The sequence below is a fragment of the Amia ocellicauda genome, chromosome 5 (assembly GCF_036373705.1).
Source record: "Amia ocellicauda isolate fAmiCal2 chromosome 5, fAmiCal2.hap1, whole genome shotgun sequence".
Taxonomy (NCBI): Eukaryota; Metazoa; Chordata; class Actinopteri; order Amiiformes; family Amiidae; genus Amia; species Amia ocellicauda.
Genome location: NC_089854.1, coordinates 23499745 through 23571833, shown reverse-complemented (window position 1 = coordinate 23571833; position 72089 = coordinate 23499745). Strand labels below are relative to the sequence as shown.

The 72089-nt window shown below is 41.7% G+C and overlaps 3 protein-coding genes and 1 long non-coding RNA gene across 5 annotated transcripts in view; 1 reads left to right on the top strand and 3 right to left on the bottom strand.

Moving 5' to 3' along the window:
- Positions 1 to 4020: 4020 nt before the first annotated feature.
- LOC136750574 (uncharacterized) lies at positions 4021 to 8594 on the bottom strand. Its single transcript, XR_010816895.1, has 3 exons — positions 8488 to 8594; positions 5921 to 6043; positions 4021 to 4228 (listed from the first exon to the last, which is right to left on the bottom strand). It is a non-coding gene; the product is annotated as an uncharacterized LOC136750574 (long non-coding RNA).
- Positions 8595 to 21611: 13017 nt separating this feature from the next.
- On the bottom strand, positions 21612 to 41091 carry map2k6 (mitogen-activated protein kinase kinase 6). 2 transcript variants are annotated; one of them, XM_066704416.1, is made up of 12 exons: positions 40995 to 41091; positions 33430 to 33496; positions 33011 to 33059; positions 31840 to 31953; positions 31410 to 31529; positions 31001 to 31117; positions 30306 to 30357; positions 29857 to 29984; positions 29644 to 29721; positions 29315 to 29454; positions 27829 to 27874; positions 21612 to 27455 (listed from the first exon to the last, which is right to left on the bottom strand). In XM_066704416.1, the coding sequence occupies exons 4-12, from the start codon at positions 31876 to 31878 to the stop codon at positions 27378 to 27380; spliced, it is 798 nt and encodes a 265-aa protein (XP_066560513.1). In that variant the 5' UTR covers positions 31879 to 31953; positions 33011 to 33059; positions 33430 to 33496; positions 40995 to 41091; the 3' UTR covers positions 21612 to 27377. The 2 variants fall into 2 exon arrangements, with proteins under 2 accessions (XP_066560513.1, XP_066560511.1); XM_066704414.1 differs by having other exon boundaries at positions 40701 to 41065.
- Positions 41092 to 43507: 2416 nt separating this feature from the next.
- btbd17a (BTB (POZ) domain containing 17a) lies at positions 43508 to 48087 on the bottom strand. The gene is made up of 3 exons (XM_066704412.1): positions 47864 to 48087; positions 46010 to 46292; positions 43508 to 45245 (listed from the first exon to the last, which is right to left on the bottom strand). Exons 1-3 carry the CDS (start codon positions 47955 to 47957, stop codon positions 44171 to 44173), a joined length of 1452 nt encoding a protein of 483 aa, XP_066560509.1. The 5' UTR covers positions 47958 to 48087; the 3' UTR covers positions 43508 to 44170.
- Positions 48088 to 64688: 16601 nt separating this feature from the next.
- gpr142 (G protein-coupled receptor 142) overlaps positions 64689 to 72089 on the top strand; it is an 8611-nt gene continuing 1210 nt past the window's right edge. The window contains exons 1-3 of the mRNA XM_066704413.1: positions 64689 to 64887; positions 68323 to 68477; positions 69605 to 72089. The exon at positions 69605 to 72089 is cut by the window's right edge and continues 1210 nt beyond it. Of these exons, the coding sequence (XP_066560510.1) occupies positions 68339 to 68477; positions 69605 to 70551 (1086 nt within the window). The 5' untranslated portion in view covers positions 64689 to 64887; positions 68323 to 68338 and the 3' untranslated portion in view covers positions 70552 to 72089. The remainder of the gene's footprint in view (positions 64888 to 68322; positions 68478 to 69604) is intronic.

Below are 72089 nucleotides of genomic sequence, written 5' to 3'. Positions count from 1 at the left end.
GCCAAACTGCTCTATGAATGTTTCTAACTACTGCAAGTTTCCATCGCAAACAGTGCAGCTCCAACATTACAATATGATACCAATATAGGACTCCCTTCACCTAAAACATTTAGAAATGTCCAGGTTCTGTGGTGAGGTTAAACAAACACAGCTTACATTTTAATAATTCCTTGTGGTTAATTAGGGTCCTTGATCCAAATAAGGATTGGACGTTTGTATTCCTTTTTTAGAAATCACTTTCATCAGGCCTTGCAGACGTGCCTAGTAACTGAGAGAGTCACCCATAGTTTACAAAACAAATACGCAAATCAATGGATCGAGAGAGGTCAGAGGTCGCTACTAATTAAAGTGCAGAAGGCCTTTGTAGTGAAACGAGGGTTCTTATCAAATCTTGATTAGAAGGCTGCCATGGTTACAGAAGGAAAAACAGTGTTTTGGACTCTTGCATGACATTTAATCCCAACTCCTGAGAAATTATTATTCAAATGAGCTGCGGAAAAGCTTAACTGAGCCCTCTTTCAAAGACACTAAGGGAGGCACATGTATTTAATATTAAAGATGTGCCATATTTGAACTCCTTTTCTCTCAGTCTGCGTATCTGAATAACATGACTGTACCTTACATAATTATATTAAAAGGGGAGACTCACACACATGAGAAATACTAACAAATGCATTTGAATAGCGCATATTAGAGATTCATCCATTCAATATTTTCTTTTATGCACTCATGAAAATTAAATAATACGATCAAGAACAAATAATTACCCCTGAACCACAATTTACTCTACAGAACAACTATTCTTTCTGAATGTTACAGTTGTATAATCCTTTTTTTGTATTTCGTTTCCCTGTGGGACGGCTCTGTCCAAGTCACTTTATTACATTGTTAAATTGACTGGAAGAAATCTGGCAACTGTGCAACTGGACATGGACTGGGAAAATTACCATTATTGATCTTGGGATTGTTCGGAGACTTCATGGATCAGCTTTAGTGCAGGGTAATTCTTTTGACACCAAACTGATTATTCTCACTCCCAGCTGCTTTATCTAGTTTCGTTGTGGTTGAAAGCAAAAGACAACAGAGAGGAAAATGCACCAATTCCATGAAGATGGAGAATTCCTTCAACAAGGTTTAACACCAGAGGTTTTCAATAGGAACTTTTCCCTCACAGTAGGAACCAATATCCCTATGATGACTATACCAGTTAGACACAGAAACACAGATTTGTGATTTTAAACAATAAGCTGTTCTCCTAAAATATACACAGACTCCTGCTTCCTCCTTTACTTTGAAATGTGATAGGTAAATATTGGTACTACAGCAAATGCTCTTTGACTCCACCCTGTTTAATTAAAGACACTAAGGGACCTATAGACCTACAGACAAAGATAACATGAAACCTCTGATAAACTCTCATAATGCATTGTGCGAACACCAGAATAATAGTGTTGGCCGCTCCTGCAGATAACTTCTTCCTTACCCCAGAGCTGGCATCATCTACTCTTCACCCCAACCCCCTGAAACAAGAGCTACATCCTGTTCGCCAGGGCAGGATACTGGCAGACTTACCGCACGCTCTTTCTGTTTTCATAACCTGGGCCGCTATTCCTCTCGGTATACAAACAGTTCCATTTCTGCAGCCCTGGTAGAACCGGATCTGCCGTTGACGTCTCTTGTGGTTACTAAGGAAATGATAGGTAATTTCTTCCTGAAGACTACCTTTCTCTCTCTCTCTCTCTCTCTCTATTGGTGTATTTTTTCTCCAGCCACCATGTTTCATGGTTGAGGCGTTGTATCAAAGTTAGGAAAGGGAAAAAAAGTGTAATATAGTCTCCCTTCCTAGACAGCTCGGCTTTTATTCTCTAGCCTCAGTGACGTCTACTGCTTGACATTTTTTTGATCTGATGGTGGTAAAGTTGCCTTTTGGTTAGCGAGAGAAGATGACGGGCCAGGAATTTGGGGGGGATTTTATCAGACTTGAGAGGCTGCAATTCTGCTGACATGCAGATTGAGGCTGCAAACTTGTAGACGTTTACTCTGGACCAAGTCACTACTTTAGAGGAAAATCAAAAAAAAGAAAGAACTTCTTATCGCACAGAAATTGTCAAATTGTGATTGTGTCTGATTAGGGCAACATTCGTAAGACTATCCAAAGGACTTTGTACAATGGATCCAATGATGCATTTATTTAATTTTTTTAAGTACATGAAAAAAGAAAAAAACAAGTATGAGCATCCCTATCTCACCTTGCAAACGGAGTCTGTAGTTGTCGTACGACCGTGATACATCAATTTTGTAATCGAAATTTCTGAGCTTCCAAATTTCTGCAAACAGAAAATCCAACAGGATACTTTTAAAACTGTGAAAACCCCACAGGTGCTTTATACTATAAAAACTACAGTCCACTTCATCTGTCTTTTTGCTGTTGATGAGGCTCACATTGAGAATGTGCTGTATTTATGGGTGTCCATTGGGAACTTGTCCCACTGCAACTGTACAGAATCATCCTTGTGAATGATGTTGGAAATCTTTGAAATAGTCATGTCAAATGACAAGAGTCCTATTAGAATGACAATTTCAAACTCAAAGGCAAGAGATGAGATTGACATCTCACAGGGAGCAGATTTACAGCAGAATGTGTTTCTGTGACCGAAACAGGCAAGAGAGGTGAAAGCATTTACAACTTAGGTAATTTTTTCCCCTGAAGAATATTACTCAGAATCTTACATTGATTTAAGTTCCACAAAGAGTTGTTGCTGATGTTGATATCAAGGGCACTGAAACTAGACATGAATTTGGTGTTCGGAACAAAATTATTCCTTTATATGCGCTGGGAAACTGGCTTTTCATAATATTTTCCTAGCATAAAATAGCATTGTTGTTAGGCATCAGCTTACCAAGGCAATGATACGGTGTTATTTATGTAAATACTAAATAGCACAGCTATATAATTGCAAATCTTGTTATAGCTCAGCGATTTTTCCATTGTACTGCCATTGAATCATCCAGCCAAAGGTGTCAGAATATCTGTGGTTAAATGAAAAGGCCTGCAGAATTATAACTGTTAAATCAAGACATACTGCACTTGAGGTGATAAAAATAGACCTTTATGATAAGACGGGACTTTCTATCCTTCTGTTGTATAGCAAACAAAACCACAGCTGTCCTGTCTTTGCCCAACAATAACAGGAGATTTAGAGCATCATTCCAACTGTCCAACTCTCAGTGACACCAAAAGTTTCCTCGTGTGTCACAGTCACTAAAAACAGATTTTAAAAACTGCAGTTTTATTTAAATAGATTTCCGGCTATCATTGTCTCTACACAGCTGTTTGACACAACATAAAAGCAGCTGCTCATTTGGCAATGAGGCTAAGGTCACCGCCTGAGGACTGGTATCGGGAAATCCCAGGGCCGATGCAGAGGGCATCATGGTTGGCAAAAGCAGACCATTATCTTTGCTGACTTTTCTGTAATCTAAGGCCATTTACCACTTGTGGTCCCTAAGCTACTTCCAGGTGTACCACCGAAAAGTTTCCTAATTACAGAGAGAGATCGGGTTTCATTAGTGGCACAAAGCATGGAAGGGATGGGAAGGAAATGTATCCATTGGAAAATGATTAATGTGATAGTGATTGTTTATTGAGGATACAGGTGAACATTGGAATTGCATTTTGAGTCATGTGTAGCTTTTGATCTGGATTTGTAAGAAATGGCTTGCCAAAAGTCATCTACTGTCTTAAAACATCCCAGACTATCGCCAGCAACACTATTGCTTCTCCTACTCCAGCAACTGAAAGAGGCCTGGTTACAACCCTCCCACATCTCTAGCCCTCAGGACCATGCTTAGTTCACACAATATGTCAATATAAAAGGGAAGAAACAGACAGTCACTCAAAATTATGCATTTCCCAGAACTCACGTTATTAATCCTTCAGGACATTTCGGATGTCTTTCTGGGATACTGGAGGACATGCACACAAAACAAATTAGGATATCTTACCATTTAGTTTTGCTGTTATTTAATGCTCTAGTGTTAACATGCACAAATTCACAAGAAGGAGGAAGAGGAATGTGTCAATAGACTCGGTGTGCCTCATTGCGCTGCTGGGACACCGTTTCCATAGAAGACAGCTGTGTGCTAAATTTAAAATCACTTTCCGGTCTCATCTTCAGGAAGAGAAAAAAGGCAGAAGTGTCTTCCAGTTTCCTACAATTCCAGTAAGCTTGAGCAAAGACACAAAACACAAAGCAAAACAATAAAAGAGTGTTACTGGATACAGAAGAGTTAATGGAAAGACTTTGAATAACTCCAAGAATACAGGATGCTTGCACATGCAAAAATGTTCATAATCACCAAGGGTACTATTTATTTGTGATAAAAAAAATAAACTCTGATACAAAAAGGAAAATCTGTGTTTTTCCGCCATTAACATATAGCGTTAAAATGAATTATTTCTAACCATAATATACAACACGGTATATAATGTGAAACAAAATGTTTTTCTATTCAAATCTGAATCAGGTTCAGAGCAAATAGAGAAGCATCTTCCCAATTAAATAAACAACAACAGAACAGGCTACATCATTTAAATATTTCTGCAAAATAGCCTAACAGTATTCACTATTGTCCTTTAAGAAAATCGCCATCACCTGCCCATCCTGCCCATCCTGCCCATCATGTACAAAAGAAATACAATACAAATACAAATACAAATAATTAACTACTCCAAACATTGGGCCCACATATTGGATCTTTATGGTATTTACACTGCATAAAATCCCTCTGTAATGGACTCTTTGCTCCTCACCAACATGGCCACCCATATTTCCACACAAGAAAACTATGGGCAAATTTAATTGATATTTCTGCCCTTCCCTATAACCCCTCTGTGCACTGCAATGCATTATTACAACCATAACATAAAGATTTCTATTTGTGCTTCGTTTACTTCCTTTTGTAACAGAGTACACAACATAACACCCAAACAATTGAAACACAATCACTGTTTTAAACAAAGTGATGTCCTTGCTCCATCACACAGGAGGTTTCTCCATTTGCTGTTGTTCTGTTCACAAAATAGTTGTGAACAGACATCCCTGCCACACTGCTCCTCTCCAATATTAAGAAAAAAGTCAGACATGTCTTTTCAAAAGCATGGACAAGTATTTGGGGGTTAAAATAGAGAACCCTTTATCAAAGATGTAATCTAAACTATATTGAACTGCCTCTGAGTCCTAGCTTTCAGAAGAGTCTCCCCACTGTGCTGGATGAGAGAGAGAGAGCACTGAATCTGCATTTAGAAAGAAAAAAAATGGGCATCAGGATTAATTTCAGGGTAAGGCTGGCATTTACATCCACAGCTGTTTCACTCATTAACACAGACTGCATTCTGTCAGTTAGATATTGTGTTTCACAGTTTTTAATAGTTAACTTTTAAATAGTCCGAACTCCATGGTAAACAACATGCACCTTGATGCAAATAACTTTAAGTATCTAAAAGGGCCATATATATATATATATATATATATATATATATATATATATATATATATATATATATATTTTCTTTTTCTACCACAAAGAGAAGCTGACCTTACCTGACCCCTCTAATAGTATCATGTGACTGCTAAGCACTCCTTATGGGCACAATAATATATTTTTAACACTATGTACCCTGGAAGTAACATTGAGCAATCGCCAAAACAATTATAATACCTCTTCTCTAAAAGTTTCACATTTTCTCAAAAAAAATTCTAAAAAAGTATTTTGTTGCACAATTAATGCAATTATCACAATGACCACTCATCTGAACACTTTTGAACCAAGCTACTACACATGAAAGCCCAGAGAACAACTAGATGATGGTCAAAGTGAGGTATTAATGCTGATACACACCTGTGTAGTGTTGACTCACCTGCTTGCTCTTTTTATTTATTTACTGGAGTGCCTTCCTCTCAAACCCCTAAATCCTCTCAATCCACCGTGGTTTGGTCCAAAGATATGTTCGACATAATTCCTGCAGTAGACACCAAACCTACTGACGTTTCATTTAAAATCAAAAAGGAAATGGAGGGTTAAACATTTAAATTAAGTACAAATTCATAGTTGTCTATACCTCTGCAAAAACAATACAAGTACAGAATTTAATGCTTAGACAATTTTGTACATTTTAAAGGGTGAAAACAGGGGCAGCCCTTTCCTGAGAAACTCCTTCACACTATCTGTTGTGTTTTGCCACTGCAAAACAATCAAACTATAAAACAAACCATCACATTTTCATTGTATTTTCTAGGTTGTAATTATTTTGTCTGCATTACAACTGATCAGGGTGGAGATTTATGAACTGGACATCATCTGGTCCTCATAGTGCTACACATAAACGAGTCCAGAAATTGCTGCGGTGAAATCGTACTATTTATTAATGTCAAAGATAAACCTGTTGTTGGGTACATAAAATTGACCCTCATAGCATTCCATAGTGTTGCTTCCCTTAGGACCAATGTGCCTGTGTGTCATTTTTGAGTTATTAATGTTAACAATATATTGATATTAACATTATCGTGTAAAATAACAAGCGTACACACACACATTATTATTTGTATTATTATTTGTATCATTGATGTTGGTCTTGTTCTTCTTCTTGTTAACTACATATTTCAATATGATATAAACAAAAGGCATGATCTGCACACATGACATTCAAAGATCACGGTGATGTAAGGCGCTTTTATATCCACACAACTGCTTGACCTGACCTTTCAGTCTTTTTCATGAAGGGGGCAAGGAAACAGTCAATTCAAAGTCAATTGTTTTTTATTTAAATATTTAAAGCATGTTGAAATGCAACATCCTGGTGCTCTGAGTGAGAAAAGGCAGTAAAAGAGCTCTTTTACAGAATTGTTAAAATATGCATAAACCCAGAGTTTCAGAGAGCTGAACAAACTGATCAATGGTCTGTATATGACCATCTGTGCATTTGTGTTTTAAACTTCCTTTACTGCCTTTGGTACAGACCTCAGCATATAATATTATACAGGCTTGCATTGCCACAAGTAAAAGCTGGTGGTAAGAATACAATTACTTGACAAATGATACAAGGCACAACACATGACCACTTAACAAGAGTACCAAGCAAAGTTTAACCCCTACAAAAGACACTGCAATCCTGAAAAATAAATATTTGTGTTACAATATACATCATAGAAATACTTGGGGGGAAAAAGTGGATTTTTAAATATACAATCACAATCACAAACTTCCTAAACGACACCGAGAGGACTTTATTATCCTTAAAGCAAAGAGCAAAGCTTTATTTTTTACTTCAACGTGTAATATGAAACCCTTGAAAGACTTAATATAATTGTGATGAACATGTTAAGAAAACACAGAAATTCCTAGATAAATATTCTTGCACACAAGATTCTCTAAGTATATTTCAATTCAAACAACTGTGGTGTTTTCAACTAATTGTATTTTAAAACCTTGAACCAATGTCTACTGACTGTCTTGTTTTGAATGAAGCTGCTATTTAACATGACAGGTCAGTTAATTGCAAAAAAAAAAAAAAGATCTATTGAAAAACAAAAACCCAGAAACAGCTATGAAGTTTCAATAGATCTTATTTTTTTAAATATAATTGCTAAAGTATCCACTGTCTACAAAGATTTATCATTCTGTAATCTTGTGCCCTTCACATGTCGAAGCTCAATTTTTGGATGGCGAACTAGGAATGCTTCAAACTGCCTTGCGGTGTGATTACGTCTCTGACACTGCTGTCGAGTCCTCTCCCTCACACGGGCGTTTTGCAATAAAGAAATGAAAGGTTACTTTTCATAGTCATTAAGAGTTCTCATCTTATGTGGGCGATCTGTGTCATTATAGGACCACATGACTCCTTTAGTTTGAGAGAGCGAAAGAAAGAAATCTTTATCACAGTTTGTGGAGATATATTTGCTGTCTACTGCAAGCGGTTGTCCTCATTGAAAATTAACTGTTTGCATTGAAACCCAGAGCCTCATTGTCATTTACACAGTTTATCCACGGATATCACAGACCATATATGAGTTGTGTTATCAGACGTACTGTACTCATTAATTGACATATTTATAAATAATCCAAAACTGGGCTTCAGATTTTGGAAAGTCTATACTAGTGTATAAATTATAGAGCGTGTAAGACATTTCTTAGCAGAGAGGCCATACGTTTGAGATTCTTGTAGTATTAGGTGTTAGTTTGATCGAAAATAGATCGGCTGGTGATATTATAGTTATATTGCTGGTTTGAAAGACACGAATGCCCTAAACATCTGTCAAGAGTAAAAGAGAAGATCTCTGTTGATTCAAAACCATCAGTCCATTATCACTCGCCCATCCTATTCCATCATACAACATGTGAAAATAGTACCACTCTGCTCTCACTTCTCTGAGCCCCTCACTACAAAACAACATAGTGATCCACGCCAAGATATAACAGATATCTTACCTTCCATCCATGACATCTTCTGTCATCATGTTTCTATAAAAATAACCCGTTAAATGTCAGTCCCCCAATTACTTGTTTACTGTTGCCCACAGTTTCTAGCAACTATTGTTATCCTCTATGTGTCAGATCTGCTGACCTACTTGAAACTCTGTGAATCATTGTTTATTTGGCAGTTAATTCTCTGCCAGGCTAACTTAGTAGCATTGGAAAGAATGAACTTTTGGTATTACAAAATTGGTGTGGTGCTACAATATGTGGGCATAGCTTGTCACATGCAGAAAAAAGATAAAAAGTCACATTTCTGGTCTCACTGTAACCATAAGAGTAAACTTTATGTATCTAGGTATACAGCAGTAGCTCACTCCATTGCAGATAAAGCTGGAGAAGCGGAAATTAGTTAGTACATTTAATTTGGGGAAATGTGAAAGTTAAAAGACCAGACTGAGAGAACATTATTTTCATAATTTGTTCTGTCTAATTTATTTCAATGTTTGCAATATTTATTGGATGCATTGCAAGTCTGCTGTAAGGAAAGCCATATGAAATGCATACAAAATAGTTCAGCTATATTTCAAATTATTGTGAGATTCATTTAGGAGACACATACCATTTCACTGCTTTTAATATTCCTTTAACTTATTTGTTAGATGTGATTGCATGAGCAAAAACATCACAATTTAAATATATGTTATGTTTTATTTTATTTTAACCACTGTACTTTAATGGATGACCTTGTCATACAATTTGTGATCATGAAATAGCACCCCCTGTAATAAAAAGATGACAGCAATGATCTACTTCTTCGCACAAATTCCAAACTCAGGCATTCCCAAAATCAGGGGTCATGCTTTTGTAATTTTTGTTCTAGAAATTGAAATATTTTCCATTCCAACCCCAATGAAAAAATAGCAACTTCACCAACATCCAGAATTGTTCACCCTTCCGGCTATTACCAACACACCACATGTTGCTCAATAATTGACTTCTTATTCAGTCTCTCTTTAAGCCTTAAATTGCTCCTTTGTACAAATTGATCTTTCTTGGACAGTCATAATCTAAAATATCTAATCTTCTATACATCCATGGCCTCACCAGACATTGAACCCTTATCAGCAGTCATTTCTAACCTTTGTCGTTCAAATGCAACAAAGTAGGCTGATAAATCCTTGGTGTGCCTTGTGATAAATGCAGCGTTGTTATCTTATTATCATTGTATAACATTCTATTATGTAAAGAACACAACTGTTTCTTTTTTTTTTTGTACTGCAAGGGCTTCTTGGATCAAGATATTGGACAAATCAATGAACTGTCAGAAAGTTCCAAACTTATTCTGGCGTTACACTTGCAAAGTATCCATTACAGTCGTACGTGTGCAATGAACTCAGTCTAGACTCTTTTTGGCACCGACTGGACTGCGGTGCCCATCTCCTCTCGTGTCAACATCCATAGTGTCAGCCAGTGCATGAGAGAGACACACCGTACGAGGGACCTTTCTTAAATAGATGTCCACAGGCAGGGGACAGGAACTAGGAAGACGTTAGACATGCTTATCCAAATGTCTCCACTCAACTTGAGTATCAATTTCTAATTAGTGTCAGCAGATAAAGTGTACTTGGGCAGGGCTCTGTTTACAGCTTCATGGATAAAAAAACATACTCAGATGTGTGGGTCAGCTTACCTCATACATGTTCTCTTTCAATTTCAAATAGCAATAGTCAGTAGGAATTGCATCACAGGAGCTGGAGGCTTTCGGAGACACGGGTCAAAGCTGCTGATAGTCTTTTCTGTGAGTTGATGGAGAAAGCCTGCCCCTCTGCTTGCTTCTTCTCCAATCCCCACTGAAGTGACATTCTCCTTTGCTCCTCAGCTCGGAGGGAGAAGGTTGCCTGAGCACAAACAAAGAGCTATTTTCTGTGCACAAATGACTGTAATTGTGTAATGTGTGCAACCTCCTCGCTGTGGCTGCAGTGGAAGTTGCCTTTCGCCCCTTGCTGAAGTGTCCAGAGCTCGACTTCTTGTTAATATCGCAAACTTGCTCAGCTCAGACTGCCATTGTTACAACTTTCTGACTGGGCTGTTGTATTTCCCTCTGACATGAGTATTGAATTATTGTCATAGTATCATATCGGTATTGTTCTATTTTCTCAGTTCAACCTGCTGTTGCTATTCTCTCCCGTCTGGTTGATTATTAGTATATCGGACATGTTTCTTAACCCTGTAGGTTTTTTTTCCATTTTACGTCTGTTGTGCGTATTTAGAGTACTGTTGCGGCTGGCTTGAACTCGACACAGGGTCCGATTGCATTTCAGTCCGCCATTTTACAACCCCTCAGGTTGCTGGTTGCTGTTTTTCCCATGAGCTCAAGCTAGCCTGACTGCATGTTGGACTGCTCTATTTACACTGCTACAATTGTATTTGTTTCAGTGTTTACTGCACATGTTGCTTGTTGTCTCTCTCTCCTTCTTTTGTGGGATATAGGAGGACAACAGCCTAGAGGAAGGTCAAGCACTTCTACCGTGGTCAGAAGAGCTATAAAGAAAGACCATTCCTGGCTTCCCTCTATAGCTGCAAATATAGCAGGGACCTTAGCTTGCTAATCTAATTTTGCAACTGCTATCTTGGTACCTTCGTCTGCTCTAAAACTGCCTCAATCTCACAGCTGGTCTGCTGAGCTGAGCTGACCTTACAGTGCCATAGTGCTCTATAAACCATCACACTTTTTTAGGGCTTGTGACAACTGGGTGCTGTTACCCTACCTTGGTGCAAATAACATTCTAGGAACTGATCGCATCGCCGGCATCCCCTGGCAACCAGAGCACAAGATATCTTTTCACCGCTGCCTCTCCTGTGGCCAAGGGTCCCCCAAGAGAACCCACATGACCACTGTGTGTCCTGTGTCAGACCGGCCTGCCTCCAGGATTGCACCTCGTATCTGATCTGTTCTAAGTTTCAAGCAGGGCCTCGGGAAGGTGATGGGAGAGACCTCCATTACTTCAAAAGGTTCCTTTACAGATTCTATCCCCCCTAAAGGATCGTGGCATCTCCTGCTCTGGGCGCACTGTGGTTTTTGGAGTCACCTCTGGTGACCCCTCCTGTACAACGGAAACTGTCCCACTCCTGGTCTCCAACACAGTGATCGTTCTCTCCACATTGCAAACTATCTCCATCACCCTGTCTACCATGGTCAGAGATCGCCACACTTATGGGAACCATAAATAAGTTAATTCAGATCATGACAGGACAATAAGCCATGTTTGCCAGTTTTAAAAGCAGCTCCATCCTCCGTGGTATCCTCTCTGACCTCTCCACCTTTGATAAAATCTGACACAGAGGATGTCCAGTTAGACATGGATGCCTGTGTCAGCAGCCCCACCCTGGAACTGGGGGAGGAAGTGCACTCATCAAAGGCTTCAGGTTTTTCCTTCACCTTCCTTGAGATGGATACCTGCTATCTCAGGATCCCAGTGACCAGCTGAAGAGAAGCCCATGCACTCCCTCTTCGAGAGGTCCAAGGTTTGCAGGCTCCCCCTCTTCCTTGACTTCAGGAAGGAGATGTGGGTATCCAGGAGCACCTATGCATGAACTCTAAGCATCATTCCAACATGTGGACTCTGCCATTGCCTAACTCACACAGGCCTCCCCATTGTCTCATGCCATCAAGAACAGAGCTTGTCCTAATAGCCACATAACAGAGGTCCATCTCAAGATTGCCTCCAGAGAGACTGCGCCTGGACTCTGTGTCCAGCACTTTCACCCGCAATAGGTTAAAAGGGCCATGCGCTGGTCCAAACAGAACAATTGCATAGATCGATCACCAATCTACACCCCCCAACAGAACGAATTTGAATTCTGCTGTGGGCCCACTCACTCCTGGCCTCTCTTAGAGCGTCACATTTACTGGACAAGACCAACCTGGCAGCAGACTTTCTCTCTAGAGAAGAGTCAGCCTCATCAGAATGGCTAATCCACCCAGCTGCGGTGCGATTCATGTGTGATAGCCTCAGCAGGGCCTGCATCAATCTCTTCACCTCGCAAGAGTGGGTACACTGTCCACTGTGGTTCTCCATGATAGACAAGGGAGAGCTAGCTCACGACTGGCCAAACAGCCTCCTGTATCAATTTCTTTATTTCCTTCTTTATGATGGATAATATCTGTCCCATGCTTGTTTTAATGGTCGTAAAGATGCGTTAAAATTTTCCAAATTAACAATCCTAATGCAACAGTTTAGCTAGCTTCTTTACTTGTGTGTGTTAGAGTGGCCTTGGTGTATTCCCACAACACAAGCTGAGCACACTAGCCTGTGGTCATATAGCCAGTCTGAGAAAAGATAGAACATGTTTTTTTGTTGAAAGGAGCAATGTGATTACAGAGCTTTAAAACATTGTGGTCAGGACTCTAATACACCCCTCTGCTATGTGTTTAAGAGTCGGCCTCAGGACACCAGCTGCAGTGCTTTTGTTTTCTCTTTTTACTTTAATAATTATGATTTTTAAAGAGGGAAGCAGTGACTTGTTGTAGCTATTATTGGAACTGACCTGCTTTGTGTGCAGATGTAAGGGCTTGAAACCAAGGATGTTTCAATGTAATGATCCCTATCAGAGTCTGGCAGAAAAGGACTGAATTCTGTCAACACATGGGTACGGTTTTATTTGGAGCTTCACAATTGAGGATTGAACTGATCTGTAGCTGGCTCAGTAAATTACATTCTATAATGAGAGAATTTGTTATATATAAATATATAGAGAATTTCAAACTTATGAAATCAAGGAGTTTGTAGGAACAGGTTGGATAAGAATAGCCAAAGAAAGTGCTCACTTGTGCTGGTGCGTTCTTGACAGGGATGTCGTAGCTGAGACGTTGGATGCTAGACCCTAACAAAGACACAGCAGGGTTGAGGATTGTGGGTGTGTGGAGCGCAATGGGGAAGCGAAGAGACATTTAATTAATGCATTGGCAGAGGAAGAGTTATGTGTGTGACAACCAGAAAGTCTAGTCTACAGCCAAGAGAATGAATGGATGCTAAACGTATATACATACATACGTTTGTGTCTGCTTCCTAGACCCCGTCACAGAACAAGCCCAGCACCGTGGATATCACCCCAAGGTCCCACAAATGGTGGAGAATGCAGGCAACTTGCTGCGGTTTGGCAGATTTTAAAATAGACAACAGCACCTTATTATACAGTGCTTACTTTTCTTTATTACATAACAGATGTTCAAAGAAAAGTTATATTTTATCAGTATCAGTTGGATACTGGTGAACATGTGAGCTGCTGTGTTTGTCCCACTATAATCTCCACCAGGGATGGACTGGGACCAATAAACGGCCCTGGACTTTTACCCAGGGGGGTGACGGCTGGTGAAGTCTGGGTCCCAATAAAGTGCAGTCTGGGTTGTGGGGGAGAGGGTGGTTGCCAAAGTGTTGTTCTGGGTGCCGACAATGTGCAGTAAGGGGGTTTGCTGGCCCACCGAACTAAAACATGGACTGGCCCTTCTGGCATTTGCCAGACAGTCCGCCTATGACCTCCACTCACTTTAAGTCTCTCAGAGACCGTGGTAGACCCTGAAGTTATGTATCTTGGTGCGGAAGGGGATAAGAGGTGTCTTCTAGCCTCTAGCCAATCCCATTAAGCAGATTAGTCCTAATGAAGGTCACAATGCAGCAGCCAGCTGATTCTAACAATAGTCCTGGAGTTTCTGCTTCTGCATACATCAGCATAAACTTTCCCTTGCCATTGACCCTCGACCTGGGCAAGCTACACGACATTTACAATCCCCAGTGGCCCACTTTCTGAATCAAACCTCTCTCTTAGTGTGCTTGCAGGACTGTGGCAGAAGATTCTGTGACTCAGGAACATTTTCTTGCCAACTGTGACACAAAGCTGTGTAATGCACTTTCACTTTCTCCCTCCTTTAAAAATTAGAGAGAAATGGTACTGTTTTATAAAAAGGAAAAGAACGTGACACCTGCAAATACAATCTTAGCAAAGGCAAAAGAGTCAATATAAATATGAGATTTATATTTAACGGTCAACTATGCAAATTCAAAATGCCCTCACAAGGTAACCAATATAATTTTACAGGTTTTTTTTATAATTATTGTCATTCTAAGATATGAAATAATAGTTGAATATCACAATCATATATACAGTGCCTTGTGAAAGTATTCACCCCCCTTGGCATTTTTCCTATTTTGTTGCCTTACAACCTAGAATAAAAAAAATTGGGGGGTTTGTATCATTTGATTTACACAACATGCCTACCACTTTGAAGATGCAAAATATTTTGTATTGTGAAACAAGAAGTAAGACAAAAAAACAGAAAACTTGAGGGTGTGTAACTATTCACCCCACCCCCCAAAGTCAATACTCTATAGAGCCACCTTTTGCAGCAATTACAGCTGCAAGTCTCGTGGGGTACGTCTCTATAAGCTTGGCACATCTAGCCACTGGGATTTCTGCCCATTCTTCAAGGCAAAACTGCTCCAGATCCTTCAAGTTGGATGGGTTATACCACAGATTCTCAATTGGATTGAGGTCTTGGCATTGACAAGGCCATTCCAAGATATTTAAATGTTTCCCCTTAAACCACTTGAGTGTTGCTTTAGCAGTATGCTTAGGTCATTGTCCTGCTGGAAGGTGAACCTCCATCCCAGTTTCAAATCTTTGGAAGACTGAAACAGGTTTCCCTCAAGAATTTCCCTGGATTTAGCGCCATCTGTCATTCTTCAATTCTAACCAGTTTCCCAGTCCCTGCCGATGAAAAACATCCCCACATCATGATGCTGCCACCAACATGCTTCACTATGGGGATGGTGTTCTCGGGGTGTTGGGTTTGCGGCAGACATAGCTTTTTCCTCGATGGCCAAAAAGCTCAATTTTAGTCTCATCTAGTACCTTCTTCCATATGTTTGGGGAGTCTCCTACATGCCTTTTGGCGAACAGCAAATGTGTTTATTTTTTTCTTTAGGCAATGGCTTTTTTCTGGCCACTCTTCCATAAAGCCCAGCTCTGTGGTGTGTACGGCTTAAAGTGGTCCTATGGATAGATACTCCAATCTCCGCTGTGGAGCTCTGCAGCTCCTTTAGGGTTATCTTTGGTCTCTTTGTTGCCTCTCTGAGTGATGCCCTCCTTGTCCATGAGTTTTGGTGGCGGCCCTCTCTTGGCAGGTTTGTTGTGGTGCCATATTCTTTCCATTTTTTAATAATGGATCTCATGGTGCTCTATGGGATGTTCAAAGTTTCAGATTTTTTTTATAACCCAACCCTGACCTGTACTTCTCCAAAACTTTGTCCCTGACCTGTTTGGAGAGCTCCTTGGTCTTCATGGTGCCACTTGCTTGGTGGTGCCACTTGCTTGGTGGTGCCACTTGCTTGGTGGTGCCCCATCCTCGGTGGTGTTATAGACTCTGGGGCCTTTCAAAACAGGTGTATATATACTGAGATCTTGTGACAGATCATGTGACACTTAGATTGCACACAGTTGGACTTTATTTAACTAATTATGTGACTTCTGAAGGTAATTGGTTGCACCAGATCTTATTTAGGGGCTTCATAGCAAAGGGGGTGAAAACATACGCACACACCACTTTAGTTTTTTGAATATTTTAAAACAAGTAATTTTTATAATTTCACATCACCAATTTGGACTATTTTGTGTATGTTCATTACATAAAATCCAAATAAAAATCCATTTAAATTACAGGTTGTAATGCAACAAAATAGAAAAAAATGCCAAGGGGGGTGAATACTTTCACAAGGCACTGTATTATTTAAACATTTAATATCTTTAATCGTCTTTATAGTACAGTACATCATGGTATTTTCAAACATGTATATTCCAACTGATGCAGAAGATAAACATTCCTGAACGTTTCAGAACGAGTCCTTTAAATAACAGCAAACAGCTGTTACAAGCACCGAACCATCTGCCATTGTCTCTGAGGGGACAGCCGTGACACTGGCATGCTTGGCACCGAGGTGGTGAAGAAGGTATCAGGTAGCAGAAATATAGCGAAAAGCCTCTTAGCTGAGGACAGGAAACAAACACACCAGGGTTAATCCTGCCTCGCTGTGCCTGATCCACACATAGAAAACTGTTTTAATTTGGACTGTTTTTTAGATCACCGGTGCAGAGATGAGAGATTTTTGGGAATATCCTGCATGTTGCCCATTTTCTCTAATTACTCCATTTATCACACAACCATGTAGTTTTCTTATAGCACATGAAAGTGTGTGTGTGGAGTGGGGTGTCAATGTCTGGTGGTGTTTTTTTCATATGATGTACTGGGGCCACATTTTGTAGGTCAAATCCATTTGTACATCTCTCGTACTCTTACTTAAAACTCAACACTTGGCACATTTTCCACTAACATGTCAGGGAAACCATTGGTCCTAAATCATGTTATAACTCATATAAAGAGTGCATCAGCTGGACCAATGGCCATGTGTCTTTCCCCATTCCTCTTTAATAATATATCATTCAGAAATGCCATGGAAATTCAACTTGAAAAGTTGTAACGCTATTGGAAGCATAGTACAAATCACACGAGTAGATGGAAATGTATCCTTGTATCTAATCTAATACATGAGAAAGTCTTTGGAGGAGACCATTATGTGGCTCAATATGGGATGAAACTGGCACTAGCCATGTGAAACTGCTGATCTGTTGGATGTGGTATTTATTAAAGGTGTAAGACATGAGTGATACCGGTCTCAAAGTGCCTCACAGATCCCTCAGCAGGCAACACCTCGCCTGCTTCTCTGGGAATTTTCACAGGTCACGACTGCATATGGAGTTGACCTTTGCAAGGTGTGGCGTGTGCTGCCAGGGGCTAATCGAATTCCACTTCAACGCAACGGTCCACATGGCTGACAAACGTATCATGCAGATGCAAGTAATGTCTGATACAGTAAGTGTCGCATTAAGATATCATTTACCAAATATAATTCGATTTAGATATGCCTCGAAATACATTCGGAAAACATTCTGGGAATTTTAAAAATGCCTCCGAATGAATGTATGTCTGCAAGTGGGTGATGGCCAAAAGTCTTAGTCCACTGACACGGTTAAATTTGCATATGCAATGTATTACATCGTCCTTATTGCATGATAATTGCAGATACATGATTGCAGATGTGTAATATCTAATCTGGGCCCACCTCAGTGACAAGGGGTGAAATCACACCTGCAGCTGGTGACAGCAGCGGGCAGCCACAGTGCAGGGAAGCAGTGCAAGTGTAAAAATAAACAGTTGTTATCAGAAACTGAGCCTCATCACGTCTTCTCTCCTTGCCTGTTGTTTTGTAGTAAAACAGGAAGTTTTTCTTGTGTGCACAGGATGCCTCAGACACTCCCAGGTTTGGTAATAACTTTAACACTTAGTTTTCCCTGTCTCACACACAATCAGCTCCACATTTCCCCTTTCCACTGCTTCTTAGACATTTCCTTTCAGGCGAGGATTAGTGTGTGGGAACTGTTAACCCCTCGTCCTCTGATGACCAGAGACGGTTTCTGCAGACGGATTTATGGGCAAAGGCAACTCATCAGCCGGCGCGACAGTGTCCTATCTTAAAGGATGAGCAATGCATTACACATAATGTCTTGAAGTCCAGGTCTGGCCTAAGAGCCACTGATGGCCAATGATTTCTCACACCGTAATTATAACTTAAAAATGTAAGGCCTGCTTCTATTTCTGCTCCTGAGTTTGATGGGATCGGCTGCTCCCATTGAGTAGATCCAAAGACATTTGGTGGGTTGCCACACAGATGATGGTGCCTTTCCAAAATGTGGACGGAATTATATTCTGTAGGATTTATTAATGTGAAAGTCAACATTAGTTGACAGTTTACAGAAAAAAAAAGGTCTGCAATGGCCTTCTGCTAAGCAGTTTATTGCTGTACCAAACAAACACTTGTACTACACATACAGTAGTCACAGCCAAAGAAGATGGGGCACAACAGATTAAACAAATCCCCCCCCCATTTCTGTCATGATCAAAACAACCTATTGGGTCAGACAAATGAACTTGGTTTCATGGTAACTGCGTGCAGTTGGTGTGAGCGCACACAGCCCATGGACCTGCAGCCATGAATCATATCACATGTGGTTTTGATCACGCAACATAAAAGCAAAACTAGAAAAGAAAAAAAACAAAAACAATCCAATGCCTTGTCCAGCGAGCTCATTGCCCACACTCCAGGAGGCATATTTATATATCAACAGGCACACACACACACACACACACACAAACACACTGCACACATTGTAAACAGGATTTCACGTTTTTCCTCGCTGCAGTTTAACACCCACTGCATTCATCCCTATTTAAATAAAAAAGATGAATGGGCGTGCGGACGTCAGCGCAGTGAATCTGGTGATGAGCGGGCAGGGTCTCAGGAAGTCCCGTGGCCTTGATTCATCTCTTTCCCACTTTCTACAAGGAGGCAGGAATAGCAGCACAAACAGTTGAAGGGGGGGGGGGGGGTTGGGCGAGGGGGGTGCAGAAGGATGTTGTTTGAGGTTCAGATCCTGTTTTCTTCCTTTTTCCAAAGCGCTGCTCTGATGCAGGTGCACCCCCCACCCCTCCCCTCCGTGTGAAATGCTGCCTGGAATTACTGTCTTGAAAGGCATCGGTCTGCAGGTCTAGGGGCTTTACATAACCCCATTACACACAAGAGTTACTTATCTCTTATGATTGTTGAATACAGATAACTTGGCAGTAGTGGTCACTGCTGATTCTTAAGCTTTATTCCCCCCACCTTTCTCTTATATAAATGTTTTTATTTGCGCCTGAACGCATGGTTACTTTGCAGAACTTCCCGACCGGAGGGTTTGAATTTTCGCCCAATGAGATTCCCAGCATTGCATTAAGCCTTGCTTTTAGAAAGATCACGTCTGGAGATGGACTTTTCTTTTGTTAGATTCTTTCAACACAGGCACTTAGGATAGGATTTGAAAGTATAATACAATATCATTAAAAGGAAAGAGTCCCCGCTCCATCAGGAATGGTTTTATCGGTCAAATGTAAAGAAAAACAAAACAAAAGAAACTCATCCTCAACCAGGTCACCCATTCCTGTCAAGAAAAAACCCTTTGATAATGCAGTTTATTAACAGATTCAAAACTCAAATTCATAAGCAGATCACTAAGTGACAAAATACTCAAGTTTATTGAGTAATAGACAGTCTTTAACTTGTTTATTTTAAATATAATTAGTATAATACAAACACTCTAAAAGTCTTATTGAGGTGCATGTGTAAAAACCTATGCCATTATAGTTTGTAAAATAAAAGGTGCAGCGTAAACCCACATTTGGACACTGTTCTGTCTGTAGAGATTGTTTGATACGCTTTAATGTAAAAACACATGAATCACTGGGATTGCAGTAGTGTGCATGGCTAAGATTTAATTCTAGTTATTCAAAATGCTTTACACTTTTTGCAATGTGTAATATCCTTAATGTATACAAAGAAGAAGCACAAATTCTCAGTTCACAACGTAAATACCGCGTACTTGTTCACCCTGGCCAGAAAGTCAGGGACAGTGTGTGTTTTCTGCTCAGGTGGGGACCGGGTCTGGCATGTTTCGACCGCCCTGCAAAAGGTGCGAGTCCAAGAGTGGCACTTGAGTGAAACCTTCTGCTTCCCTCGGCAGGGCTCCGCGCCAGAGCCCAACAGCTCGGTAATATCTCACAAGGGGGAAGAGAGCCGTGCCAGGTCTCCGCCGCTCAGAGGTGAGAAAGGAAACAATCTGACGTCCAAGGGCAGGAAGAAAAACAGCTCTGTTGGCCGAAGAAGCAAGCGCTTTCCAAATGGGTTTACTGGGGGCCTTTAAAAATAAAATGCGGAGCAAGCTGCATTCCAGCGATATCCGGTATCCGAGCATAGACCAGAGCTGGCCGGGGTGAGCAGGTTTGACCTTCGGGGGTTCCGAGCCAAAGAGTGTCAGCGAGCACTGGCCACAAACCTCCGATGCTCTGCCTTCCAGGGCCAGAAAAGACCGGAATGGAGTCCATGACCCGACACGCGTCCAAAGCCTTTGTCTGAGGCCGCAATGAAAAACATGCAGGATGTCTTTCATTTTCCCAATCTATGCCAAAGCCTAGCAAGAAAACTAGATACGACTACTGCTAATGATAAACATCACATATGTCTCAGAATATTGCTATATTGTGCATGTTGGTTCCACCATGAGGCAAATGCAATGTTTGAAAAGGAATCGCAGGCATCAGTGGTTTCTGAATGGACACATGCAATGGGAGAACTGTAACAGTGCACTCTTACCCATCAGTGAACTTTGACCCTGGCCCTCATCTTTCATCTTTCAAGATTCAGGAAGGAGGAAGTGCTGAGCATCTTCCTCCACTGAGTGCAGCTCCAACACTCCTGCCGACGCTGAAGACTGAAGGGGCTAAAAATACCCCGCAGCAAAGCTGTTTTGAGATCGAGTTCAGAGGGGTGGGATGTGTGTCAAAACAGACCCACGTCAGTGCAGGAGCAGGTGGCACTGGACTGAGTGGCAGGGCCCTGTGGGTGAGGAAGGGGGCACAAGGCCCAGACGGGCACAGTCAAGTCCCGGCCAGCAGAGCCAAGGTACTGCCTATGAGGGGGAGGGGTTGGGAAAATGTTGCCATCAAAACCTTTTCATCGAGTTGTTTTGATTGGACTGTTGTTTTTTTGCTCGGGTTTAGTTTGGGGTTTCAAGAAAGGTCTACTTTTTCCATCTCAGATGTTATCCTTCTGGAAGGGTCACAGGACTGCCTTCCCCCATGCCGGTCTCATCAAAGGCAACTCAGCACTTGTCGACGGTTGTCCCTCTGGTTTTATAAATTCGTCTTAAGAGTAATTAACCTGCTTGTGGCCCGCTGGAGTGAAAGCCCAAAGAGCTGATAGGTTGAGAGAGGACTCTGAACACCAGGCCAGAATACCAAGGAAGCTTGTGTGATGCAAAGCAAAAAATGCACAATCCAACAATTGGAAACAAACAAACAAACAAACAAACATAAAATACTGCAGCATGAATGATATGACCTGCCAGATCAAATACATTTTTATGAAAACATGGAAAACTAAAACCAGGCACAGAATTTTAAGAATATATATGAAAAAGACCAATCACATGTATTATTGTGTAAAAATACCTCTTTATTGAGTTTACATCATTACAATTGCACACAATCAGATTGGGCAATCTAAAATATTCATAGAAATTTATTCACCTCTAAATGAACAGTCATTAGTCTTTGCAAATGCCTTACAGTGATGTGTAGATATGCTGAGAACTTTTATCCTGGGGTAGACTTGACACCACAGTGCCCCCTCTGTGGACTTCACACGTGCAGAGGCCATGATCTCAGGTGATTTTCGGTCAGAGTTGCTAATGGATCATGCTAAGGGATAATGCAGGGCCCCCACACCCTGCTTCTCTGCATGGGCCTCAATCTCACGACAGCACAGTGCTCTTCAACGTTGCATGCCAAACGAAAGCTGGGTCAGACGAGAGCAGACCCATGATACGCAAATACGGTTCAAATACTCATGGCCTCGAAACGCAGCTATATTTTACGTATATGGAGAACAAATTTCAAATACTTTAAACCGTAAAGGACACGTATACTTAGGTTTAATAGGACATGGACAGAATTACACCCTTTTTAGAAAAAGAAAATTAAAACAAACCCAAAAAAATGCAGTAATAAAAGTACATAGGCCTTACGGCACAAACTACACATGGAATATTCTAAAATATTTACTTCCAGTTTAGAAACCAGCAGTTTTATTTTCACTGAAGACAACATTTAAATGAATCAAAAGAAAAGAAAAACAGGCCCAGCTAAATAACCCTCAGTGAATATATCCCTATCACTTTAAATACACCAGACAATTAAGAAGTGGCCCCTCATTCCTGTAAGGATGACCTATGTATTCATTGCTCATTTATAACAACTAAAGATTAGTAAAGGGGAATGAATGGGACCTTAGCTTTATTTATTGTTCTGCAGTGTCTCATTTCAACAGGTATATCAATATATAAAACACGTGTGCAAATACCATGGGACAAAATTAGATTCATAAAAAGGAACACATACATAATAACCTGGTTTATTTAATTATTTTTGTGATTTTCATAGAATAGGATCTTCATATTGGGACACTAGATTGTGTGGATTTATCGTCCAATTATACCCATTACTTGTCGTATCTCTACACCGTTCAAATCATTGTGTTTGCTTATTTGGTGCAAAAATGATAGTAAAGAGATTTAATCTGAGCGAGGGTCTGGTTTTTATTGCTTGGTAGCTTTTGAAAGGAAAAGAGATTTAAAAATTCAGTATTCCCATACATACATACATACATACATACATACATACATACATACATACATACATACATAAATACATACTTAATGTAAATAGAACCCAACTCCACAACTAAAAATACACCATTTCATTAATAGCATTTTTAGTGACATAATTAAAATCCTCCTGAGCACACTCTTAGCAATGCTTAAAATCCAGGCCTTTGGTTAAAGTGATCTATCATAACCCACGAATAGTTAAGGTTGCTCCATAGTACAGTACAAATGAAAAGAATATAGTGACTTTTCTGCATAATTTCAGTGTGATAAACCTGTTGTCATGTCATATGTAGCTTTTGTATGAAAAGAGAAATCGTACACCTCCTAATATAATACACCATACATTTTCAAGTTAGGCACCTCTTAAACCTTGAAAAGTAAACATTGTTTCACATTCACTTGATAAACTCCATTGCAAATTGGACTTTGGTACAAAGATGTACTGGATGCAAAATCACAAAGACGAGCAGAATAGACAACACTGCCCTCTTCCTACGAACAAGCAGCTCCCAAACCGAAAGCTAAATTCTACCACAGCGCTCTTGTTTTCTAACAGCCTGGGTTATTAAATAACTAGCACAAAAAAATGATAAACTTATAGTGATTTCCTGGCAAGACTGTGTCCAGCCAGGGGTCTGTGGTGATTGTATCAGCTAGGCACTGGGGAGAGAAGACAGAAATGGGGGGTGGAGGAATCCTGTACTTTAGACTCAGTGGAGGCAAACTTGCAATCAATTCAATCTCATGCATTTTGTTTTTCTTAATTATGTACTTTCTAATTTTGCATGCAGTAATGAAGGTTACGCATAGAAACACCGAGAACACATGGAACATTTGCAGCCTTAGAAAAATGGTGAGGGCCAAAGATGGTTGGTTTGATGAAGGGGCTTCATCCTGGCACACAAATACACAGCCAGCATTACACCCTTTTCCACTCAGTCTTCAAGTATTTAATGAGCCAAATGAGGGACTTCTTGTTTGCATACAAACAATAATCAAGCTCAAGTCAACAGCACAGCACGTGGAAAGAGAACAAATAAATAAAATCAGTGTATGCATTTCCCGCAAGGTGAATGTAAATATTCGCAGAAAGAGAGAGAGGTTTCCGCTTTCACAGGCACAATCTATACTTGTGTGAAATGTGGATATCGATGGATTTTAAACTGTCAAGGACTCCCTTCTCTAAGGAGCATCATTCATTTCTAAAAACACCACAGTCCTGTGAAACCATCATAGTACGCTAAAATGTCAGCTTCATTGAATACCCGATGGTGTATCCATCGGATTATAATCTTTAAAGCCCTGGTTAAAAACAACACAATAAAATAAATGTGTGTGTGTGTGTGTATATAAGATTTAGGAAACTGAGCTGAGCTGATGCAGTGAATAGATATGGCTCTTTTGCCCGTTATTCAAAAGTCGCCACAGACATTTCCTCCCACCTTCAGTGGATCTCGCTCTTTCCTCTGCGGCCGTTTGTCGGAGGTGTCCGAACGACGTCGCATCGGAAAGGAGAGGAAATGTTTAATGGCACCGACCATCCTGAAGGTGCACAGTAATCATGGTGTGAGCGCACAACGCACGAGGCAGGAACAATGGAGTTCACACTTTCATGAGAAATCACACATCACTGGCCAACAGTGCTGGGTTTTGGGCAACATAAACAGTGAAAAAAACAGGTGGGGACGTACACAACGAGCCACGGCATTGATTTGAAAGCAACAACCAAACACCACATTTAAAAAAAGACAAAAAAAAACCTAAGAAAATGAAAAAGAAAGCAGAAATCTTAAAAGGCTATTCCATCCATTTTCAGTGTAATTTTGAAAAACTGTTAAAATGGTTTTTAGGGTGCAAGTCACAAACACTAGCTAGGTGAGCCACATGATGTGTGGCAATACTCCAGATACGAATACATCAGTCCTGAATTACATGAGAATACACACATCAAAATTTAAGAGTACAAGTCTTTGGTAAATATCCCAAGCACAGAAGGCAACTCCACGAAATGTCTGCTATGGTATCAGTTTTCAAATCGTCTTGGTTTCATTACTTACAACCCACTGTGGTTGTCAATTCAGGGTTACAGTTCTTATTTTGATCCGAATTTATAGCATGTGATCACAGAGTAGGTCGTAAACCCAGTTTATGGCAAAGTCACCTGTTGGCATTTTAAACTCCGCTTTAAAAACAAGTAAAATCTCGATCTTGCTCTTTGATCAACCAGATGCATCAAACAAGAGGCAGATGCGAGTCATCAAGTGTCAACTCATTAAGACTATTATTATTATTATTATTATTATTATTATTATTATTATTATTATTATTATTTGGCCTAGCATATCTATTTTGCCAAGTATAGGTTGCCCACACTTAATGGAATCCAAGGAGAACAATGTTAAAATCATTCACAGATTAAAATAAAAAGGCGATCTTCGGGATTGGTGCGAAGTAACAAAGCTGTCTGTGGAAATATCAAAATCTTTAAACCAACCCTATGCAATCTTACGGTCACCTTATACATAAAGAAAAATGTTCTTTATGGTGTTAAATATTAAGCAGAAGAACAAAACCACAACAACACAGCGTGCGAAAGAGGGAGGTAGAGTGTAGTATATTATAGTTTGCGATTGTGACCCGTCCTGTGGTACCTTTCTACAGGATCAAAACATAATTTCTCTTTAAATAAAAGCAGGGAATCGGCAAATTCCCCCTGAAAAAGAAATGGCCGCTATAATCCAGAGAGGCAGTCTGTCCTCGAGCAAATATAGCAGCTTCCCCAGCACATCACCAGACTTCACTGTTTACCATAATTATAAATACTATCACTACTATCTCTAACATTCAATAATTAGTATCAATTATATCATAGAAGAATTATTAGTATGCATTTTCACCGTGATCTCTCCAGGATAGGCTAACCAAACCCCCGCGCAGAAACTTCCCTATTGTGAGGCCTCGTTACAGAGTGAAGGCCTCAATCAATCGCCCAGGCAACCAGAGGGGATTGAATCACTTGCTAAGTTTCCTGCAGAGTCATAGGGCTCCCGCTAAACAGTTCAGCACAAAGGCAGTCTGGCTCAGCTCAATACTAACATCAGCAGATCAGACAGAGAGAGACAGATTGATTGATGTAAATAAGCAACACAAGTGTGGCACAGAATAGGAGACGACAAAGCAGCACAAGCCTCGGCCGTGTACACAACCTAATTCAAAAGCTCAAAATGTAATTTTTGTCCTATGTCAATAAACAGACCAACAGGCGTGAAGTTTGATCCATAGAATATTGAAGCTTTGCAGAGTCCAAGGTTTTGTCCTGGGGTTTAAGTTTGGCCCCGCTGCTGCTAATTTAAGGTTCCCCTCTCTCGAATTGGTAGGAATACCTTTTTAAAACATTGCAAAGCGTAACAGCAGCGTGGTTACGACTTGTCTTGCTCACTGATTTGGAGGGGATGGTTGTTAAAAAGGCAAAAAAAATAAAACAACAACCAGTAATTGCATAATAATACTTGGCCTAAAATATAACAAATACAATAATGTTTTTTATGGCTTCAAACTGTGGCACTCTCACTCTCGGATATTCAATTATCTTTCCACATCTCTGGCTGCAACCTGAAGAGAATCTGAGCCTGTCTGTCTCTGAGAGGTATTTGATTTCCGCCAACAACAACAACAAAAAAAATCAATGAGGATTTGACCTTTATCCCTGCATTGGCTGCACTCCTTCCTCAGCACACAGAAGTGGCAGTAGCAGCTGTACTGTACTACACTGACTGTACTGGTTTCTTGGGTCACCTTGCACAAAGGTAGCTGTATACTATTGTTGTGAAGTCACCATTAAAATTTTAAATATCTATTTAGGCTATGATTAAAAAAACAAACAAATAAACAAACGTATACATTCACCCACAACCCTCACTAAATCTTTACTATGTAATGCTTTCATTGTGTGTTTGTGTATATATATACATATATATATATATATATATATATATATATATATATATATATATATATATATATAGCGCAACATTTATTTTTTGTTACGTTTCCATTTTGAAACCACACAGAACAAGCATCTTCAAAACAGATTAATAAATAATAAATTGAACCGACAAAACAAAATCCACACAAACTTCATAATACCTAGCAGTGGCACCTGGAGAGGTGGGGGTGAAGGAGGGGTTAGCGCAGAAAGATTTCAATTATGAGGTTGAGCGAGCATAAAATCTATTATTTATATATATATATATAAAAATAATAGATTTTATCTATACATCTATACATATCTATATTCTTAGAAAGGCATTCTCCTCTGAATTAACCCCCCACCTGTCCCTCCCCAGCCAAGTGTCCACTCGCTGCCCCATCCAGGACACATACAGACCCTGTGTTTCAGTGATGTGCGTCAGTCCGCAGGGCAGTGATACCCCCCCCCCCTCCGCTGTGGTGTCCTTCGGGTTCCTGGATTGGCTGTGTTAGTGGAGTAGTCCCGCCTCTGCCGGGCATGTGGGCGGAGCCAGGAGCCTGCCTCAGTCTCCCAGGATGACCTTGACGAAGCTGGCAACGTCCGTCTCCTTGGCGTCGTGGGAGGTGAAAAAAGGATGTAGCTGCAAGTATTCAGAGCATTTAGAAATTAATAAATCAATCAAATCAATCAAATAAAATAGATCCTGTACAGTTAGGAGCTGGATTGGGACATTGATGCTTTAAAAAAAAGTCTCTGTTCCCAACTCATACTATTCTGGACAAGCAAAATAAACTGTATAGATGCATTGCTGAAGCAAGTCTTCCCTCTAGTGGGGAAATAAAAGAACTTCAGCTGCAGAAACAGGCCAATGCAGGGAACATGTAAACTTTTAAGGAGTTTTTTTCCAGCTGCAGTCACTGCAGGTCAATTACAGGTGACGCCGCACATTTTTCGGACTCCGACACTCGTATCTTTCACTTTACACACAAGGGTAATTAACACCGGACTCTCACCATGAGCTCTGTGTAGGTCGGCCTCTCTTTGGAATTCTTCTTCAAGCTGGGGCAAGAAACACAGAGAACAGTTTTAACTCAGTTAAAGATGTGTACCTGTACTGCACAATGTTTCTGTCATTCAAGACACCGGAGATAACAACATCTTTGAGCTGTAAAACAAATTAAATAAACAAGCAAAAAAAAACAGATGGAAAGATTAGTGCTAGGGCAGTTGTTTTCATAAGGATACCCTGGCGTTTGTTTTTCCTTTTACCGTTATTCATATTAATTCCGTTCGCAGGGCAATGATTTGATTCTTTCCCATTCATAGGCATTGTTATTATATGCATACACTCTCACACACACACATATATGTATGCATTTGTTTATTAAAAAATGGTAAATGGTAACTGCTATTGTGTCATTTGTATACAGTACACATTCAGTTTTTCCATTAAACTTATGCTCAGCTTTTTGAGGAAGTGACAAACCGTGCGCCAGACTTTTTTCTCTCCCTGCTGTGTTAGAAGAAAACCTCACATAGGAAGATGATCAAAGGTCCTCTTTTTTTAGCAAATGAAATGAGTCAAATAGAAAGGAATAAGGTCACGGCAACACATCCCCCGTCTCCCATCCTTCCTCTGTCTAATTTGGGGGGAGAGGGGAAACAAAACAAAAAAAAATACAAAAATACAAAAAAATGAAAGGCAAACAAAAACAAAACAAAAAACCCTGAATTGAGGATGTAATCACAGCTGGCAACACCTTGCGTACGGGGGCGCTCTATGAATATTGTTTTGTTACAGGGGAGATGAGTGCGGGACGGTGAAGTCATCCCTGCCTCACAGGAACCGTGCGAAACGACAAGGACAGGAAGAGCTGCTCAGAGAGAGGGACGTGCTCTGGGCAGGCATCCCAGTGTGGCACGATCACTGCGAATCTTTCCAGATACTCACTCAATGGAGCGGGGACACTCAATACATCTGGCTGCTGTATATTTATATTGTCATTATTCATATTACGGAATTGCGACTGGTAAACACCAGCAAAAAACTAAAACGGAACAACATCCTGGTTTCCTGGCTGCCAGAACACATCCCATAATGCACCTGGTCATCCCTATGACAACTTTTCAGACTGCGTGTGTACTGGCGTCACACTGCACAGAAATGTTCTAAAGGTTTAGGATTAATGTATTCTCTTCCTTCCGTGTCTCTCAACAGAAATCCTATTTCATCTTACTGGGCAACTGCGATCACTGTATGGAGAAGCTGTTTCCGGACATCAATTCGAAATAAAGTAAAAGATAAAAACCTTGGCTTCAAGAAAAGTAAAAACATAGAATAATACAAAAGCACGATTTCACAGATGGTTTGATACTTGGGGGACCTTTTTAAAAAGATAATCAGATTATCGATCTATAGATATAAATAAAACAATACATAGCATGAAATAAGATCTCTGTCGGTCTGTGTAGAGAGATACAGGGAAAGATATTGCTCACCACTGGGAAGCGAAGTCCACAAACTCTTGGGAGAAGCGGTCGGCGGGGAGCTGGGGGGACGGCTCCTCCACCACCTGTTTGAGCTGCTGGAACGGCGTGCCCCACGAGTCGTAGGGGAAGCGCAGGATCGCCAGCTCAATCTGAAGGACAGGAAGAGACAGGTTACACTGGGACATACAGCCCGTCCACAGTCCACAGTTAGCATTCAAAAGCCCTGTGGCTTCAACCGGAAAGCGCAGCTCTGGAGGCTTCTCACATCAAACTGGATATGCAGACATGGAGACAACTTAAAACTGCCGAGAGGTCAGAGATCAAAGCTCGCTGCCTACCATGGTGATTCCTAAACTCCAGATGTCGGATTTGACGTTGTAGCCTTTCTGGTTCAGTTCTGGGTTTATCCTCTCAGGCTGCAGCGAAAAGTATAAAGAGGAAACATTTAGGTTGAAGGTTGAGGACAATGTTTTGATACATTAGGATGCAAAGACGCAACACCTTAAATCTTTATTTTTTCTTTGTTTTCATCTCAGCCACTGCCCACTCACCGCCATGTAGGGCTTGCAGCCAGCATCCATGGTCTTTGCCACGGAGTCCACCAGGTAGCCGCTGATCCCGAAATCACACATCTTGACCTGGCCCTGCGTGTTGATGAGCACATTGGAGGGCTTCACATCTGCACAGCAGCAACAGAGAGGCGTGTCAAATCACAGCTTTGTGGGCTGGGCTACCTTACATTTCTCACATGCCTAAAATACAGCACGAAATTCACCAGAGAATACGCTGCAGGAAAAAGATGTCGCTTCAGTCAGGGTAGGTCCGCAGCCCACAGGAAATACAGTCACGCCTGGATTTGCACAAGAAACTTCCCACTTCCCCCATGTGTGCAAATCTGACCATGTAAACGCAACCCCCCAGGCGCAGAAACTGTCGCCGGCATAAGGTACAGAGCACACTGCCCCGCCTGGTACATGAGCGATCATCAGCCCTCTCTCACCTCTGTGAATCACGGACAGGTTGCTGTGTAAATGCTCCAAGGCCTTTACAATCTGCAAGGAAAGTGAGGGAAAGGTTCAACACGGCACAGATACACTGTCCTGTACGATATTTCAGTCTGCCTCCCACGTCGCCCACCCCTCCACCACCTCCCGAGATACAAACACATCTTGTTATATAAACACTGACGGTTTTACACACACTCTCGCAGCCCAACGGTCTGAATCTAACCAAGGGGGTAACTGAGTCTACATGCACATTCTGCCCCACAGTTTTAAACATGGATGAATGGCTTATTGTTCCCAGCCTGCGGAGTATGATTTCTGAAACCAGCTCCATTGTGATTGTGATCTGGAGAGATCTTTAGAGGCAATTACACTTTTTCCCTCATTTTTTGTTTTTTGTTGTTGTTGGAGTCATAGTCTGCAGCCACTGCAGGTTTGAGTAGTTTGTGCTTGATAACTTATTTTAAAATGCATGCAGGGAAAACAAAATAAACTGTCTACAGAAAGATATACCGCACTACTGTAGTTCTGCCAAAAAAAACTAAATCTGATATGAAAAGACATGCATAATCAGATTTCAATTTTGTATAGACACGTGCAGTCAAAGTATTGATTTATACAAAATGTGGCCTTCGTCTCTGAGCAGTGAAGACCGACAGTATAACGAAGTCTTCCATTTCACAGGACTCACGGAGACGGTGATCTTTCCCAAGATGTCCTCGGGGATCGTCATTCCCTTCTCAATTACTTGCTTGTAAAACTTGTCCAGAGAAGTGTCCATCAGCTCCATGCAGATCCAGACATCACCCTGGGGACAGACAGAGGGAGAATCAGGACAGGGAAGAGTGCAGAAAGATAATTTCAATGTAGATGACTTTGGAGGGTGGAAACTGTAGAAAATAAATTGGCCTGGATTCCTATTTTGATCATATTTAATCACGTGACTCTAGGTTTTCTACCTGTCCATCCGAGTCTTAAGGAGGAATCCAAAACACCTATTTAGACATTTAAACTGAAAAACAAATGCAAAGAATGTTTCCATATTGCTAGGAGAACTTTTGCAGGCGAATCAGTAGCACGAGAGGCCTTCTGTGCCATACCTCTCTGAAGAGAGCGCCGTAGAAAGTCACGGTGTAGAAACAGTCCACGGTCCTCATTGAGATATCCAGGTCCATCAGGAGTCTCTTCTGCTCCTGTGTGTTCACAGTCGCCCGGATTCTCTGTAGACACAGATGCAGAGCACAAATCATCAGCGCATTACATGTAGTGCTTTTGCTGTCAAGGATTCCCAAACACGGGATTTCACAGGGATGCATCAGTCTCTGGACATAAGGTGGCCAGAGACTGGCCATAAGTAGACATAAGTAGAGGAATGGCTAAAGGTGGGCATTCTCAACCATAGTTCTTCAGGGTGGTGCTGAGCACTTCAGAAATCACCCAAAACGGGTTATAATGCATCGGAAACTTTTCAGTGCCCATGGAGCTAAGAGTGTATCTGGGAATGACCATTGACTGTGGTTTGTCACTCACCTTGACTGCCATGATCAGACCGCTGGGCACGTGTCTCATCTTGTCCACCACGCCGTACGCCCCTCGGCCCAGCTCGCCGATCTGCTCCAGGTCATCTGCTTTCACCACAAAGTTCTGACGAGAGAAATTGAGGCGTTGATGGCATTCACACACATCCTTAACCATCGCTACATAAACCGGGCGCCAAACGCAAATAGCCAGTGATCGAACAAGGCTTTCTGCGCCCCAGAAGTTTCATTATGCTCCCTAATGGAAACACGCCATGAAGCAATGGCCTTGTAATTCTGCAATTGGCAGACTGGTCCGTATTTTGATTTGCTAAAGCCTGTCTGAATGCATAGAAAAGCCAGTTGAGCATTTTCTCAAATGTGAATCAATCAAAATTACAACTGAGATATACTGATTAAATTTCACTAACATTGTTAGTCATATTACAGTGGAATCATCAGCTTTATAATTAGATAATGTTACAGAAATAGTAATTTCTGTGTAACAAGGGAGATTCACCCACACTGTTAAGAAGCATCTAGCCTTTTTGATCAATTACACAGAAAACTGTGAAATGCAGAAACACAAGCACAGGCAAGAAATTGTTACTTTTCTAACCTTAACCTTAAAAATAATGTTGGTTACTTTGAATTCAAGCTTATTATATCAAGCTGGAAATACAGAAGAAAAATAAATAAACTGTATGAGTATGAATAAGACAAAGGTCAGGCCCTTCCTATAGCAATTCTCTATATAGCACTTTAATGTACACAAACTATGCAACAACACTGAGATTTAGCTATGTGCACACACATATAATAACAGTGCAGTGCTTTTTGCATTATTTGTAAGTCGTTGTTGATTAGGGAGTGAAAGGCAGTAATAGACTGGAAAGTTTATTTATCGATCTGTTCCTATTTATCATTGGTTAAGTCTTAAATCTGAGACAATTTGCACACTCTATCTTATAGGCCCTGACTATTAAATACATATAATTTACAGGATTAGCATTTTTCTTCTAGCCTGAAAATAGTAAATTAACTATTATTATCTGTAATTACAAATATATATATATATATAATAATACAAAATAATATAATTACAAGAATATGTTCTTCCAACATCGTACCCTCTCCACTCATTTCCTATGAAATTTGTAAATGTACATTTATAAAGATCCTACCTTCTCCCCAATGGTAACACAGGCTTTGGAGTCCAAATCTCTGGGTGCACTGAAGAGGACAAAAAACAGATTATTAGCATTATTATCTACTATATACTATTCTACCTCACTCTTACAGAGGTCCAGCCTAACACTGTTTGTACCAATTTTTCCCATAACCTGGGCATTTTTACTGGGAACTGACAGACACTACAAGACAACGGCATCTGTCCCTCAGTCAAAAGCACACCGCAATAAAACACCTGCAGCTGAGCTAGGGTTTCTGAGACTGAAACTCTTGCCTACTTCCTCCAAAGGCAATGGGAAGAGCCCCAAACCCTAACCATAGTCTCCCTTTGTCTCTCTCTATCCTCTGTGACAGTGCCTCTGCTCTTGCTGTGTTTCTGGCCTCCACAAATCAAAAGCAAATTCATCCTTACGCCGCAGTGGCTGCAGGCTGCTCGAAGACTTCCTTAGAGAGCTTCAAACCTGGGTTCTTCTTTTTACCTGAACGAGAGAGAGAGAGAATCCATGAGAAGATGGATGCAACATTATTTTGTATTAATGCCAAGGTAATCATATAACACACCCATAAAGGATTTTCCACCAAAACAACCTGGAAATAAGTGTATACCCTCAATAAGTTCTGCACAAGTACCCAAAACCTCTTTGCTAGTTTACAAAAAAGAAATAAAGGCAGATAAATTAGCAGTTCATTTTCACATTTACAGAGTGCGAATATAGTGCTCTGGTGCACAAACCTAAAATAGTTACCTTGGTCTTATTTCATACTATTGGGGGCAAACCTCAGGGGGCCATAGGGGAACCATGACAAATCTACACCGCCTCCCAAAACAACAACACCCTTATGCCTGATCAGATTCCCATATAGTACTGTACATTTTCAGGACTTTCTAGTAAGATTTTTTAAAATCCTTTCTGTGATGCCTAGAACTGTATTATAGTTTAATATAAACCCCCCCAATGACAATAACAACAGTGAAGAGACTGTCTTCCTTAGATTTCGAAGCAAATGAGACTTGCAACAGGGCAAACTGCCACAGTGAGGAGATGTTTAGGGGCTCCCCGCAGCGATGCCGATAACCCAACCAAGGCTATCACTGTGTACCCACCCCGTGCGATTCATAATCTCTGCGCCGTCCTACAGACCCAGCAGTGCTTTCGAGGGCAGAGGAACGGCGGCTCCAAGACCCTCCGCGCTAATTAAAAGCTCTGCCTCACTGCCCTAGCCTGCAATTTGCTCGGGAGACAGGCTATCATCAGCACGGAGGCTGCCATTGTGCTCTGCGTAGCGTGCGCTCAGGATAATTGTGGGCTGACAGCGTGACTGGAGTTGGATCTCACTCCCCTGCCATTACCCCACCAACCCTGGCGGCCCCAGCCCTCTGGGAGCGGCCCACACAGCCGACACGCACAGAGCTCACACACACACAGACACAGTTTGAGTGTCGGGATGATGTACTGCACGCACACCACGCGATTTTCATCCGCCACCCCGCACACCGTGACGCTGATGGATGGATCCACCGTGTGATTTCCTCTGAATGAACGATAATGGTTTCTCTTGGGCCCTGTTCAACACTGTGTCTCTCTCATCTTTCTCACGTCGGGCCTTATGAACAATGACCTCACTGGTGCAACACTTGGATCCTTATACTTTATTAAACACCTCCACGAGGTAACAAGATCGATTACAGTCCCAGAGGCCTCACTGTCTTTGGTCTAGTTTCTCGGAGGATTCAGACATACCCAGTTCCAGCAAAAGAGGCGTCGCATAGCGGGGGAACGGTACATAGTATAAACCCACTGGAAGTTTGTGTTTTTTATTTTTTATTTTACTTTCAAGATTTTAAATCAATGAAATCTAAAAAGTACCTAGTCTTTGGGTTTTTGAAACATACAGTTTTCACACTTTAACCATAACTGCGTTTTACCAAGCTTTCCAGTCTCACCAAAGCACATTATCATCAAATCATTCAGAGTTCTCCAACTGTTCAAAACCGATTCAACTGCCACCCTTCTCTCTCTGCCCCAGTCAGATTCCTCACCCTGAATGCAGAAGGATTCAAATTCCACGCATTAGTGTCTCCAGGTTTCAGACAAGATGGAGCACGCTACGAAGAAGAGCACAGGACGGCTTCAACTCAAGGGTTACATCATGCACTTAAGCAGCACAAAAAACTCACTCAAACATATGTACCAACAATGCAGTACTGGCACAGAAAAACCAAGCTATAGAACTTGTGAATGCCTTTTTCTTTTCTTTTTTTATGCTCATTCATGAACTCTCTTATTATTTATTATTATTATTTTTTATTTCTGGAAGGGAACAGGACTTGCATATTGAGTCAGAGCTGAACAAGAGGTCAACGGGCCTGACGGTGACCTAAAAAAAAACACACAAACTGCTCTCATACTAATAGAGTAGCAAGGCTGGGTTCGCATACTCTTAACTGGCAAGAGAGAGAGAGAGAGAGAGAGAGAGAGAGAGAGAGAAATCAGTGCATGGATTACATCATTTGCGTTCATGGCAGGAAATACTTTACCCATAGTTTGTTTTAAGCCGAGCCAACAGTGGTTTTAAGAATAATACCAAGAGCCTGGTGAGAAACACTTTGACAGCTGAATTAACAGAATATTACATAAGATTTTTCATTTTAGCGGAGAATATTTCTGATTTTGTTATTCAAGATGGTGTTTTGTGTTATGGGTGACTTACACTCAGGATGTCTTGACTAATTTTAGCTTTGCTTTCAGAGTTCCGTCTCTATGGGAAACACAAAAAGAAACAACAGACAATTCTGTATGTTTAAAAGAAGAAAAAAAAGACCAATGTCAAAAAAGAGAGTAAGCCGGATTTTCTCTGTGTAATAAACTCTTATTTTACAACCTGGTTTATTTTTGGCACAATGTAATGGGATTGTGTGCACCTCGAAGATTTAATCATTTTTGCTATTAACAAATAAAGTAAGATCCAGGTAATAATAGTATTGCAAAAATAGTGTGGGGCTTTTAACAAAACCCCGTAAAAAACCACCTGCTTATTACAGAGAAATTCAGCTTAATCTTTTTTTCCGACATCTGCCTTTTTTTCCTCTTAAACACACAGAATTGTCTGTTGCTTTTCTTTTCGTGTTTCCCCATAGAGATGTCTACATCACTCCATGGGTTTAAAAAATAAGTATTAAATCGACAGGAAAGGAATGACCTAAACGATTACAATGCATATTTCACACTCATTTACAAGGAAGGATATAATGAATGAGATTGTAAACAGTTTTTACATTACCCCAAACCAGTTGTAAACTATTTATAAAATTAAAAAAACACATCAAATAAAGTAACTGTCAATGAGCTTCTCCTCACAACTGTTAATAGTCCAGACTTGCTTCAGGACAGAGACAGCTACAACACCTCAGGCCGGCCACAATACTGTCCTCCCCTGCCCCTACTAGTTTGTGAACTACCAGGAGATCCATTTAAGCCATCGTATTCGCACGATTATTTATTGTCTGGCATTGGTTTGTCAGACATTGTCTCTCCCATGCCGAGCACCAATCCCAACTTTCTCGAAATCCGAGTCCCCGCCTTTCCCCCCCTTCGGGCTGGCCCTGGCCGCTGCTCGGCTCAGAATTCCAGGAATGCCAGGAATCCGTCAATGGAATTCCAGGACTTCTCGGAGGAAGACCCGGGCAGGGATTAAAATAACCCTTTGAGCTCTGACACTCTCCCCCGCACTGTCCTTCACAAGTGTGCGACTGCTGTCGGCTACATGTGCCAGAGTTTCAGATTTGATCATGAGATTTAAAACACATTAACCGGTAATAGTTTTGAATTGAGAAGAAGTAGGGGAAGTCTTGTGTGTGTGGTTTCAGTCATCGCTGCACACAGAGCCCGCGTGGTTCAGCAGGGTGCAGGATACCACACACCGCCAAAGATGGCAGACCCTCGAGGTACAGCTGTTAAGAAACTTCTTTGGGAAATGTGATGTCATTAGTTCACACCCAGCTTCCTCTTGCAGACATTAATGATATACAGTCACCGCACTGAGGGGAGAATGCATTCTACAGTTAAAATGGATTAAATGGATTATTGGCTCATATGTAAAGCAATTACCATTTTGGGGGGCTTAACTTTATTTTACTACACGCAAGAAGAGAAGATACAGGTTTTTAACATGTAACCAAAAAGAAACCAAGCAAGGCAGAAACTGCAAAGTAAACTAACATCGGAGCAAGCTGGCTCAATTTACAAACTGCTCTGTAACCGATTCTCTCAAAACCAAACATTTCACCGCACTGGAGTCATAGTTTAGTCTTCGCTCAGTTTGCTTTTTAGAGGAGTTTGAGTTTTGGACGTATGTAAAGGAAAAGAAACACGGCCTACTGTGTTTAAAATTAGACGTCAATATGTTGACATTCTATCTCCAAACTCACTCAACCTGATTAAAGTAGGTAATGTGCTAAGCATACCGTGTGAATATGCGCTGCCTTCACTGCTTCAAGTAAACCATATAAAAATGTCACAGGTGTGTTAAGGCAAAGTATTTCAATATGGCTTTAAACCACACACTACTGTACTGAAGCTAGAACTTTCCAATGGATTGCTTTTTCTTCTTCTTATATTCAAAAGGCTTGAAGAATTAAAAAAAAAAAGAAAAGTTAATTAAAAAAAAATACTAATAATTTGAAGATTTTTGTGTATGGTTACACATTCATTAATTTTGCTTTTAGTATGGCAGTCAGTACGTGTAACACACTACAGCTGCAAAACCCTTTCTGCAGACATTTAAATTTCTTTGAAAATATCCAGAATGCATATTTGTGCATTATGACTTGCTAAATATTGTTGATATTGTTTCTGCATTTGACAACAACACCAAGTTATTTATTGCCTTGTCTAAAACAACAGAGCAAAGTTCATGCTCCACCGTGAAACATCTAGAAGTGTTTTTAACCAGTTATTGATGACTAACTACCTATTTACCTGCTTAACTTCAGTAAATGACCAAAACATTTGTCACCAGCCACCATGACTAGTTAACTAAAACCAATTCTAATTAATCTTAAACTGTTTTCCTTGTTTGATTTATTCCACTCAAAGCAGTTTAAATTAGAAAGGTGTTTCAGAACAATGCTCTACCAAGAACAAACTCTTAGGTGTGGTCTTCTACCTTACATCAGAACAGCTCATGCAAAATATAGCTGTAAACATGGTCAGTTGTTTTTCCGACGATTGCCAAAATGCTTCTTGTAGAAGAAAAGGTTTTCCATTTTATTGAAATGTATGCTGACTCAACTTGTTTCCTCATCAGCCCTGAATATTGTTATCTGTGCTGGCTGTGAATGATTGAAACATATGAGCTGCTTTGTCTTTTCATACCCTGCTATGTCTACAATTAGCTGCACTACATACATATACATTTACTAACAACATTTTAAAATATTGCAACATAGCCAACATCTGCACCAAGCTGTGTAGCCGACAAAAAACGTGATCAGGGTTTGTGGGTAATATTAACATTTTACATATTGACCCACATAAGCAACACTCTAAAGATCACAGAAAAAATTGAGAAGCACAGATCTCCACTTAAAACCCCTACTATCATATATATGTTCCTTCCACAATTATTCTGATGCTAAGGCAGGCAAAAAGCAGGCACTAGCTCACAGGCTGTTTAGCGTCCACAACCCCGGAGGAATCTCCGGGATCACTGGGACAATACACCAAACAATCCTATTGTTATTGCAGCAGAAACTACTATAGAACTGGAACGTGACCAACAATTGCCCAGTCGAAAAAGGGGATTCAGGATCCCAGCAGCTGAAACAGAAGTGATTTGCATGACAAACGTCAGGATTGTGAAGCTCAGTGGTTGGCGCACACCGGGTTGCAGAAAAGCGAATGGGGAATTAGGCTAACTCAGTGGTTCAACTGGGCTGCACTTAATTTGACAATGGGTTGGAGGAGATGGCCGTTGATGGGCTGTTACAAAGGTGCTAGGTATACCCTGGAAAGATATACCTCCATTACAGCAGCATAAACATATGACAAGGGTTTCCCACATCTCCTCACTCTAAACTCATGTAGAACCTCTAGTCTTTATCTCTGGCATAGGTTTAGTTACACTGTGCATGTTGGAAAAGAAAAATATAATCAAGCAGAGCAGATCACAAATATGAGCAAAGAATCCTGATTATATAAAATAATTATAAGCTGTAGCCTCTATTGGCTGTGCAGAATAGAATCATCTTTAAAGGAAGCGTTTTTGTCGCAGGGTATTGTCCCTCCAGCCACACACAGGTAGACAACTCTCACTACAAACATCTGCAAAACAGCTGTGCAGGTACATGTGCTCTGGGCGACAGATGCACCCAGAAAACGTAACAAAAGCCATCCACTGCACAAACCACAGAAGTATCCCCACCCCGCAAACAGGACAATTTATATATATATATATATATATATATATATATATATATATATATATATATAATAATCCATATATAACAAAAAGCTAAAAGCCCTGTTCTGCGCTAAATGATCGGCACTGCAAATTAACATAGCGTGAAAAAGCAAATATAAGTAATTTTAATCAATATGACCAAATCCCACAATAATTAGACGTTGCTCAATACGGTCCATAACAATTAAAGGGCAACTACGTCCTTTTTGCGACGTAAAGGTTTTGCATGAAGTCACATTTTCAAAGACTAAACCGAAAAAACATAGTTGTTTTTTGAATGTTGTTTATCGTGCTATATTTGTACATGTATTACTGCGGCTTATGTTTCTGATTGCAGATTTTAATTGCCTATCCCCGAATCGGTGTTTTGCAGCAGCAGACTGCAAACCTGCTATTTTTAGCAAGTTATTTATTTATTTATTTATTTACAAAGTCCACCTATTTATTAATGCAGGAACAAAGCTTGCAAGATGAGACTGTTGAACTACCAATAATAAAAAATAAATCAAAATGCAATTTTCCATTGCGCACACGGACAGAAAACAAGCATGCAAGCGACTGATATGAAACACGACCCCTGCGCTATTTAAGACGTTTGTACGCCGGACAAGTTACTGTGACACCATATAACTTGAGTGATGATCCTTTTGTCCAATCGTTAGCTATAAATCATAATATTTATATCAAGCAAGATAAGTTTCCAATGCACCTTGCAAATCTATTGCAGAAATTCAGACAAGGAAACCAAAAAGTTGGTGAGAAGAGAACTACCCTGGGAAACTATCAATGTTTGTGTCATATGCGATTATACAAATAATATATATATATATATATATATATATATATATATATATATATATATATATATATATATATATATATATATATAAAGAAACATTTAAAGAGCCGTATGCATTCGTATTGCAATCTCTGTGGGAGTGCCTGACAAATACAAAAAAAAAAAAAAAAATAGCATGGGCTCCCGTAATCCCGGTAAGAAGAATGCAAACAACGTCAAAATACAGCTGAACTGCTGCAAGCATCGTCTTACCAGGAACTCTGCAAAAGGGCAGCTCCTAAACAGGAAATGCAACTGACCCTTTTAAAGCCTCAAACTTAAAAATGCATTGGTCCAACCGGAGCTGCAGCGATGCACTTTGCAAAGATTGCAGCTCTAATTGCATTTCTTTGGTTTTGCACAGATCACTTTCATAGTCTTACCTCCCTTTGGCAGAGACATTTCCCCTTTGCTTTGAAGAGGGGGAGGGGAAGCACAAAAGACTTTGCCTTCTCTCTCTCTCCCTCCCTCCATCTCTGTCGCTCTGGAGCTTCTGTGACTTGCTTTGCAACAAAGATGCAAAATGCAGCCTCCGATCGTCATGCAACTGGGGTGTTTTTGCCTCTGGACTGCAGGTCTCGATGCAGAGGGCGCCAGTAGAAATGCACACCTTGCAAAATCAGCTGGAAAGGGGGATTTTGCAATTGCACTGCAAAGGAAAGCTCAGCTGCACTTACATGATGGGCCAAGGCTGGCAGCTGAAAGCTCCAAACTTGGATCAGTGAGAGTCTGTGTGAACAGACGTTCTTCCTGCACTGAGCGCGGAGGCTCACGGGAACTGTAGTGCCGCTGTCGACAACAAACGTATTTGTACTTGTAGTATTGTTTTTAAAGTCCCAGATCGCACCCTGCACCCTGTCTTGTAAAAATCGCTAGGCTTAATAGGTAACTTATATTGATTATTGACTTTTTATGTTTGTGCACTGTGCTATTAAAAGTAAGTGAGTTTTTCCACTAATTTTATAGATATGTGCAACGTGCAGAAAAATATTTGAAACTTCAAATGGAACTTCATGGAAAAACGAGTCCGTTTATATACTATTTTTTTTCCTTCAAATCCTGTGTAGAAGCCTACATTTAATGTTGTTTTTCAATGAGACAGGTCAATAAAGAGTTAACATAGTTTAAAAGCTACAAAGGCTGAACCAAATCACCTCCTCCCATAAATCAGCCCACTATTTTAGCCACAGTTGGATTCTGGGACTGTTTATTTATGTCAACATATTTTAGTAAAATACTTTCAAATCAAATCAAATATTGCACATAGAAATACATATATAAAATAAACAGTTTACCTATACACATTTCTACATGTTTTATGCAAATTATATATTATATATATATATATATATATATATATATATATATATATATATATATATATATATATATATATACACACACACACAATTAAATTGGGAATTATTGCAATACTGAGGAGGGTGGAGACGTCGTGCCCTATAACCACAGTTGACTCGACAATGGGTCGACCAATGGGTATTCCTGCATTTTTCAGCCTAGTGAGTACTGGAGTTCATCCCTTTAAGTAGCCGTATTGTGCAGGAACAGGTCGCTCCAGTTTTTGGGGCCTAGGCTACATGTGCGCCCTGCTGTTTACATAATAACAGCCTGCAGAGAGAGCCGTCCTGCCCTGCACCACACTGAGCACAAGAAAGGGTCATGGGAGGGCACTGATCACACCTGTACACACAAGCCTTTCAGAGGTTTGGTAAAAATGCAACTGCAAGTTTAACAGTAAACAGGTCTCCAAAATGAAATGCACCATTTTACTTATATATATATATATATATATATATATATATATATATATATATATATATATATATATATAATATTTAATTATTGGTATAACAGAATGCACTGTAAGAATTAAAACAGCTCTATTTTGTACTAGTAATATCAAGGTATATCTTGATTATCCATCAGTATGGTATGTGATTATATTTCCACAGATTGGGATATTTATGTAAACAATGTGCAGGACAACAACAGGGAGTGAAAAACAAGCTTCACAGTAATACAAAATCTTTGTTTTCACTAGATATATTTCGAAAAATACACTAACGGGCTGTAGTGGTTTATTGACACCTTGACATTTTAGATGCGCCGGCACAGCAGTACATCATCCGGTATCACTAAAGCACACATCGATTTGAGTAGGCTGCATTTACCAGGAAGCAGGCCTCACAAACACACAGACAGCAGCCTGAGAAAAATAATTGAGCTCTTTATTGAGGAGCAGAGATAATGTTTGTTCATTAATAATAATTATCAATAATAATTCTAGACTGGCATCTCTGAACAACTGTAGTTTTCCAAAACCCACACGACTCAGTCCCAAACCACAGTGCCAATGAGTTCTAAATATGAACCGAAGGACTGGGAACTGAAGTAGCACATAATAATAATAATAATAATAATAATAATAATAATAATAATAATAATAATAATAATAATAATTAATACAGCACAGCAAATAGATAGTGTTCCTTTGCAACCATCTAGCAAAAATTCAAGTGCAGCATGAAAAACGTTGAAATAAAACCTGGAATTCACTTCATATGCACCGTCCCTCAATTGGCAGGCCCAAACTGGCTTTCAGTCTTTCACAGAAGACTGCAAACTCTGGGATTTCAGACTCTCCTGGTGGTTCCATTAGCCACAATTGGATTCTTCTCCAACAAAGAAATGTCTGCAGTAAGACAGCTTTTCAGATGGGATGTCGAGTTACTCTAAGATATAGACAGCTGAGGCTGCTGAGGACCATGTCACGGGAAAGCTATGGATGAAAATGACAATTTCAATTTTTGTGGTCATAATTTCTTAGCATCAGGTCTTGGCCCATAAATTAAATTATCCCATTATGTCTGAGATAACAGTGACTATAACAATACATTTTGGGGGTCAATTCAATTTTGAGGAGCAATAGAAAGTATCCCCCATTGACATCATGCATATCATGTGTAATGTGTGTATGATAATTGTGTGTCTTTGTGAATTGTTGCGTGATGCATGTATCTAAACGTGTGTGTGTCTGCGTGTTCTTGAGTATGTGTGTGATTTTGGTTAGCTGTAGCTTGGCCTCTGCTCGCTCTGTTCTTCCGCTTGGAGAAAGGAATGTTAGCACCATCATAGTGAGATTTCGCTATAAATAGTTCTGTACTGACCATTTTGCATTAAACACAGTCTAGCAATATATTTTATTAAGACAGCATTGTAAATATGTATTTTATTTTACTCTGTAAACACTGACTATGAAAGGCTAGTGCAGTTTTTGTAGTTAGAATATCTATGAAAGCATGGTAAACTACAAATATTAAAAAAAAACTTTTCCTTTTAAGGTTGTAAGAGCAAAGAAGATGTGGTTTGTTTGAAATTATGTGTCCATATGCCACTATGTATACCTCGGATAAACCGTTGTTGTATAGATAATTATTTACCAACCAAAACTAAAACTGCATTCACTGCCCCAAACTGTGATGCAGTACTCTTCATATCCATCCTTGAGGCTGGACAGAGTCAATAAGATGTATCAAACCTTGACAGGGAAGTTCTGGAGAAGCAAGGGAAAAAACAAAGCAAAACATCCAGATTCTTGTCAGTATCTATTTACTATACGTTTACTACACTAAATGAAAAGAAAAACATAGGCAACTTTGAAATTGCATCCAAGTGAAACTCCAGCATGATTAGAAGAGACATACTGCCTCTATAAACATGAAACTCTATATTCTATGTTCAAAAAGGCATGTGCAGCACGCCTGTGTATTGAGTGTGTCGATCTGAGTGTGTTGTTGTGTCGGCATGTGTGGAGCGCGAGGGGTGCAGGGGTTCACTTCTTGGCCTTGATGAGACTGTGGTAGATGGGCTTGACCACGATGTGCATGTAGAGCGAGCTGTCGATGAGGTACTCGGAGGCCCGTTTCTGCAGGTCGGCCTCCGCCAGGAAGTCCCCGGTCTCCTCGGTGCTCTGGTGGAAGTTGTAGACGTGGCGCACCACCACCTTGCCCTGCTGCCGCGCCGCCACGATCACCGTCTTCTGGAAGCTGACGCCGGCAAAGTCCGCGCTGGAGGTGGCGGGGGTGACGATGATGCGGGGGTGGCCGTTGTCAGAGCGCGCTGCCTGGATGGCGCCGTGCTCCGTGTACACAGGCCGCAGGCTGACGGGGAGCCACCGCGGGGAGAACAGCGCATTCCAGGTCACCTTCTTGCTGGCATCGTGGCCACTGGGTCCCAACTGAGTCTGAAAGCTCGTGCTGCGGTCGTCCCGAGTGGGGTTGTTGATGATCCAAGGGGACCCCCAGGCTGCCGAGAGGTAGTTACGGGGCGTGAAGAGGCTGCAGTTGACGTCGAAGTACTTGGCCAGCTGTAGAGGGGAGGCGGAGTGGAACTGGAAGGCCATGTACAGCAGGTCCCGCACCGACTCGTGGTATTTGAGCAACACCGGGGACTGTTTCTGCAGTCGGAACAGCTGCTGGGGGGAGATCATGGCATATCGCACGGCCCTCAAGGAGTTCTCAATGGTCAGGCCCCCCGGTTGGTTCTGCCCAATCCAGGCCTCCAGGGCCTCGAAGAGCTCCAGCTCGCTCTGCAAGATGAGGTCTGAGCGCTGCAGCAGCGACAGGAGCAAGTCGTCGCTCACTGAGCCCCACTCCCCACTGTGGAAGACCGAGGACAGGTTCCAGGAGAGGAACTGCAGGCAGCTGTCCCTCAGAGCCACATCCCCTGTCTGCATGGCGTAGTGGTACCAGCTGACCACATGGCCATTGGTGGAGTCACTGGCCAGGTGTTGCGTCATGTACAGGCTGAGTCCTGTCTGCAGGGCTGTCACGCGGTATTTACTGGCCAGTTTGTGCAGAGGGATGGCCTGTTCCAGCTGCACTGCAATCTCCCCGCAGTACAGATACCTGCACAAAGAGAGAGAGCACAGAGACCAGGCTGAATGCACGCAGCTCACTGTTATCCACAGCAGCCAATTAGCAGCTTGATATATTGATCTGCTGCTGTCTGCTACAGATGCACAGAGTTGCACAGAAATCGTCCGAGGGCGCTGTAATTCAGTGGACGGCCACTAGATGGAACAACAGGTCCATAGTTAGGGGGAAAATCTTCAGCTCCGTGTCATATGCCTTAGTTGGCAAGTTGTGAAAGATAATTTTGTGTTTTACACATCCCACTTGGTCATATGAAATACACTAAGCATCTGTGAGAAATGAAGTCACACCATAGAGTAGCTGTCACTTTTGACAGGAACAAGAACTCTGCTGGTAATACTTGAAATCTGTACACTTAGTCCTAATTAACAAATTACATTATTAAGCAAAACATGTTTGATTTTGTTAAAATGTTGCCCTGAACATAAAATAAATGTAGGGGTTCAGCCCTTAATCTGATTTCTAACACAGTTACAAAACAAAACAGTTATGCCCTCATTAAAAGAGGGACACAATGAACAGTAATGATTGACATAACCAAAACGATGATATTTTGTATTTTTTTTAATTCAGATTATAATGTGTCATTATCGCCCTGTGACCCAGAATTTGCCATTGCTAGCTCAACTATTTTCATTGCCAACTATATCTCCACCTTTCCTCTAGACACACAGACATGTCTACCCCTCGTGCAGTGCGGTGCAGGTGTGCCAGGCCGGCCCGTCCCAGACACCTACCTGATGAACTTGTCGAAGACCGCGGCACAGTCCATTGGCTCCCGCAGGGTCAGCGAGCTGGAGTTGCGGCTGTGCAGCAGCCCCTCGAACACCTCGCTCTGCAGGGACAGCACCAGGGCATGGGCTGCGATCACCTTCACCTCGTCCGAGTGCAGTGTCTGGACGCGCAGGGTCACATCGCTGCCGTTGCCCTGGACCAGCAGTGCCTCCAGCCTCTGGACCAGGATCATCGAGTGATTGATGACCGTGGCACCGCTCTCCAGCATGCTGTCGGGATTAGGACCTGCAGGGGCACATTGGAGATCATCTTGCTGTGGACATTCACTGAGAGACAGTCTCAGGCGTTGCTTATGTTCCTTGTACAATTTTATGCTCAACTTAAAACCACTACTGTATAAAATAATTGAAAGGCCCTGATTTAAGAAAATATTTGTTAAGGGTTCAATTACGTAATTGAGAGCTCAGTTGATACAAAAACCAGCAGGGCAGGGGGTACTCCAGGACCAGGGTTGAGAACCACTGCTCCACAGCATTTTTATTTATCAGTGTATGAATACAGTTTAGTTTTATCTTGCAGGAAGGAACATTTGAAGTGGAATCATAATTAGATGCCAAGTCCTGTGACACTGGCTGTACAGCTGTTCCTGCACAGCTGGTGGTGCGTCTGCTCCAGTTTTCAGTTCAAAGGCAAGTGGCCCCTCTCCATAAAGAGGGCGGTTAATTGGCATCCCTCTCGTCCTAATTAACAATTATCTGCTATGCAAAAACACTTCACTTGCACTGTAACTATCTGCTTTTGACTGTTGCCTAATAAAGCCTCTAAACATAATGGTTTAATGTATAATAATAATAATAATAATAATAATAATAATAATAATAATTATTATTATTATTATTATTATTATTATTATTATTATTATTATTATTATTATTATTAATATTATACAAAATCTTTTTTTTTTTTTTACATCTAAAAACAGGTGTAACTACTCTTTCATATTAAACGCTTTAAAAGCAATGTATTTTAATCTGATTTAATCTCCCTTTTGTGAGTGTGTGTGTTTTCATGTCATTACTTCAGTAGGGTTAAAAGATTGTATTTTTAGTCTAATTGTAGTCTACATTGAAACTGTGCACTCGATTACTATAACTCCATCACCACAATAATCCAATGCTCAGTTCCTGTGCTGCAGCTACAAGGGACTCTAACTGACCTCAGGAACATATCAATATGGAACAAAAACTGAGCAGAAGATGGGGTTCGACTAAGTGTCAGAAAGGAAGAACTAAGTGACAGGAAAATGGGTTAGACTCACACAGCTCCCCGAAGAATACCTGGACTGTAACCTAGAAAACCGTACTCAATCTCTGTACTTTTGTATATGTGTCACAATGGAATATCTCTTTAAAAAAGGCACAGATTTAAGGAAATCAGATGCAGTATTTTATACTCCAGATGTGATTCATGACCCTCTCGCCAGGGAATTCGACTCACACTAGTAATGTCAAAGCAAGGGTAAACCATCCCCACCATCAGCAGATTGAAAATAGACTGCAGAATGAAAGTGTAAAGACAGGAAGTGAGAGAAAGCTTCTGTGCTCATAACTATGCATTTACCCGTCTTTTCCAAGCCCGAGGGCTTGATTTCGGAGGAGATGCAAACACATACCCGTCACTGACTTTCTGCAGCCTTCACAGAGTTAATCTCATTGAACATCAAGGTCTTTCTTTCTCCTTTGGGGTTAACCTTTGAAACTGGGTATCTATTCATTGCTTCCTACATTCAAAAGCAAACAGACAGACAGAGAAACAGGAATATATTCAGCTGAAATTCAGATGGGATGGCACCTTACCTCCACTGACAGTCATAGTTTGGAAGCAGAAAGCACCAAACAGGATCCCCAGGTACAGCTGGGAGAGAATCCCTCCAGGAAAGATGAAAGCCATTTGTCTTTCGCTTTTTTGTTCTCCCCTTATCCTTCCTCTCTTGTCTTGCGTGGCTGTACGGTGTCCTTGCCCTGCTGTGCCTGCCTGTGTTCGTGGTGAAGTGGGTTGCCCCGTGTGGCTCAGACTCCCAGTCCCACACGCTTTATGTAGGACGCTGGTCCTTCCAGGCAAATCGCAGCCTTGCGGACCCATTGATTGGTGGAATCTGGCAGGGCCGTTGCCATGACAACCACTTTGATTTTGAGTTTCCCTTTCACTGTTGTACGGCATCGATCTGTGGCCAACTGGGGAGAGGGAAGCGGCGGACGGACTCTTAATAAAACAGATTTATGAAAAAGAACCAGAAATAAAAAAAAGGCTGATTAAGAAACAACATACATTCTCATGCTGGGATTGGTACCCTTTTCTCTTTGTTGTGATGATGATGATGAAAATTATTATTAGAATCACAGTGATATTATTAGTATTCATATCATTATTAACTGATTGATTTGGTTTGTAGAATAAACTAACAAACCAGAATAAATTAACAAAGGACAAAGGTAGACTCTGGCTGTTCATTTTTAGGTGTCTCTTTGTGATTTTATGAAAACATTGTATTGTCACTTGTTTTATGAAAAAGAAACCATTTACCTCAATCCTCCTAGATATGTTCTGATGAGACCAAGAAGACCAATCTCTGCCATCCCCATGGTCACAGCTAGTCAGGTGTTGGGCTAACATTTTTCCTGAACTCCTTCCTTCCATCTCTGAGTTCAAAATGGACAATGTTCATGTTTGTGAAGAATAAAAAAGGAAGCATCGTGGCTAACCATTCACTGTTGTTTTCATACTTGTCTTTAAGTCACCACAAACTGTAAGCCATGTCTTTAGCCCCTCAGGAATGCATCACATGATTTTATTCCAATTAAGGCTGTATCTAAGACGTGTAAGTTAGTAAATAATTCATTTTTTCATTCATTTCTGACAGTGTAATGTTCTGTTTGCTGAAGTTCAAATTCACTTCCGTCAGTCCTTCATAGAGCTTTCTAGGTCCCTGAAACCAAATAATGAAGTCTTCAGCTGTAACAGGCCCCATGCAGGCAAGACCCATCAATTATTTTTGGGCCACTTTATTTTTGGCATTGTCTTCTGAATCTATATAATTTTCCCCTGAGGGGAAGAGAAATGTGTCAGCTGTAGATGTCGAGCAATGTCTTTTAACTGCAGCTTTGTTCTGTTTGCTTACAGCGTGTACTTTGGCAGATTTCAGGTTAGAGACTAAAAAACTGGCTACCAGCAATAGGGCAAGTTGCAACCAACCAAAAAAATTTGATTTTTCATGCCTCCAAACCATCTACGCCGAATATCAAACCTAACATTTGAAAATCAGATACCTGGTCACAACACGATGAACCCACAGTGACTTTTAAAAATCTGTCACTCAGATTTAAATGACAAAGACACAGTTCAATAGAGAGTGGATTTAAATATAGTGGTGACAGTCATAGCACTGTTTGAAAGGTTACATTTGTTGATTCTGACGGTACCTATGGTAACCTTTTTCGCTTTTAAATGCACTTCAGTCTTTACAGAGCTGAAAAACTCAAGAGAATCGATGTGTGAGTGAGTGTGTGTATTATGTGTGTGCTGCAATACCAATACCTTGGTCTGCATGCATGCTTGTAGCATGTGATACAATGACACAGTCTGCAATTGTAGTATTCCCTGCTGCAGGGTGAAACATGCCTAATTAGTGAGCAGCATTAAAAAAAAAAAAAAAAAAAAATCGATAGTGGCCGCTGTGTCCTCTGACTGCCGTAAAAAGGCCATATGGCGTCACAAAGGCAGTGAGGTTGGTGGTGGCATGGGACATTTGATTTGCTTCCTTTTCATCCAAACAACACTTAACCCTGTCTATGGATGAAAGGTATCTAATACCTAATAATGATGTGAAACATTAAAACTACATTGTTTTCAGCCCTGGGATCAAAAGCAAAATCACACATTTATTTCACAATTACAGAAGGCTTACATTAAAGGAAGAAATAAATTAAATGAAGCAATGATAGATATCCGCATTCTCACTCCTCAGCAGTATATATATATATATATATATATATATATATATATTGTGACTGACCAGTAAGTGGGTGAGTGAAGGGGCTTTGTGGAAAGGACTCTTCTGCCCAGGTAAGTTTAATGCAAACCAAAATGTAATACACACTCAATTGAACAAAACAAAACAATAAATGCCTAGCCTTGTCCAGGCCTACCTGACTTTCTTCCTTTCCCTCTCTATTACCACATCTGTTCAGGAACCCCACAAACACAGGGGAAGTCCTTTTGGGAAAACTATTTCTCCCCAACCACCAGCAGGTGGCAGGATGACAATTCCCAGGTTAGAATGTCCGTGTGGATCTTCAATTATTAGTGTCCTGCAATGATGGACTATCCCCACAATCCCGGGTTCCCTAAACAGGTTTTTGTCTTTCCCCAAGCTACAGGGTATTTTATTATTATTAGTATTCGAGTGACTATTAGCAAGGGTTTGGCGATTATACTCACTCGCCAGTATACTCTCTTACCAACTATACACACGGGCAGTTTGATGGTACATATCCTTCTGTGAAGTGTGCAGCTTGCAACAGGTTCTAGCAGCTCCTCTTAGGCTTTTCCCAGCTCGTGTCTGTCCCTGGCTGCAACCTCCCACCAACTGTCCTGATTCTCTCTGCCTGCTCCCTTATATACACAAGAGCCCCTTCCTGTCTCTACTGCAGGGGCTTCTGGGACATGTAGTTTTCTACCTTGGGCGGACATTCCTTAAAGGGACAGAGCCCCATTCCGTCACATATCCTTCCCCCCAGCTTCAACGCCATCGGCGTGGAGCGGTCAACCTCCCAACCCGAATGCACCCTGGAGAGCCATCGGCGTTAGCATGTTTGGCCCCACTGTGATGTTCGATAGAGAACTTGTATTGTTGGAAGGCCAAGAACCATCTGGTGACCTGGGCATTTGTCTCTTTATCATCTTTCATCCAACGAAGAGGGGAGTGATCAGTGACCAAGACAAATTTCCCTCCCTAGCAGGTAATACTTCAGGGTGTTAATGGCCCATTTTATGGCTAGACATTCTTTCTCCACTACTGCATAGTTTTCCTCTCTGGGTAACAACTTCCGACTTAAGTATATGACAGGGTGCTCCTCTCCTTCGATCACCTGGGATAATACTGCGCCTATACCGATTTCCGATGCATCCGTTTGCACAATGAACGGCCGGGAGAAGTCAGGGACCCTAAGGACGGGGTCAGTACACAGGAGGGTTTTGACCTCTTGGAAGGCTAGCTCAGCCTCCGATGTCCACTTTATTTTATTTGGGGCGGTTTTCTTTAAAAGGTCCGTCGGCGGGGCTGCAATGGTTGAAAAATCTGGAACAAACCGTCTATAGTAGCCAGCCAACCCTAAGAAGGCTCGTAATTGCATCTTGTCCTTTGGGGTCGGCCAAGCACTAATAGCTTCCACTTTTCCTATCTGTGGTTTTATCTTTCCCCTCCCCACTACAAACCCCAAGTATTTAGCCTCTCGTAGGCCCACAAAACATTTATCTGGATTTGCCGTGAGGGATGCCTGTCTCAGTGCCTGTACCACCACCTCAACTTGTTGTAGGTGATCCTTCCACCCCTGTGAAAAAATCACTATGTCGTCAATGTAGGCAACCGCGTAAGCCTCGTGTGGCTGCAACACCCGATCCATCAGGTGCTGGAATGTTGCCGGTGCGCCATGAAGTCCGAAGGGCATAACTCTATACTGGAACAGACCCCGTGGAGTGGAAAACTGCTCTTCTCACTCAAAGGGATTTGCCAGTACCCTTTCGTGAGGTCAAGAGTCGTAATGTAATTGGCCTTCCCCAGACGCTCGATTAATTCGTCTACCCTGGGCATGGGGTACGCATCAAATTTGGAAATACTGTTTTATTTTTCAGAAGTCATTACAGAACCTCCAACTGCCATTCGGTTTTGCGACCATTATGATGGGGCTGTTCCAGGGACTCTTAGACTCTTCTATCGCACCTAGTTTTAACATATTCTCCAATTCCCTATGGATGTCTAACCTTTTTGCTTCAGGTATTCGATATGGCCTTATTCTGATGCGCTCCCCTGGGATGGTTATTATATCATGACAAATAATCGAGGTTCTCCCTGGTTTGTCTGAGAACACGTCCTGGTTGGACCTGACCATTTCGCGGACCTCCTGAATTTGACCCTCATCCAGCTCTGGCCCTATATTTACCATATGTTCCTCTATCCCCATTTCCACAAGCGCACTCTCAGCCTCCCTGTCTACCCACGGCTTTAGGAGATTGACATGGTAAATTTGTTTGGTCTTTCTATGATTGGGTTGATGTACTTTATAATTAACCTCCCCAATCTGCTCAACGATTTCATATGGTCCCTGCCAATGGGAAAAGAGCTTACTCTCTGGGTAGGTACTAAGACCATCACACGATCTCCTGGGCTGAATTTTCTGATCCAGGCAGTTTTGTTATATTGATATGCCTGGATCTCTTGTGCCCGTTCAAGGTGTTCACGGACAATTGGGGTGACCGTATCTATTCGGTCCTGTAACTGGAGAATATGTTCTCCTACATTACGCCCCCTTAGGCCCTGTTCCTCCCAGGTTTCCTTAGTGAGGTCCAGAATGCCCCGTGAGTGGCGTCCGTATAACAGTTCAAATGGGGAGAACCCTGTTGATGCCTGCGGAACCTCTTGAATGGCAAACATGAGAAAGGGCAGTAGCAGGTCCCAATCCCTGCCTTCTTTGTCTGCTACTTTCCTCAGCATGGATTTTAAGGTTTTATTGAATCTTTCGACAAGCCCGTCGGTCTGTGGGTGGTACACCAAGGTGCGTAACGCTGTGATGTGCAGAGTTTTGCACAAATCTTTCATAAGTTTGCTCATGAATGGGGTCCCTTGGTCGGTTAGGACCTCTTTTGGGATTCCTACCCGGGACATTACCTGGACTAGCTCCTTAACTATAGTTTTTGTGGCTGTATTATGTAATGGAATAGCCTCTGGGTACCTAGTGGCATAGTCCATAATCACCAGTATATACCAGTGACCCCGAGCCGACTTGTTAAGCGGCCCTACGATATCCATGGCGATGCGCTCAAATGGAATTTCTATGAAAGGTAGTGGCTGCAGGGGTGCTCGTAGAGAGGGCCTTGGACTTGCGCGCTGGCACTCCAGACAGGACTTGCAGTAGCGTTCTACGGCTTTCCGTATGCCTAACCAATAAAACTGCCTTAATATTCTTTGCAAGGTTTTCTCTACCCCTAGGTGGGCCCCAAACAGATGTGTGTGTGCCAGTCGTAGGACCGTATTTTGATATGCCCTAGGTACTAGGAGTTGTTCCACTGGAGTTCCCTCTATCTGTGCACCGGTAGAGCAGGTAATTTTTTATTATAAAATGTTCTAGAGGATTAACTAGTACATTTTCTACAACCTCCCCGTTTATCTCCGTCACTCGGGTCTTGATGTTAGCCAAGGTGGGGTCATTAGCCTGTTCAGTAACAAATCGGGTCCCCTCTGTTCTAAACGGTGGTGTCCAATCCTCCGTCCTGTCTACGGGATCAACAGACGCAGGGGTGACATGTGTCTCCCCCAGGATTTCTGTTTCCGTACACTGTGTGGCCACTCCCTTCCCTTGTCGTTTCCCCGGTTCCCCTATTAAAGCTACCTGTATGGGAGCCCCTCGCTGTTTGTCTACCCGTTTTTGATTCTTCGTCTTCCGTAACTTCTCGGAAGGCGCTTCAAAGACCTCTAGGTCAGCAAATGGGAAACCTTCAGCTGGGCTCTCTGTGGGCCCTCCCTTCATTATTGAGCGTACCGCAGGGTTAGCCAATTCATTTTTGTTTTGTACCAGGGTCTTAAATCCTGGGAAGTCTCTACCCAGAATTACCTCATGGGGTAGCTTTGGCACTACCCCCACTCGGAGGGCGCTCCCAGAGTCCATAAGGGTCTCAGCATTTTTCCCATTTACCACCACCTGCATCAAGTAGGGGTATTTATTTCCCCCCAATTTTTTTACAATAATACTGCCCACAAATGATTCCCCCAGACTACAATCCATGTCCTCAGGCTGTTTACAATACTTGGCTGTATGACCTATTTTGTTACATTAATAGCATCTAAAGACTGATGGTTCCCCACCCCTTGGACTAGGAACAAACTCTCTATACAGTCCCTTCACGGTCAGAGACCGCTCTTCACCCCCTTCCGGCATCGCCGGTTTCTTACCCAACCAGGGCATTGGTTGTGGCTTCCATGTACTCCGGGAGGGGTTCCGGGGTGGTGATGTGGTAACAGGGGAATGAGCTAGATCCTCTGCGGCCAGCTGTCTTTCTACGAGGTCAACGAAATCATTGACGGCGGTGGGGTTCCCCTGTCCCACCCACTTCCGTAGGGGTGCAGGTAGGGCCCGAAGATATCGATCCATAACCACCTCCACTACTTTCTCTGCCCCGTTCACTTCCAGACGCAACCACCTGGTCGCCAGATGGATCAAATCAAACATTTGTGAGCGGGGTGGTGTTCCTGTTTGTATTCCCATGCATGGTACTTTTGGGCCCGGACAGCTGAAGTTACTCCAGCTCTTGCCAGAATTTCTGCCTTTAAATGTGTGTAGTCGTCTGCCAGCTCAGTGGCCAAGTCATAATACACCTTTTGGGCCTCCCCTAGAAGGAAAGGCGCCAGGATCCCGGCCCACTTCTCTGGGGCCCAGCCCTCCCTGGTGGCGGTTCACTCAAAGGCTAGGAGGAATGCTTCCACGTCGTCCTCTTTTGTCATCTTTTGGAGGACATGGGTGGACCTAATTGCGTAGGTGGGGGTCAGAGTAATGGCCATCTTCTCCAGCCACTGTATGATGGTGATTCGTTCTTCTCTGGCTTGCTCGAGTTGTTGTGCCTGTAACCAGTTAGTCTCCTGCTGAACCACGGTGGCGTTCACTAGCGCAGTCACAAGGGCATTCAGGTCTGTCATCTCTACTGTGGGTTGATTGATTTTCCTGATCAATTTTTTTATCCCACTGCTGACACCATATGTGACTGACCGGTAAGTGGGTGAGTGAAGAATGAGCCGTCCAGACAGGGGCTTTGTGGAAAGGACTCTTCTGCCCAGGTAAGTTTAATGCAAACCAAAATGTAATACACACTCAATTGAACAAAACAAAACAATAAATGCCTAGCCTTGTCCAGGCCTACCTGACTTTCTTCCTTTCCCTCTCTATTACCACATCTGTTCAGGAACCCCACAAACACAAGGGAAGTCCTTTTGGGAAAACTATTTCTCCCCAAACCACCAGCAGGTGGCAGGATGACAATTCCCAGGTTAGAATGTCCGTGTGGTCTTCAATTATTAGTGTCCTGCATTGATGGACTATCCCCACAATCCCGGGTTCCCTAAACAGGTTTTTGTCTTTCCCCAAGCTACAGTGTATTTTATTATTATTAGTATTCGAGTGACTATTAGCAAGGGTTTGGCGATTATACTCACTCGCCAGTATACTCTCTTACCAACTATACACACGGGCAGTTTGATGGTACATATCCTTCTGTGAAGTGTGCAGCTTGCAACAGGTTCTAGCAGCTCCTCTTAGGCTTTTCCCAGCTCGTGTCTGTCCCTGCCTGCAACCTCCCACCAACTGTCCTGATTCTCTCTGCCTGCTCCCTTATATACACAAGAGCCCCTTCCTGTCTCTTCTGCAGGGGCTCCTGGGACATGTAGTTTTCTACCTTGGGCGGACATTCCTTAAAGGCACGGAAACCCGTTCCGTCACTATATATATATATATATATATATATATATATATATATATATATAGTGTTTAACCCCCTTTTGCCTTCAGAACTGCCTTAATTCTACGTGGCAACAAGGTGCTGAAAGCATTCTTTAGAAATGTTGGCCCATATTGATAGGATAGCATCTTGCAGTTGATGGAGATTTGTGGGATGCACATCCAGGGCACGAAGCTCCCGTTCCACCACATCCCAAAGATGCTCTATTGGGTTGAGATCTGGTGACTGTGGGGGCCAGTTTAGTACAGTGAACTCATTGTCATGTTCAAGAAACCAATTTGAAATGATTCAACCTTTGTGACATGGTGCATTATCCTGCTGGAAGTAGCCATCAGAGGATGGGTACATGGTGGTCATAAAGGGATGGACATGGTCAGAAACAATGCTCAGGTAGGCCGTGGCATTTAAACGATGCCCAATTGGCACTAAGGGGCCTAAAGTGTGCCAAGAAAACATCCCCTACACCATTACACCACCACCACCAGCCTGCACAGTGGTAACAAGGCATGATGGATCCATGTTCTCATTGTGTTTACACCAAATTCTGACTCTACCATCTGAATGTCTCAACAGAAATCGAGACTCATCAGACCAGGCAACATTTTTCCAGTCTTCAACTGTCCAATTTTGGTGAGCTTGTGCAAATTGTAGCCTCTTTTTCTTATTTGTAGTGGAGATGAGTGGTACCCGGTGGGGTCTTCTGCTGTTGTAGCCCATCCGCCTCAAGGTTGTACGTGTTGTGGCTACACAAATGCTTTGCTGCATACCTCGGTTGTAACGAGTGGTTATTTCAGTCAAAGTTGCTCTTCTATCAGCTTGAATCAGTCGGCCCATTCTCCTCTGACCTCTAGCATCAACAAGGCATTTTCGCCCACAGGACTGCCGCATACTGGATGTTTTTCCCTTTTCACACCATTCTTTGTAAACCCTAGAAATGGTTGTGCGTGAAAATCCCAGTAACTGAGCAGATTGTGAAATACTCAGACCGGCCCGTCTGGCACCAACAACCATGCCACGCTCAAAATTGCTTAAATCACCTTTCTTTCCCATTCAGACATTCAGTTTGGAGTTCAGGAGATTGTCTTGACCAGGACCACACCCCTAAATGCATTGAAGCAACTGCCATGTGATTGGTTGGTTAGATAATTGCATTAATGAGAAATTGAACAGGTGTTCCTAATAATCCTTTAGGTGAGTGTATATATATATATATATATGAATTTGTCCTTCTCATTAGTCATGTTTCTTTGTTGGTGTTTCCTGCCACCTGCAAAGGAAGAGCAATTTCATTCAGAACTCTAACGAGATGGAGAACAAACATCTGGCTGACCTGTAGCCAATGAGAGATCAGAAGACAAAGCATAAGATTTACCTAGTGGTGATGAAACTTATGGGTGGAGTTGGTTCATAAACAATATTTTGAGGATTTGTCTTACACAAGATGTGTGGTCCAGCCTACAGGAGGTCATATTGCAAGGATACCTGGACATCAATCACTAACCCAGAGATGCTGAGACAAAATAGCCAGGCCCAGGTTAGATTGATCTCCATAAGCAACTCCTTTGATCAATCAAGATGTTTACAATACAACCACTGGTTCCTGTAGCTCTTTTGAATAACAGAACAAGGTCTTGAATCCAGCACAATTTCACCTGTAATATTTTGGGATAAGGAAACTATTCCAAATACCTTGGATGCAGGTGTCAACGTCTTAACAATATCACAGTACACCTTGTCTATGGCCACAAGAGGGCACAATGTTCCCATAGCCACATTGTGCTTCTTATAATCAAATAAAAAGAAAAAACATTGAGAATTAGCTCACACCAAGCCATCTGACTGCTGGCTGGGAGTGGAAGTGAACATTTATTTAAATATTATCTGTTATTTCACACTGATGATGAAGCTCAGTGAAAAGCATCCCCTGTCCTGCTTGCATGAAATGGATTCAGTTGTCATGTCTCTCCAGATACGTGTGAAACTAGGTCCCTACTGAGAGTAAACTGGCAGTGTCAGACTAGCCTGGCACAAAACAGGCATATGGCACTTGTATTTCATTATAGGACATTAATTAAATGTATGGTTATGATTTAAAAATCCATTTAATCAATCTAAACAGAGATACAATGATAACCATGGTTTAATAACACAATCAAATGGTTCGGTGTGGGCTTTTAATGTGTTCAAACTGCTATGGGAATGTTTTATTCAAAATAATATTAATATTAATTAGAAATTGACATTGGTAGCAATGAATCAAAAGTCATCACAACACTGTTTATTCTTGGCCTTCATTTGCACAGCACAAGTTTTCAGAGTTATGAATGGCCTACATGGCATTTTCTGGTCCTATAAGCTTCTTGCTGCTTCACAATCTGTAGTTAAAAGCCCCCTGTCTTATTTATCGCAATACATAAAGATAAGCCAGCAGGCTAGGTTGAAAGTGCTCATTTTGCAATCTGCTCAGATGGAGGCTTTTTTAATGCACACCCGCAATGGAGAGTCTTGAATCTTTGTCATCAGATTTTCTGCGGTGCTTCTCACAGCAAACATTGCTTAGCCTGGTGTTTGTGTCCAGGTCACTGCACAGGGTATCGGCAGCGCGGCTCTGCAAACACTGACATCGCGCAGCGCTCTCTCCCTGTGTGTCTTTACTGTAATCTCTACGTGCAGGACTGTGGTTCCTCAGGACCAGGGTTACAGACTATCTGTGTCCTAGATCTTCCAGGGGTTGAGGCACAAGCTGTCTGGTGAGGTGGAGGAGTTAAGGGGATGGTTATAGCTGTTTTACAGATTACTTATGTTCGTACTTCAAATAGATTTAGTTGCACCCGGTATTAAACTGAACTATCAAATATTAATTGACATATTGGGGGAAAAAACGTTTGCCCACTGACAAAGAAATGATCAGTCTATAATTTTAATGGTAGCTGTATTTTAACAGTGAGAGACAGAATAACAACAAAAAAATCCAGAAAAACGCGTTTCAAAAAAGTTATAAATTGATTTGCATGGAAATAAGTATTTGACCCCTTCGACTTAGTACTTGGTGGCAAAACCCTTGTTGGCAATCACAGAGGTCAGACGTTTCTTGTAGTTGGCCACCAGGTTTGCACACATCTCAGGAGGGATTTTGTCCCACTCCTCTTTGCAGATCCTCTCCAAGTCATTAAGGTTTCGAGGCTGACGTTTGGCAACTCAAACCTTCAGCTCCCTCCACAGATTTTCTATGGGATTAAGGTCTGGAGACTGGCTAGGCCACTCCAGGACCTTAATGTGCTTCTTCTTGAGCCACTCCTTTGTTGCCTTGGCTGTGTGTTTTGGGTCATTGTCATGCTGGGATACCCATCCACGACCCATTTTCAATGCCCTGGCTGAGGGAAGGTGGTTCTCACCCAAGATTTGATGGTACATGGCCCCGTCCATCGTCCCTTTGATGCGGTGCCGTTGTCCTGTCCCCTTAGCAGAAAAACACCCCCAAAGCATAATGTTTCCACCTCCGTGTTTGATGGTGGGGATGGTGTTCTTGGGGTAATTCCTCCTCCTCCAAACACGGCGAGTTGAGTTGATGCCAAAGAGCTCGATTTTGGTCTCATCTGACCACAACACCCAGTTCTCTTCTGAATCATTCAGATGTTGATTGGCAAACTTCAGACGGGCCTGTACAAGTGCTTTCTTGAGCAGGGGGACCTTGTGGGCGCTGCAGGATTTCAGTCCTTCACGGCGTAGTGTGTTACCAATTGTTTTCTTGGTGACTATGGTCCCAGCTGCCTTGAGATCATTAACAAGATCCTCCCGTGTAGTTCTGGGCTGATTCCTCACTGTTCTCATGATCATTGAAACTCCACAAGGTGAGATCTTGCATGGAGCCCCAGACCGAGGGAGACTGACAGTTATTTTGTGTTTCTTCCATTTGCGAATAATCGCACCAACTGTTGTCACCTTCTCACCAAGCTGCTGGCGATGGTCTTGTAGCCCATTCCAGCCTTGTGTAGGTCTACAATCTTGTCCCTGACAACCTTGGACAGCTCTTTGGTCTTGGCCATGGTGGAGAGTTTGGAATCTGATTGATTGATTGCTTCTGTGGACAGGTGTCTTTTATACAGGTAACGAGCTGAGATTAGGAGCACTCCCTTTAAGAGAGTGCTCCTAATCTCAGCTCGTTACCTATATAAAAGACACCTGGGAGCTAGAAATCTTGCTGATTGATAGGGGATCAAATACTTATTTCCCTCATTAACATGCAAATCAATTTATAACTTTTTTTAAATGCGTTTTTCTGGATTGTTTTGTTGTTATTCTGTCTCTCATTGTTAAAATACACCTACCATTAAAATTATAGACTGATCATTTCTTTGTCAGTGGGCAAACGTACAAAATCTGCAGGGGATCAAATATTTTTTTCCCTCACTGTATCTCCTAAAATATCACTCGTATTCTGTATGACATGACTGAGAGACAAATAGTATTCGCCAACAAACCATAACAACAGAGCAAACAGATAATGTATGATTGTGCATTCAAGCTCAAACATGTGTCCTCACCCCTAAACAACATCGACCCATACAATCATTGTGCACTACACCAAAGATATGATCCAGTGCAGGGGTAAAAAGACAATTAAAATAGCTGAATTAGAAAACCTTCACTCTAATGAACAGTTATTACTGAAGTGCAGGGGTGGGAGCGCATAGAGAAAACTGGCAATACTTGACAAACAGGAAGCTTCACATGGGGGTGAGAGAAAAGACTTGGATGAGTAAGGATTGCCAGATAGACATTAAATAATGATTGTGTAGAAGTTTAAAATAACTCAGGGCCACAAGTGTCTTGTAAACAGATGTGTGCCAGAGTCAGTGAGATGGCGTCCCACTTCGGCAGCCTGGGCGCTCACACATGCTCAGCTGGTGCCTCGACACGGCGCTGCCTGGCGCGTTCGCTGAGAGAATCTCTTCATCTCGAGTTGATTACACAGAGGGCGGCACGCTCCAGTGCCCGTGGCTGTTTAAACAGCGCCGCAGAACGCAGGGGAAATACTCATTTCATGGGCAGCAAAAAATACATTGTACGATATTAAGAAGATATAATCAATATATTATGTGTGAAGACCTCGTGGTGCAGCAGAGATAAACGCAGTCCCTGACTCGGGCCTGTCCTTCTCCACCAAGACGAAAAGGAGTCATGCATTTGATCCAGATCAGAAATGGCAATGTAAATGCTCCTCATATCTAGAGTGCACTACCTTAACACCTTCATTGACAGTAACAATTAAAAAGGATGGGTACATTGTGCATAACAGTCTAATTTCAATATGGATTGTGCAAGACCAAGTACTGGTGATAATTGGTGATAATAATTGGGTTTGCTTATGTACCAAATTATGACACCAGGAAGAACGAAATTCCCTGAATGAGAGAAGGTACATTTGCCGAGAGGGAGATGTGATACCAGGGATGATTCTCCTACACACAGACCTCCAACAGCCCCCCACCACCCTGCCTCACAGTCCCATAAACTCCTTGACCTTCCCCCCCCCCCCTGATTAATGGGCTTGTTTTGCGCTGAGAGAGCAGCCCCAGCGAGGAGCACAGAGCAGCACGCCGGGGCAATCAGGCACTCTCTGTCATCCTCACTGCGAGATTCATTATCTGCTTGGGTAACCCTGCTGTGATGGGAAGGCGAAGGGGCTAATGACATTAATACACATGGCGGAGGCCATCATTGAGACTCCTCGACACCCTGATGTGTGAGGTTTTAAATATCCATTCATCCTTCTGCCTTCTCCAGTGAGCGTCACAATGTGGACCTGTGGCAGGGGGGGGGGGAGTTCACAGTGCTGGCGTTGTTCATCTTTACAAGGTGCTGTAAAACCGTCTTGGTTAGGTGTCTGATAACCTGAGCGGTAGCGTGCTGTTTGTTTCCAGTGACAGCCGGGCCATTCTACCTCTTTACTGCAAGCCTCCATGGCTAGTCTTTTTATTACACTTTAAACAAATTGGATTGGACATTGAACGCAAGATAAAATGAGTCAAGAGTAACTAGAGAACATTAGATGTCCAAAACTGGTGGAATAGATTGCATTTACAACAGAAAACTCATCGTAAATGTATGAGTAAGAATAATTTGTCATATTCTGCTAAACAGAGAGAACTTCCCAACAGATGCCATCCTTCAATAATGGCAATCCAGATATCGCAACCTACATGCGGACTGCTGGCGACACAACTGTCTGTCCTGGCTCTCTGTGTCAGTGCCATGGAAACCCCATTCAGTCATCAATAACAGGTTATCTTTGCGGGGACTCTTTCATTTTCCTGTGACTCCACGATGTGCACACCTGCTGGGGTCCCGCACCGAGGGGTGATACATGTAATATATGTTTTAGCATTCAGTGTGCAACCCTGAATTCACCTAATTACCTGAATGAAAACTTGAATGTGGTTACAAATGTAAATATAATGTAACAGCGATAACAAATCAGCAGCTTCAACCTACAGAATGCATGGCGTCCAATTATTTCTCTGAATGTACGTCAAATGTCTGACTCACAGAATATAATTGGAGGAATCAAATTAAATACAAATCTTGTTGCTCAGGATACAAAGGCAAGTATTTGAACCACAAGTGTTATATAGGAAGATACAGATACTATCTTGCAAAACCTAAACTTTGAGGAAGCACAGAAATATGGCATTTCAAGATATCTTTAAATATTTACAGATATCTTTAAATATTTACAGATATCTTGAATGAATTGCAGATATCTCTAAATGAACAGGAAGTAATTTGCAGATACCTTGAAATGATTTGCAGATATCTCGAAATAGACAGCAAGTTACTTTGAGAAATCTTCAAAATTATTTCAGATATCTTGAATTTAATTGGAGATATCCTGAAATGAAAAAAATATATATTTAAATATTTAAAGATATCTTGAAATGCAATTGAAGATATCTCTAAATGATAACTTGGCTTGCCATACAGAAAGTGCTAGAAACATACAAATATCACTATGTAATACCGAAATACTGGCCTTCTGTTCTAGTGTGACTGTGTATGATCATGGGTAAATAATAACAAGAATTGCTTAATGCAGTCTATTACTGTCATTGTCGAACAGTGTAAGAAGTGTCACAAAAACATTTTGATTCACGCCTAAAATAAACAAAGGAACCGAAATGAAAGAAACTATTAAAGTAACAGAATCGACTGCCAGTTGGGTTTGTCAAAAAGGTCAAAAGTTTGCTCACAGAGCGATCTGTAGGGGTCGGCAAACATCGGTACACTTTGCACCTTTAATAAGTGTCAAGTGTGTTAAACGTACAAAGCAGTTTGAGCAGGGCTATGTACTCTTCTCAGTTAATGATCACAAATATCCCCTTCAACAGTCAACACACCACTCTAGCTTTCGAAAAACAGGTCATAGGTCAAGCGCTTAGGAAAAAAAGGGTCCAAGACTGAATTTATGCTTTGTGCATACTGCTGGGGGATACACACTTTCTGAGGCTTGAGTAGTCTGCATTTTATATATATTGGCTGGCAACAGGCAGAACAAAACCCGTAGAGAACCACAAATGGCAATGAATATCATCATACCATCATACCATGATATGAACTGCACAAATGTTTTCTGTGTGGCTGGTACCTTGAATTAATTATCCAACCATGCAAATAATAGAATACAGGATGTTTGTATGAAAACGTTGAATGAGCGAATGACCGAACTAATAAAAATACAAACATACAAAACAAACAAACATACACACACACACACATTTTTTGTAGCCTGGAAACCATGTTCGAAAGCTTTTTAGCTTTTCCAAAGGACAGAAGGAACACTTCAGATTAAATCACTGCACAATAAGTCTACATCTAAGTGTAAGGCCACACTCAGCCAAGTTGTTTAAAACTATAGTGGCTTTCCTAATAAACTCATTGTCTACACAAGGAATTACAACATCAAATTAAATTCCTTAGGTCGATTGCATAATCTACTGACAGGGCCACATATTCTTACGCCATTCTTTCTGTAACCCTTCCACCTCTTTTCTGTAGAAATCAAAATCAAAAGATGCAAAGATTTGAATGGCAGTAAATGCTCAGGTTACGGGATATCTTTGGGGAAAGCCGTGTTTGAAGTAAAATGCAGTCCTCGGCTCCTCTAAATGGTTGACTCAATTATTCACAATGTGTACTATCTGACAGAGCTCCACAACACAGTACAGTGAAAGTGCAGTAGATAGGTTACATGTTATACAGAAAGTATGATAATGTAATCAAAGACAAAATAAATGGTAAACCATAGTTAAAGGACTTACTCAGAACTCGCTGAGAGTGAGGCTTTTACGGCCTCAACCTAGTCACAATCAAGGGCAATGTAAGAACAACAGACCTGGGATTATGTCATAGTGTTCACGTTTTCCCTTTCCTTAAAAACAATAGGTGAACGATGTTGATGAAGTGTCTCACTATTTCTGAGTGCTAAGCAAAAGCCAAAGAAGACAGACAGGAAACAGCTGGTGTTTTCCAACAGTTTCTCCTTCCCCCCTCGAATGTCAGATCATGAGAACTTTAAAACCCAGCCCCATAATCTCAGATGCAATTCTCACTCTCACAACAACAACACGACCTGTTCAACGACACAACACAGGTACCATACTTTCATGTGTGTGTGTGTGTGTGTCCTAACCTTCTGCTGGACCTTTCCACACTCTTGTCTCCTTTCCTCTACAGCTTTACTCTCTCTCACTCTCATCTCCAGGCGCTTCCATCTTTCACCTGTCTCCATCCTATTATCAGTGTTTTCCTCCTTAATCTAACTCCCACCCCCTGCCTCCTACTCTCACCCCTCTCTCTCTCTCTCTCTCTCTCTCTCTCTCTCTCTCCCTCCCTCCAGCTCCCAGCAGCTCCCTCTCCCCTCTCTCTCTTCTTCTCTCTATCTCACTCTCACTGCAGTAATGTGCTTGCAGCCTGAATCCCACCTCTCCTCGCCAGACCCTCTCCTCACCCCTCAAGGAAGGCCAGGCCATCTGGACTATGAAGCAGAACAGACAGATCTACAGGCTTCAGGACAGACGGACAGATATACTCAGATGTAAAGGTAAGATGAAGCTTTCCCCCGTGGTTAAGAGACGGGTTACTGGAGAAGAATGTGAACTGGACACTATCGCTTCAGATACACTACAGGAAGAGGATTTTTAAACATTGCACAATTACATTGTGAGTAAGTTATGTAATGAACTGTATATATTTCACAAAAAAATAGAGATATATCTTAGAAACATCAACAATATATTTAAAAACATCTGCTCCTAATCTGTTTCTCAATTCCTAAATGGCATAATCTTGCATTTAGGTTATGTTTTGCACAATTATTTGTTAAAATTATCTCTTAAAAAATAAATAAATGCCAGGCTTAAATCTCAAGAGGACTGTGTAACACCGGGATTGCTGTAGTAGATGCCCAATCTAAATTCAGCTTGAAGAAATCTAATTTAAATAACAGACACACCAACTATCCAATACTTAGTCTTATCTTATTTATTATCTTATTTTTGGCTGATTGCTCTTGGTGCAGGAAAATGAAGTGACTGGTATTTTCCAGACTCTGCTAAGTAGCTAAGCACAGCTTCAGCTTAACATAGAAGGCAAATGTTTTTCAACTTAAAACTTTTTAATTCAAGAAACGATCCATTTTCTCTTCTCTATTTATAACTTTCCCAACATCGCTCTGAAAGGTACATCTCACGGCATCGTCCTTGAATCATCACCTATCATCTTCGCAACTGTTTCAGGTTCTCCACTGAATAATTTAAAAGGTTCTGCAGCAGTGACTGAAATAATGACTGTCCGCCTGCTTCACCGAGACTACAGAAAAAGGGTTTGCCCTTTCCAAGCACAATCTTGTTCTTTCACAGAGCTCAACAGCAACACAGAACATGAACTTTAAGCTTTGCATTCATTACCAGTGGCGTGTCCATGAAATATTGCCCTACAGGGAAAAATTCTGTTTCTGGAGTAATCTATTTAGGAAAGAAAAAAAAATAAGTTTCAGCTAATGGAAGATATGTATTTTCTCTCAAAACCATCCGTCATTAAATATCAATGACACAATCAGCTTGTGCACACACTACCTTCTGTGCAAGGGTTTCACTTAGCCCTCTGCCATATTAGTCACAATTCTGAGATGAAACATAGCTGTTTGATAAAACATCAGCCCACATTTCATTCTGAGGGAAAACAAGTGGCTTAGTTTAAGCTGGGAGATCTCCAAAGTAAATATAAATCAGCTTGTTATTTTATCATCGAGGCTCAGCTCGACACATTCCCACAATTTCATATCCACTTATGCTCCATATCACAGAATCAAAATGTGTTGAGAAAAGCTGCGTGTGGGAAGGCGTGATATGCATGAAGCATAGTGGCACTGGACTAATGTAAAGCAAGCGAGAAATCGATAAATGAGATTTGAGATTCAAGACAGTTCTCTCAGATCTTTTCTGTCACATCCATTATACAAGACAATGGTGTAAAATAATAATACAGATGATACAATACACTTTTCTTCTCATATTTAATACATTTTATGAGAAAGTATGATATATCATTGGTTAGGTTTACTTGATACTTGCTATCCTGTTTGGCCCCAGTGCACATCATTGGAAGATAGATGATCTGGGCGCTTGTCCTCTAGTGTTACCAATATTAGCATGAAATTAAGGTAGTATTTCAATGTTTTCTACCTTGTACTCGACTAATGGGATGTTGTGTTGTAATACAGTAAGAAATGTGCCAAGAGGGCCATAGAAATCCCCTGGAGTCTTTTGAAGCTAAATTACTTGTTTTCCCTGTCCTGGATCACCTGAATAATTTCCTGCTATAGCCAGAGACATTAAAGCATCATTCTTGTTGTAGTAATAGATTTGCTGTGTGGTGTAAGAAATGTATTATTCATTGCTATCTTTGTTACAGGAATATTACGTGTGTGTGTGTGTGTGTGTGTGTGTGTGTGAGTCATATATGCATTATGTGATTAAGTCATTATGAAGGTGAAATGTTAAAAAGCATCTTACAAGCATGATACCCTCAACATGCAAATCAAAACAGACCCACTAATTTCCAATGTGATAAGAGGGAGAACTCAGTACCGAACTGGTTCAAAACCCTTTGGTGAACAATGAAGAAAATAAACAAATGTATGCATTTATATTACAGATACAGCACTTACTTATTGCATTTGAAATTTACATTATGAGCATCATTTCTATTCAGTGCATTACCCGTGCAGCTTCTGGACTGGCAGTTTGAATGTGCACAGCTAAGCAAAAATGTGTAACGCTGTGTGAGACGGCGCATGTTATTGGCAATAAATTGTGGCATGTCAGGTGTGCAGCCTTACTGTCCTTCACATCAGTGCCATTCAGTGTCTTCACAGGCCTGATCGTTAAGAACGCACTGATGAAGCTATCGAGCTTACATCTTCATTTGCACAAACAAAAAATATATAAAAAGGGATCAATTTCAGACGTCAGTTGTGGAAGTGGGAGGATACAGGGTTGCACAGTCTACAGAAAGCCCTGCAGACACCATTACCTACAGTGCAGGCACAGACTTATAGGGTTAAAAACAGGAAGAGAGATACAAAGGTAAATGCTGAAATGGAGAAGCGATGGGGAGATAAGGAGTAGAACCACTGAAAGGGAGACTTTTTGACCTCCCATCTGTTCTCACAAATGGCACACTAATTGCCCGTTAGCCTCTTAGCCTAGTAAGCACTCTGCTTGCACCCTCTCCCTCATTCACCAGCCATTCACAGCCTCAATGTGCTGACACTGAAACATGATCAAAGATGACAATTTTCCTAGTTAGAGGTTTTTACTCAGAGCACGATAAATGTTGTGCCTGTAACAAGGTTTGGAATAGTGTTACGGGATGTTATATAGTGCAGTTTTTCCTATAATTCATTTGAAAATACACCCCAGTCCCAACCCACATCCATTCACGAGCCTCTTCGGAGAGAGCCGTCTAGATGTTTCTAGGCAGGGGGCAAGTGGTTTCGACATGAGCAAATCATGTCCAGCAAGCGTAGGCAAAGTAAATACAAAGAGGAAATAGAAGGATGAAACCTCTGAGAAACAAAACACACAAATAAAACATGGGTCAAAAGTCACCTGATGCTTCTACTCCCCTTGAGAAGGAAAAACATGATCATCTTTTCTTAAATTGTATAATAGTACAGTATGATGTTATTAATATCAGGGATTTTAATCCGTCCAGGCTTATAGAAGGCTGTGAGAAGACTGACCTAAGCCTGAAGTACTGGCACTCAATTTTAAGGATCCAATTATCCATGAAACATGCGGATATGATTACTGAACAGCCAGATACTACATCATGTCTAGAAATCAGTCTTGTATTATGAATTACCTTAATAAACATCTGCATTAGTCAGTTATAAAATGCAGCTAGCCCATTTGTGACCCTGAGATTATTAAATCGAAACCTATAGTATCTCACTGTTTCCCTTTTGCTGTAGGAGACACGGGAAGGCCATGATCGCGCTGCCCAACGCCTCGCTGTCCATCCCTCCGGAAGACACAGGGAGCTCGGGGGAAGTCCAGCGCTCAGAGTGCGTGCTGGGCTTCATCCCAGTCATTTACTACAGCGCCCTCCTCTGTGTGGGAATGCCAGGTACAGGCCGGTTTCGAAGCGCCATGCCGAGAATTGTGCACAAACAAAACCGATTGATCTTAACCTCATGTCCTTACATTGTGGAGGCAGATGTTCAGATGAATAGATGGATCGATCGACTCTAGCTCATTCACTAGCCGCAGTCTAGTACAATGGGGTTTCATGGCGTTAAATCTTCGTTACACGTCGGCCATGAACAGTCAGACTGCAGTAGGTTATGTTCACCGTCCTGTCGGATTTTGCATTTCTGCATGCGGCTTTGCATTCTATCAACCAGCTAGTTCAGTAACATGAGAACCCCATCCTTTGTGCCATGCTTTAAACAAGAGGAGATCTTATCTCTGCCGAGACTCCCACTAATTGAGTCTGTAATTTATTCCTCAGGGTTGAGTGGGCTGAGCAAAAATCCTGCCCCTTAAAGAAGAGCACCTTGGTTTTTTGGAGGTTATTTTTTGTGTCTTTCTTTGTTTAAATTCCTCATATTTGTTTCTATATTATACAGAATACAGACTACTTAAACAGCATCTTTAGGCTGTGATTTTGTGCTGAGGCTGGTGTTGGGGAATCAGTGAGGGGCAGAGCTGTTGTCTGGTTTCCCTCTCCTTGTATCCTATTTGTATGTCTACCCAGGGTGACCTTTTCAAGGCTGTAGGAGCAACTTCCAGTAATTGACCCCAAGGGAAAGGGCAGGAGGACAGCTCTCCTGTCAGCCCCACAGTGATGTTAGGAAAGATCCTCTGTGTATGATGAGCTGTGGATCTTTAAATGCCCTGGGGAGGAATACTATTCAGGGATCAATGGGCCATGTTGTTTGAAAAAGCGAAGCGTGAATTAACAATGCCAATCACAGTCTGCTACACAACACTTTTAGTGTAATGCTATGCATACTGAAAGCACATGGCAGTGCAGCAGAAGTGACCTTGCCCTGAGAGAGCAAATCCACACTCAGCTGTTGGCTTGAACTTCCACTCATCCGATCTGTCGTGTGATTTTGTTGTTGTCTGTGTTAATGCTTTGATTAAGAACTAGAATATGAATGCCAGTTCTGGAAATTGAAATTAAGCAGGTTTTTCAAATGCTGGATCCTGATGTTTATCCCTCTTTCTCCCTCTTCCTCTGGACACCAGTGAACATACTGACAGCTGTGGCTTTGTCTCGCCTGGCAGCCCGCACTAAGAAGTCCTCCTACCTGTACCTACTGGCGCTGACGGGCTCCGATATCCTGACACAGCTCTTCATTGTCTTTGTGGGCTTCCTCCTGGAGACGGCCATCTTCCACCGTGAAGTCCCCGAGCTGCTCCTGCACTCTGTCAGTGTGATGGAGTTTGCCGCTAACCACGCCTCCATCTGGGCCACGGTGACCCTCACAGTGGACCGCTACATGGCTCTGTGCCACCCACTGCGCCACCGGCAGATCAGCTTTCCAGAGCGCGCCAGGAAGATCATCGCGGCCGTGTTTACATTGGCACTGGCCTCTGGAGTCCCTTTCTACTGGTGGTCGGACATGTGGAGGGTCAGCCATCCGCCCACCGCACTGGACCGGGTTCTCATCTGGACGCACTGCACTATAATCTACTTCCTCCCCTGCAGCATCTTCCTGGTGCTCAATTCCCTCATCATCTACCGGCTGAAGATCCGGCACCGCAAACAGTGTCACGAGGAGTGCCAACAGCCAGCAACCAAACGCTTAGGCAAAACGACAGCCATACTGCTGTCCATAACCTCGGCATTCTCGGTTCTGTGGGCGCCGCGCACCATTGTGGTCATCTACCACCTCCACGTCTCCTCTGTGAACCGCAACTGGCGGGTGCACTTGGCCTATGACCTTGCCAACATGCTGGCCATGCTCAACACTGCAGTCAACTTTTTCCTCTATTGCTTCGTCAGTAAGCTTTTCCGTGCAGCTGTCCGGGATGTCCTCTACCTGCGGGGGGGACCCCTACCTCCACACCACCCCCTCACCCACCAGCATGCCCCCTCCAATGCCTCCAACTGCTCCTCGTCCTGCAGCATGACAGGCAAGCAACGAGACCTCACCCCCGTGCCACCCAAGAGAGCAGCCATCAGGCTATAGCTTCTCTCTTGTCCAAACCCCATGACGGGCACTTACAGCTCAAAGCTTGTGTGGCTCTCTAACTATTTTAAAAATCAATGTTTTATAAATGACAAAGTGGAGATTAATTCAATATACTTTTTTTCAGGGGTGGGGGTAGAAAGAGTGTTGTAAGAGTATGTACTTGTGTACTCATAGAGACATGTCAATATATTTATGTAAATAAGAGTGATCCATATCTTCATATTTTTTATATTCTTAAAATATTGCATGTTTTTCTATCTATTAACAAACATGATAGATAGAGAGATAGAGAGATAGATAGAGAGATAGAGAGATATTTTAGTTTTTTGACTATATCAACCTTTCAGTGAAATTATTGACTTATTGTATAAGCTTTGACTTCACCATTCATGTTACTAAAATGCGCACCTTTAATGTTCTTACTCAAAGTCAACCCTTTAATTCGTACAACAGGACTCTTAGTCGATGTTAAATAATAATTTATTCCTTTTAAATTCTAATAATAAAGCTTTGTAGGAAGAATCAAGACTACACAAGTTTATAACTCAGTGACGGCAAGTTAAAGGGAATACTAGACAGACTTATTTTCGGCAAATCAGCCTTTTAAAATACAGTCACCCGTTGAAGACCAATTCCATTCGGCTCCTCGGATGACAGAGTTCTCTCTTCATCGATCTGCATGACACAGTCCAGCAAACATCAAAAACACGGGTTTATTGCACCAGGAACAAGTTTTAAAATCCCTATTTACATACTTTAATTTTATTCTTTCACATTCCAAAAACTAGTAACGTGTTTGCAAAAAACATCCTAGTGCATGTTTGTAATGGTGCCGAAAAGGGGGGGGGGGGTCATATTACATTATAACATGAATTTCGGAGGAGTATCATTAGTAACCGTGACAACGAGCATCAACATGAACAAGATATTTATGTAAATTCATATTTATTATTTTCTCATTTTGGTCTTGTTACCTTGTCTGTATTAAATATGTTGGCAACCTGGCACAAAAGCTGTATGTTCTAATTGATGACTTTCCAATAAATGCATGAATGCATTGGGGGTGGTGGGGGGGTTCTCTGTCTGGGCTGCTTCATCTTTCTGTCTCTCTGTGCCGTGAGAGAGTTTGCCCGCCAGGCACAGACTGAGGATTATTGTGCGGGTACAATAACCCTCCCCCCTGCTCTCCCCTCGCACCCTCCATTCCCATCACAGTGCATGATAGCTTTCCACTCCAGTGACAGATGTTATCAGATTATTCATCTGAAAAGGTTGAATAGTCTAGTACAACAACTCTCCATCTACAACAAGACGATCTTGTTCATATGCACAAAATTATGCAAACGTATATCCTTTGCAATATCCCAATTTAAAGCCAGCTCTAATTACATCTACACCAAGCTGTGGCTGCTCGGCTGATCTGGTGATATTGAAAGTGGTCCCTGGAGGCTATTCTGTATAACTTATTGTCCTCGTCACCTCCTGTGGTTTTTCAGCCTTTGAATGTGTCAATTTAGTGCAGTTATAACATAGTA

Coding starts and splice junctions, on each gene's coding strand:
- map2k6 (XM_066704414.1), bottom strand. CDS start 40,860: ATGACGATCGGAGGCTGCATTTTGCATCTTTGTTGCAAAGCAAGTCAC. Junction 33,060..33,429: donor CAGCCTGCAGCCACTGCGGC/GTAAGGATGAAT, acceptor TGTCCTCTTCAG/TGCACCCAGAGATTTGGACT. Junction 31,530..31,839: donor GTCTGATCATGGCAGTCAAG/GTGAGTGACAAA, acceptor CTGTGTCTACAG/AGAATCCGGGCGACTGTGAA.
- btbd17a (XM_066704412.1), bottom strand. CDS start 47,957: ATGGCTTTCATCTTTCCTGGAGGGATTCTCTCCCAGCTGTACCTGGGG. Junction 46,293..47,863: donor AACTATGACTGTCAGTGGAG/GTAAGGTGCCAT, acceptor GTGCCCCTGCAG/GTCCTAATCCCGACAGCATG. Junction 45,246..46,009: donor GTCTTCGACAAGTTCATCAG/GTAGGTGTCTGG, acceptor CTCTTTGTGCAG/GTATCTGTACTGCGGGGAGA.